The 72,089-nt window shown below is 39.9% G+C and overlaps 2 protein-coding genes across 3 annotated transcripts in view; both read left to right on the top strand.

The window, feature by feature from the left end:
- Window positions 1-16,624: 16,624 nt before the first annotated feature.
- Window positions 16,625-42,935, top strand: FAM241A (family with sequence similarity 241 member A). The gene is made up of 2 exons (XM_042470693.1): window positions 16,625-16,928; window positions 40,485-42,935. The coding sequence occupies exons 1-2, from the start codon at window positions 16,701-16,703 to the stop codon at window positions 40,731-40,733; spliced, it is 477 nt and encodes a 158-aa protein (XP_042326627.1). The 5' UTR covers window positions 16,625-16,700; the 3' UTR covers window positions 40,734-42,935.
- A 20,421-nt stretch (window positions 42,936-63,356) lies between these two features.
- Window positions 63,357-72,089, top strand: part of AP1AR (adaptor related protein complex 1 associated regulatory protein) — a 33,713-nt gene continuing 24,980 nt past the window's right edge. The window contains exons 1-3 of one of the 2 annotated variants that reach the window (XM_042467409.1): window positions 63,357-63,789; window positions 70,553-70,601; window positions 71,904-71,930. In XM_042467409.1, the coding sequence (XP_042323343.1) occupies window positions 63,701-63,789; window positions 70,553-70,601; window positions 71,904-71,930 (165 nt within the window). In that variant the 5' untranslated portion in view covers window positions 63,357-63,700. The remainder of the gene's footprint in view (window positions 63,790-70,552; window positions 70,602-71,903; window positions 71,931-72,089) is intronic. The other variant, XM_042467408.1, reaches the window with a different exon arrangement.

Raw genomic sequence — 72,089 nt, 5'->3', positions numbered from 1 at the left:
CCAGAACAAGTAGAAACAGGCATACATGACCTAGAAGATGTGCACAAGTTATTCCATTTGAGTAGGATCCCTACAAGACTTCTTCAGAATCAAGTCTGGCTTCAGACCACAAGCAAGTATTTTGAGTACAACTATCTGACACAGAGCAAAAAATCAACCAAAGGGAAATGTTAGTAAAAGATATTTAGAAAAGAAATTCTCCAGCCACAGTTCTTCCTAAACGGTTTCAGAATTCCCCCACCATTCCCACTCACAAATGGACATATATTTTTTTACATTCCTGTGAGCCCGTTTTTTGCAAAGCATAATTTGTAAGAAACAGAAATTCCTGTTCTGAATTTTTTAAAATCCATAGAGAAGCCAAGATACTTTCTGTGTGAGAAGATTTATTTATTTCATTTCATTTCATTTGTATGCTGCCTTTCTCCCTGGAGGGTGTGGGTGTGTTTAAGTACCCATGGTGTACTTAAATGACAACTAAAATTTTAATTCTGACTCCTAACAGGAAATCTCAAGCAACTCCATTCTAACCACATAGTTCAAATTACTCCATTGTGTGACGTTTTATTTTACAGCACTTTGCTTTAACTTTATAACAAATTGTTTGCCCTTTCACAAAGTTGTATGACAAAACTTAATTTATCATTTAGCTTACACAAATCCTTAATATGTAGATGGCGGTGTGATAACAATTCCTACATGTATAAAATTTTAGGCAACAAATAATCAAAGATATCCTAGAAATTAGTAGAAAGTGCTGATCAAATCCTTGACTAGTCGTCTTTGCATGGAGAAACAGTGACATCTAGTGGCTATAAAATAGACTATATAAATCTGCCTTAAATGTATAATTGCTTAATCCGTTCCGGAATCCCCAGCGAATTAGAAATATTGTGGATATTCAAGGCCCACTGGTTATAATGGTGGCATGCTCCCATGTGCACCACTGCATGCTTGCCATTGGCACCCGCACCATGTTGTCCCTCTTCACTTGCCATCCTCGAAGGACCAAAACCGTGGAATCCAAGTCTGTGAATGGGCAGAGATGAGTGTATATACATCCAAAATCCACAAAACAGTGATACCCATTTTAAGCCAATTAAAATGCACAAAATACATGTTGCAAGCATTTGTTTCAGGCAAAGGTGTTAAAATAATGCAGAAGAAATAAAAAATATATATGATGATGTTAGAATCATAGGCCTACATCCTGTAAAGATACTGTTGTTCAGTTAAGATGGCATGGAGGTATATCCATTAGGCAGGCCACTACTCCTTCTGGTCAAGTGGCTTCTGGGAGACAAAAAATAGTAAAGTCAAGGAAATAAAATTTAAACTCCATTAGCAACACACACCAAAAAAAGATAGTTACTTTGATATCTAGCCTTTCTCTGTCCTTGCGAGGCTACCAGCCATGGCTGCAAAGAGCTTTAGACAGATTATATTTGAAATTTACCATTTATATTTAGTATTTAATACTGACTTTCTGGGGGGAAAGTGATGTAGTTTGGTGAGACACCAGCCCCCTTTGACAGAGAAGGCTAAAGTCCCTGTAAAACTACAAACCCCAGAATTCTATAGGATTCCATAGGTTGGAGCTACAGTACTTAATGCAATGTTAAACTGTATTATTTCTACAGTGTATATGTACTCAAAGACTTTTTAAAATTCAGTCTTCCTTTTGAGGACTGAATACTACTTTAAAAGAAAGGACCTTTAATGGGGCGCTCCAGCAAAACTGGCAAAAATAAACAAGACAAACCAAACCAAATGCTGGAAATGCAAAAACACTATAGCATCTTGGTACTACATGTGGTGGAACCGTCCCCAGGTAAAAAAAAAGTTCTGGTCACAAATTCACGTAACAATCTGTAAGTTACTAAAAACAAATTACCAGAAACTTCCAGAAATGTATCTTTTAAATATGCGAAATGAAACCAAGAATAAAGCAGTGAAAACGAAGTAGAGAAAAATACTATATATGGTTTTGGCAGCAAGACTACTCCATACTCAGAACTGGAAATAAAAAAAATATTCCATCTGTTGATGACTGATTAATAAAAATAACAGAAATCGTAGAAATGGACAAATTAGCCCATTGGCAAAACAGAATGTTGTCAGAAGGAACAGAAAAAGAATGGAAAGCAATCCTAGATTTTTATACAAAGAGATGGAGATGAACAAATAACATAACCAAAACTCTCTCTCTCACATACACACACACACACACAAATTACTAACAACACAATGTCGAAAAATTTAACAAATCAGGCTGTATACTGAAGAAACAAAAAACAAATAATTGGGGAAAAAACAAAGTAGACAATATTAAAAAAAATAAGTCACTTTCAGCAGGAACACAATGAGGAGGATTATCCACAGTTAAATAAAATGTCTTACCGCTGCCAAAGAATTCAGTCTTCATTTGGGCTGCATACTGGTGTTATCTCCTCAAAACCGCCATCTGGGTACAGCCTAGCTCCAATGCTGGTCCCTGAACTCACTTTGGCAGCCATATTTCAAAGTTGGGAGCTTTTGGGTTTTATTCAAAGTAATAAAAATAAATTTTAAAATAAATTAGGAAATACAACCCCCTGCCATGCAGGAATACACAATCAAAGCACCCTTGACAGATGGTCAAACAGCCTCTGTCTTAAAACCTCAAAAGAAGGGGATTCCACCTGAGGGATAATGATAATATAAAAACACTGAGGAAATACAGTACAATTCCTGTATCTATTAGACTGATGCCTGTTGTTTCACTTAACTCACATCCCCAACCCCCCCCCCCCAAATATGTTATTTCAATGCATTTTCTAGGTCCTCTGTGGTCAACGTACCCTGGAAGTGATTCATTTCAATAGGGCTTGCTGTTACTGTATCTGTGGTTTCACATTTCTGGAGTAAGTCTGGGAACATTTCCCTCACAGATATGGGGATTGTACTACACTTTTATTACATCAACTAAATGGAAGGTCCACATGATTGTTACCTATGCTGTATAACAAATAACGTTGCATTTGGGAACTCCTCGTTTCAAATTATGTATGAGAAGGGGATTCAATGCACTTTCCAGCCAAAGAAGCAATTGTTCAACATTTATACAACAAGTTGCACACAGAACAGTTTACCCACAAAGTGGTCTACCCACCTTGAATCCCACTGTGGGAGAAAAGCAGGATATAATAATAATAAATAAAAGCTTTATTTCTAGCCCGCCTTTCCAGAGATCAAGGCGGGTTACAATGGTAGATTTTGCAATCCAACAACATACAATTTACAATAAAAACATTGTCAGAAATTTACAATTACATTATATAAAACATTATATAAAACAACAACAATAACATGTTGAGAATGTAATTGTGTGTGTGTGTGTGTGTGTGTGTGTGTGTGTGTGTGTGTGTGACTAGGGGGGAAATTAGGATTGATAAGAGAATGACCAGAGTTTGAAACATTTCTGTTAAATGCTTCTGAAAAACAGTGTTTATAAACAACTTTTGAATGTAATTAAGAGTTGTTTGATCCAGCATGGTGTAGTGGTTTGAGGGCTGGACTATGACTTTGGTGACCATGATTCAAAGCCCTGCTCAGCCATGAAAACCTACCCAGTAACAATGAGGATGTCTCACTTTCTCAGCCTCAGAAAAAGGCAAACACAACCCCTCTCCCTGAACAAATCTTGCCAAGAAACCTCCATGATAGGGTAGGCTTAGGGTCGCCATATGTCAGAAATGACCTAAAGGCACACAACAGCACAAGCATTGTTACTTCTTATAGCAATACAGATACTTCACTCCTAGCCATTATGTTGCTTTTGAAATTGGCCTTGTGTCACCCATGTTATTGACAAAAAGTAGCTAGTTGCAGGAAATTACATTAGTTGGAACCCTATTTGACCTGTTACATTACATAACTTTACATATACCTAGCTACATAGCAGAGGTGCTAAGAAACTTCTTTACAGAATTGCAAAGAAACTTGAGGGGCTAAGAAACTCCTTTAGAGAACTGCAAACAAGACATAGCCAAGAGTGCTCAATGCACATTGGGACCAATGTGATGCAATGTCCTGATGTGCATCAGTTCCATTGTGCATTAGTCACTTTGCTTGCCTCTGCTATGTAATAATATAACAGCAGTCTTCTGCTGCATATGGATGTTACAGAACTGGCCAATTCTAATTCCCGCAGATAAGTCCACTTACAAAGATGTAAAACTCCAACAGGATTCTGGCCATTGTTTGTAACCTATTCATTCTGAGCTGTTTTCTAGGCCTTTATGAAGACAAAAAGAATTGTGATTTATGAAGAGATAAGAAATTATGGTATACACCTCTTTGCTTATCTGCTCACTTACCTACATTTTAAATTGTCTGACTCTAGATACTCTGACAGGTTGCTCCAAGTAATACAGTGCTAGTTAAATTAGAAGCAGGATCCACCCAGTGGATGCTGTTAGGTTTGCAGCTAACATTGTGTGACCAGGAACTCTAGGTGGAGCTCTACATCATTTTACAATGCAAATTTACACACATACACGCAAACACACACTGCTTTAGGGAAAAAGTGCCCAGAAGCCAATATAACTTATTTTCAGGTATGTTTGCATACTGTAGGATTGCAGACTTACCTAAGAATTACTGTCTGATTTATTCCCAGGTAAAGCTACACCCATATGTGCACTGAAATAGAAATAAGTGCCATTGAAGATTTGTTGTTGTTTTTATTGTTGTTAACTGCTGTCAAGTCAACTTTGACTTATGGTGACCCTATGAATGAGAGACCTCCAAGTCACCCTGTTATCAACACCCCTGCTCAAGATGTGTAGATTTAGGGTCGTAGCTTCCTTGATTGAGTTTGTCCATCTGTAATGTGGTCTTCCCCTTCTGCTGCCTTCTACCTTCTGGCGTGACTTGAGTTTTAATGGCTGGTGTCAGATATTGCATTCAAGCCATCCAAATGGATGTATCTTTCATAGATGTCAACAAAGTTACATTCATTTCTGCTTGATGATTAATGCTTTTCCTTGAACTCTTTGAGTTAACAGATTCGCACAGGGTTTGTTACAGAGAAGGAAAATGCAAAATGCTTTTAATTTTCGTAACCGCATCATAATTTTTGTGACTTCTTCACCACCCGCTAATAAACATAATTGTTGTCGTTTTCCACTTACGATGACCCTAAGGCAAACCTATCATGGGGGGTTCTTGGCAAGTTTCTTCAGAGGGGGTTTGTAATTGCCATCCTCTGAGGCTGAGTGTGACTTGCCCAAAGTCATCCAGTGGGTTTACATGGTTGAGCCAGGATTTAAACACTGATCTTTAGAGTCATAGAACCCAAACAATCACACCACACTACCTCCCAATAAGCATAATACACCAACAAATAAGGAATATATATTGAGGAGCAGGCATGTTGGCCAAATAGCAATGTACAAAAATCCACAAAACAACGATACCATTATTCAATCAACCAGAATGCACAAAATACATGGTGTGAACTCCATCGGCTTCATCATCAGGCAAAGGTGTTAAAAATCGTACAGGAGAGAGGGAGAAATGAGTGTTAGTCACTGGCCCACATTTTGTCAAGATGTTGTTGGTGTGTTTCTCTGTGTTGAGATGGTTTGGAGGAATATCTATGCTGGCAGGCCCTTCCTTCTTCTGGCCACATGGCACTGGGAATAAAGCATTCCAGAGTCCATGAGATAAAATCTGAATTCCATTAGCAATAGGATTTCCTTTCTCTTTAGGATTCCTTTAATGTTTACATTAAAACCCAGGGCAGATTAACCACCCCACTGACATGGCAGCAGTCGGCCACCACTACATTTAGTTTGAATCATCTATCTATGTTAGAGAATTATCTATGCTCTCCATTCATGGTGACCGGATGACCTCCTTTTCCATGACATGTCTTACATTTCAGCCTTCTGTCCAGGAGGAATGCCAAAACATCCTCCATTTTGAGCATGTCTATGAAATATTTTGTAGTGTTTTTCATTTTTCTTGAATGTCATATATTTTGTGGTGCTTTGTCCTTCTTTATGGTTAGGACATATGGTCACTCTGTCTCCACTAAAACCAATGTCATTTGAACAGACCATCTGCACTCAGCTGAAGGATCTGGAAAAGTGGTTTTGTTTCGTTTTGTTTTGTTTTGTTTGTTTTAATGACAAACCCCTAAGCAGCATGGTGATGTAGATTATCATACTGTTCTTAAATAGTGGGATAGAAGGGGGATTGTAAGTGTAATCGCAGGATTTTACCACACAACCTCAGGACTAGGCCGTAGGTATCCTGTAGTCAATCTGTGCTTCTGCCGGTGCTTTTAATGAATGGTAAAATCCTGTGGATAGCTGTCAATTGCGCAGTTAACCACTTATTGAAGTATGTGCCATGGGTCATTCCAGGATAATTCAGAGAGAAGGGAATTTATACCAGTTTCACTGCACACAGACACACACAGACACACACACACACACACACACGCCCCATTCCCAAAGAAGTCAAGACTGAGGAGGAAATCATTTCATCTTGGCAGGAGAAAGGGGATTTAAACTGGTTTCACTGCACACATACCTCATTCCCAATGAAGTCAAGATTTTTACTCCTGAGGAACAATCATTTTAACTTTGGCAGGAGAAGGGGATTTAAACTCATGTGCCATTCCCAATAAAAGTAAGATTTCTTACTGCTGAGGAGGCAATCATTTCATCTTGGGCAGGAGAAAGAGGATTTAAACTGGTTTCACTGCACATCCCCCACTCCTAATGAAGGCTAGACTACTTATTTACTTAATCTTGAATAGCTGATGAGTAAATAGAACAGCAGTGTGATAAGATGCATTGGCAATCTATTATCAACCTATTATCAATTTGCAATTGCATGTAATGTGAAAAGAACTGTTGCTGATTCAGGCGTTTAAAAAACCGCAACTATATAGGGAGAGCAGCTTCATGCAATAATCTCCATAGTCTCAAAAAGATAACAAACTCTGCTCAGATGCACTTTTGAATGAACATCCCATTTACCCTAGGAAGGAGCAACAAGAAGGACTCAAAGAACATGCATCCAATGACATTGATCAACTGAGACTTGTTCCCATACTCCTGTAGTCTTTTAAGTCCCCTCTTTCAGTTTAAAGGATTAGCTGCTGCATGGCAATTTTTCCTTTCACCTGGCAGTTCAATGGAGCCATGGATATAAGGACCAAGTCAGCATCAGTGCCTGAAGAACTGAACATGCAGTGGATGGCTATGTGACAGTGACTGGTTGCCTCGCCGCTCTTCCATGAAAACAGGATAAGCCCCCTTCCTCTCCTTCAAACTGCTTTAATTTTTTTTTAAAAGGACCACTCTGTGCAATAAATTAGTTGGTGTGACCATTAGTACAGCTGAGTAAGTACCCTTTGGCTAAAAATGCCCTTTTTACCATGTTACCCAGTATGTTGAAGGAAGCACAAGGCTGATGCAGCATTATTGTAACAATGCTCCGGGATCCAGCATGAGGCCTCTGAAAGAAAGCTGCAAGAGTAAGGGAGTTTACTTCCTTTGCCATTGCAAAAAGATACTGTAAATGTGCTGTTGCAGGGGCAAGAAAGGGATGGACATTACCCTTTAATGTTTAAAGTAGGCCAGGCAAAATGTTTATTTGTTTGGAAGCACTTTTTACATCAAATGCAGGCATGTATATATAACAAACACATACTGCAAGAGAAGCAACAGGATGAAATTTGTCCTGTTGGTCTAAGAAGCTGGCGTGACTATTAAGACTGTTCACATAGTTCTGGGCACTAGAAATGGAAACAATCTTTGAAAATATTTTTTAAAACATTTTTAAAAGAATCCCTGATGGAGTAAAATACTGAGAAACTGAATTTCAGGAAACCCAGATGAGAAGAATCATAGATGGGTGAGAATCAGCACAATTCAGGACTTATCCTGCATGAAAACTGCCAGTGGTATTTGTGTGTGTGTGTGTCTGTCTGTCTGTCTGTCTGTCTGTCTGTGTTGTGTGTGTGTGTGCAGAAAGTAGCATTTTTCGGCACAGAAAATATTTCTATGCAGAAAATAAATTTACGGCACAGGAAACGGCACTATTTGCACAGAAAACATGAGCATAAAACCTGGTTTTCTGCACACACAAAAATCGTATTTGCCCAGAATAAGTCCCATATTGTGAATACTCATGTATTATTTATGTTATTAATTACAATATTTATATTCCACTCTATATCCAGATATCTTAGGGTAGTGTACAATTAAACCAATAGTCTTCAAAATCTGTGCCATTTTCTATGACTTTCTAGCAGTGAGGAAAAAAGTGGTAAAATTACTCATTCTTGCCTAGAAGAACCTAAATTTATGAAGATTTGCATCCCTAATGGGCACTTGAATAATTAAGTTTAAAAAATTCTTTCTTCCCACTCCACTCCCTGATTCTTCTTCTTTTGGCTTATAAAGTGGCTTACAGGTTACAACTAAAAACATACAAAGAGTGGACATTAAAATGAAATTAAGTTTTTCTGCAAATTAATCAGCTTTGCACTCTGATAATGTGAATTGGGCACTTTGTTACATTTTTTAAATATACATTTTCATTGCATCTTTGTCAGTTACAACTGATCTGAGAGAACCAGTATAGGATGGTGTTTAAAGTGCTAGACATGGAACAGCAAGACCCAAGTTCAAATCTCTGCTTGGTTCTAGAACTTACCATGTGATCATGGGCCAACAACACCTCTAGTGAACCTACTTTACAGGGTTGCTGTGGCGATTAAAAGGGAAGTGAAGCCATAAAAAGTGGCCATTTACATTCCTAGTGCAGTACGAAGAAAAGAATAATAACAATCATATCAAGTGGTATGATTCCAGTGGTATTCTCATCAAAAATTATTTTCTGCTATCAATTTTTCACCAATGGCTAAAGACTACAGATCCATAAAAAGATCCCAGGAGGCCCTTGAGAGTGTGCCTTCCAATTCATATGGCAAGACGCAGAGGTAAAGGACAAACAGCAGTAATTGATTCCCTTCAGAAATACAGAATAAATATTTTATTATAACTAGGAAACAGTGTATCATCACTTTCTTTGCTATATTTGACTTTTCATAAAATGTACCTGCTAAGCAATTCACCAATGCTAGCATGTCTGTTCTCCAACTTAATGGTTGTTTGTTAACGCTGGTTAAGATAATGATAAATATCTGTACTTTTTACATTTGTAGTCCCTCTTACTCATTAATTGCATCCGCCTAATGGCAATCATATGTCTACATATCTACCAAGTGAGGCAACTATCCAGGTATCTAATGAGAAAGACACAGTGAGAGAGACTCTTTGTGAAACATGAGGGCTAGAGCTGGGGCTTATATTTATATCTGATTTCATAGTCCCAGGGTACTTGTTGCTATCCTGCAGTCTTCCCATGGAATTGACAATAGGATTTTAGAATGACTGGTGGTTTTGACTTTGGAGTGACAACATATTAATTAGATTTGAGACAACCCCTGGATGGTTAGATAGGAAGGGGTGAATAGTGACACAGCCAAGTGTGAAAAGGAATTATGGCCTCAGTCCCTATAGCAAGAGGATACGCAGAAAGCCTGAGGAAGGTTGGAGGATACATTAAGCCTGTATTTAATGCTATCTAGGTCTTCCGCATGTCTTCGGACCATCATGGCTTTCCCATGTGAAAATTCCTAGTGTTCCAAAAGTCATTGTGACCTCTTAAAAACATGTCTGACTCTAGATATCAAAATATGAAAATATGAAACCCCATATACCGAGAGCTGTGTAGCATATGCTAACAATCTCTTACTCCTTTCCCTCACCTTGTGACACCACTTGCATCTTGCTCTTCATGCCACTTCTCTTGCTCCTTGCAACCTGCCACTGCAACTCTTACTCTCCCATCCTTTCTTTCCCCTTTCTTCCTTGCTTCACTCTTCTTTTCCTCCTACTCACTTTCTAACCAGGGTTTCTCAACACAGGGTTCCCTGGAACTCTATGGGTCTCTAAGAGGTCATTGTGGATGCTGCAAGAGATTGCATTTTTGAGCTGTATTTTTTTAATGTAGGCCTTCCCTGAGATCTGAAATTATTTAAAGGGTTCCTCCAAGATAAAAAGGTTGAGGAAGGCTGTTCCCATGCACCTTGTCCTCAAAATGAGCCCCTCATTCTGTTTCTTGCATTACACCACACATATTGCTCTCTGTCATCTCCCCCACTTCTTTCCTCACCTCACCTCATGCCCTTGCAGTATATCCCTTCCTTGCTTCTTGAACTCTGCCATTTTCACTGCTTGCTCGCTCTTCCCTCATGCCTAAAATTCCCAGATGGACCTGTTTTTTGTTGAACAATTTGGCCATAGTGCCTTCATATTTTGCCTCCTATCTCTACAAGAGGTAGATACTTTTTATATATATAATTTAAACTTGAAATCTATGCCAGATAATGGTTGAAAAGGACAGCAGGTGGCATGCATAGAACTCAGATAATACCCAACCAAACCAGTTATATGGTAACCCTACAACCACCCCTGCCTCAATAGGTCACATGCTTTGACAGGTTTGGTAAAGGTGTAGCTATTAGTTTGGAAGTAAAAGATTCAGTTAGTTAAATCCATACCGTCTCTCATATGCATTCCTGCAATCAGTTCAAACTTGAACTTTCTCCTCCAAGTGTCAGATGCGGTTATTCAAAAATAAACAGCAAAGTGTATAGAATTCCTGGGTGTGATTCACAAATATGTTATGCAAATGATCCACCCCTTCTCTTCCTTCCAAAGACCTAGCAGATCCCTGACATACCTGGAATCTGGTTTGTCAGAAGTGTGGACCTAGTTTTAGTCGCCATTAAAGTCACTGACTCTGATGACTGTAAGATCAGCAGGTAGATAGTTTAAGGCCCAAGTGCTGTGGGCATAGTGAGTTCCCATCATTAGTCCCAGCTTCTGCCATCCTAGCAGTTCAAAAGCATGTAAAAGTACAAGTAGATAAATAGGTACCAATTCGATGGGACGGTAACAGCGTTCTGTGCAGTCATCCTGGCCACTTGACCATGGAGTTGTCTTTGCTGGCTCTTTGCCAAAGAAACAGATATCAGCACCACCCCCTACAGTTGGACACAACTTGACAACCTTGTCAAAGGAGAAATCTTTATCTTTAATTTTTAGAGATAGTATGTGACTCGTGCAAGATTATGGAGGATTAAAGGATACATAACTAGACAGCACAATCACAAATAAATGGGATGTGGGGCTTTGGCTGAGGGCAAACAAGGACTGAGGGCTAGACTAGAGATGTAGTCAAAGATCACAGAATGGGGTGAAGAAATAAATGAGTGTGTTACTTGTCTACCAAACACAATAGTGTAGCTCCAGGTTTGCTGCAGCTTGCTTTGTTCAGGTGGGATTATGTCAGTGCAGGGTTGCTGACCATACTATTTATTTTAGGTTTCATGTATGTTCTATACTCTCCAGCATTTTATAGTTGAAAACCATTACACATGTGGCCAGGCAACATCAGAGAGTAATCAAGTACATTAGTACATTAATGAGATGAAGCAGTTCACTTTTGCCTGAGACAACTGGGAAGGGCAAGACTTCATTCCCTCCCTCCTCCTGTTGAGTTGACTGGGAACTTCTTTCGCACTTTGGACTTCGCAGACATTGAAGTAATCTAAGGACAATGGAGAAAGGTGGGAGAAGGAGAGAGAAACTGAACCTTTTTAGAAGCAGCTGAAAAAGTGGGATGGTAGAGTACAGAAAGAATCAGGACTGTATCTGCCATACCAGGAGACAGGGGCATCATTATGGGGGCTTGGGTGTGTGTGCCACACCAGGTGACCCCCTAAGTCAGGGTGACACCACTGCTTCCTAAATGTCTGCCTTTGGGCAGAAAAGGGCTGTGGTGTTCACCTGTGTCCCTTTAAAATGCTGGAGCTGGAGTACAAATAATACAAAATCAATTTCTAAGGATTCTGTATGGGGTGGTATGGGAGGAGGTCAATGAGGGAGTGATAACAGGTGACACCATGAGTTACCACACCAGGTGATGCCAACTCTAGTGATGCCTCTGCCAGGATAGTTGGAGAATATGCAATTCTGGCAAGACCACTGACTTCTGTGTCAGTGGACAATAAGTCCACCCTGGGTTTTAGTCCAAACATTAGATCAGCTATCCAATATACTGAACCATACATGCAAAATACGTTCAGCATCTTGGAAAGTACCTTTCAAGTTCAGGCTAAAACCCAGAATAGCTTCACCTCCCCCATTGACATGGATACCACCAGATACCATTGAGGTGTGGAAAATTAAACAAAACACTATCTCAAGTTTAAGTTGTAGTTCCAAAAAGCAGCACTGCCAAGTTTTGATCACAATATTTCCAATTGTAAACATACCTTTTTGCATAGCATTACCAAATTAATTTTAAATTATGTGTGGAAGAGGGAATATTGACAGGTACAGTTTGCATGACAACTTACCATCTCCATCAGGGCTAGCTCAAGAAGAAGAGTGTGTTTTTATTTGTCTGTATTTTATATTTATGTATTTTTCTTGCTGTAACCCGCCCGGATTCCTTGTGATTGGGTGGGCTATAAATCAATCAATCAATTATTATTATTATTATTAGTAGTAGTAGTAGTAGTAGTATTACCCTTGTGGAAATTCCTTTTTCTATACAACTATCAAAGATACAAGAGAACTGACATCTTTTTAATGTGGCTGAACTGTTTTTAAAAAGATTTATGAAAGCATGTTTCAAACAAGCATGGTACATCTTTCAAAGGAAAGGCTGAGAAAATTATTGGTACACGATGAGAAGGATAACCTAGAAATATTCTGTCTTCTAGTGACAAGAATCTCATATTTTGGCAGTATTAACCCAAAAGTGTTTTAGCTGACAAGCCTACATTGCTTGATACAGTTAAATAATTGATGCATTTCGGGAATCATGTTGTTCTGATGGTAAATTTGCAAAATAAAATATTAATCAAGTAAACAGTTCATTCTGATTCAGCTCTGAGAATTTTAAGATATATCAAATGTCACTGTAAATTGTTTTGGTACAAAAAAAAGTCTGATATCCTAAGTTTTCACAAACAAAGGGGTTTCTTTTAAAGTTATTTTTGTTGCTTTTATTTTAGATTTCATATGAAAAAGCATAATAAAGAAACATGACACTTAAAGCAGAACTGAAAGATGTAGTCTAGGAGCCAAGTAACCAAGCCTGGCTCTACAGTATAAGCCTTGGAAATGGTGAACCTTCACACAGAAATTTTTATCAGAGAATTAAATATTTTCATAATAAAGGTCCACATGGTCTAACAGAAAGCCAGAAAGATACCTCCACAGATAACATGTGGAAATGTGATATAGGTGACCTTGGGAAAAAGAATGTAGCTGCTTGTGACAAGAAATACACATACACATATTGGTTGAATGAAATGACTTTCTCCTTTACCAGAGTCATATCATTCTGTGCATTCCTGCTGAATAATTTAAAATTAATAATAATAATAATAATAATAATAATAATAAATTTTATTTGTATTTTCCCTCCTCTCCCGGGTGGATCGAGGCGGGATTGCAACCTATCTTAAAATGCAATACAAACAATCAATAAAATACATAAAATTACAGTTAAAATCAAAATTTACAAGCAACAGTGAAGCAAAGATGTTCTCATCATAATCAAGGAGGTGGAGCTATATCTCACATAAGATCAGGTGGGTATGCTCGCCAGAAGAGATACGTCTTAACTGCCCTCCTGAAAGTCTCCAAGGAGGTAGTATGACGGATCTCTTCCGGGAGACTGTTCCACAATTTTGGAGCGGCTATTGTAAAAGTTCTTTGGGAAGTTGAAATGAGTTTGTTTTTAGTTCTAGTAGATTCTTCCCGGTTGTTCTCAGAGTGCAAGGCGGATTATATAGGGAGATGCGTTCCCATAAGTAACTCGGGCCCAAGCCATGTAGGACTTTAAAGGTGATAACCAACACCTTGTATTGTGCCCGGAAGCAAATTGGGAGCCAGTGAAGATCTTTTAAAATTGGTGTTATGTGGTCAAACCTTGAAGAACCGGTGACCAACCTGGCTCCCACGTTTTGTACTAATTGAAGCTTCCGAACTTGGTACAAAGGTAGCCCCATGCAAAGCACATTACAAAAATCAAGGCAAGAGATTACCAGAGCGTGTACTACAGCTTCAAGGTCCTTTCAGTCCCAGGTAGGGACGCAGTTGGTATATCAACCGAAGTTGGTACCAAGCACTTCTGGCCGTCGCATCTACTTGAGATGACAAACGTAGAGACGGATCCAGAAGTACTCCCAAACTGCAAACTTCATCCTTCAAGGGATGTGTGACCCCATCCAGGACTTGTTGACAAATCTCCATCCCTGGACTTGGGAAACCTATCGCAAGTACCTCCGTTTTCTCTGGATTCAGTCTGAGTTTGTTTTCCCTCATCCAGCCCATTACCGACCCAAAGCAGGCATCCAGAGGGGAGATGTCATCCTTAGTCACTGCCTCAGTCAGAGACATAGAGAAGCATATTTGGGTGTCCCAGAGTCTAATCCAACACTCTGCCCACTACACTATGTTGACTTTCTTTTCTTATGGTTTAGTGTGCAACTGATGAAGCAGTCATTTGCACTAGAGTGCATTTCCCAGTTTATCTTTTGAGCCACTTGGACTAGTGCAATTAAGCAGAATATGCTTACAATAGCGTTCAAATTCCAGAAGCTTTCAAATTCTGACCAAATTTGCCAAAAGAAGCTATACCAATGATGCGGGAAAGTTCCCAAAGCGGAGATGTTTTAAGGGTAGCTCTCTTTCTCCTGATGATGAAACAAGATAGATATAAGCATTTGTACAACATTCCAGCTAAGATGTACATGTGTGTGCTCTAAAATGAAACACTATTGATTGTCTGGCCAAGAATACAAAGGCATTAGCTGGAAAGGCCCATCCTAGTCAAAATCTTGTCGCCAGCATGGATTAAGCATTCAAAGTACTGAATCTACCCAAACAGGATTCTTTCTCTTCTAGAATGTCATCCTGCGGTTGGCAAAAAAACCCAAAACATTACAGTGGAAATGCCATTGGTGTTAAATTTCACCTTTGGGGCAAGGGTGATCAGCTTAAGGCTTCTATGACGTCTTTCTTAAGTGGGCCCTTGTCTGAGACATTACTATCTTTCTGTTAAACCAAGTATTGGATAATGTCTCTCAGGAAGTTCAGATGGATACACTTTGTTTGAAAGACTTCAGTTGCGCCCAGCTTGCCACCACTGCCACCTTCTCCTCTTCAGCCTCTCATGTATGACAACAGCAGTGGCCCAAGCCTGCTTCTCCCTCTCACCCATGCCAGCCTTATAACAGAAGGCTGGGTAGCTGCAATGGCACCAGTAGGGTTGGCATCACCTGGTGCGATAATTCATGGTGTGGCTGTTCCCTGCCCATTGACCTCCTCCCATACCACCCCATACAGATTCCTAAGTAAAATTCTGGTACTAATGTTACTCATAAATTGTAATTCCTGTATATCTGCTTTTGGCCAGAGTGGACCTGGGTCGCTCTCTCGTGCTTATCTGCCCAGCCCTGTGTGTCTCACTGTCTCTCTCACACACACACATTCGCACAACCCCTTTCTTTCTCCTGTGGCTGACACACAACCTCCTCCTCCCAGTGGCTTCACTAGGGTTGGTGTCATCCGGTGTGGTAACTCATGGTGTCAACTTCCCCACCATTGACACTCTTTTTCTGCCAGAAGACAGATGTTTCGGAGAACAGTGGTGCCGCACCTTCTTATGGTGTCACCTGGTGCGGTCTATACCCCTTTAATGATGCCACTGGACACAACAACACAAACAGCAACAACAAGTCAGAAATGACTTGAAGGCACACAACAACAACAGCAACTGTCCTATGGTCTTCTTCTCTTTCTCTAGAATTGTTGTCTTTTCTAAGGATCTCTGGAACAAAAAGTGGGAACAGCCACCTCACTCTCTTCCTTCCAGGGTGACTGGATGTCCTCCTTTTTCAGGACACGTCCTCCATTCCCACCATCGGTCCAGGAAGAATTCCAAAACGTCCTCCATTTTGAGCAGGACTAAGAAGCATGAATTTACGTTCCTGTGAGTGGTTTTAGCTTTTTCTTTTGTCATGCCCTGCATGCTTTCTTGGACGTCCTCCATTTCGCAGTGCCTTGTCCTCCTTTGCAGTTAGGACAGCTGGTCAACATCTGGTCACACTCTCTCAGCCTCAGAGGATGGCAGTGGCAGTCCCACTCTGAAGAAGCCTGCCAAGAAAACCTGAGGATGGGGTCACAGTGAGTGAGAAACGACTTGAAGGCACACAATAACAACAACAACAGAAAATATAAAATAAATAAATAAATAAATAAATAAAGATGGTCTTTTCTTTAAAAGGGGGGCTGAGGAACAAAAGGCGGGAAGGGCTGCCTGCCTCCCTCCCTCTCTCTCTCTCTCTGCGTCCCTGTTATGCTCTCTCTCTCACAGACACGCGTCCACACATTCCCACGTGGGGGTGGCTGACACGCAACGCCCTCCTCCTCCTCCTCCTCCCTCCGCCTCCCTCCGAGCCCCGTGACGGAGACACGCCTTGGAAGGAACGGTTCACAACGGCAGCAGGAGAAGGAGCAGGAGCAGCAGAGAGGCCCTCCTTTTTCTCGATGGGCTCCACGGAGGAGCTGCTCTTGCTCCCGCCGCCGGAGTCGAGTCTCCTCCAGAGGGGAAGGGAGAGGGCGCCGCCCTCCTCGTTCCCGGAGCCCCTCGGAGGGGAAGACGGAGCCCGGAGGCGGCCGAGGAGGAAGAGCCAGGCACCCGAGAGAGAAGAGCAGGAGGAGGAGGAGGAGGAGGAGGAGGAGGAAGGCCAGCAGCCGCAGCAGCAGCAGCAGCAGGTGGGTGAGGGAGCAGATGGCCTCGCCTCAAACGCAGGGTGACCACTACGCCTCCCTTCCACCTTCTCTCCTCAAAAACGTCCTCCATTTTGACCCCCAAGTGACCATTTGTCCTCCTTTCCCAGGATGTGTCCTACATTTGAGCCTCCTGTCTCAAAATGTCCTCCATTTCGAGCCAGGCATCCTCTTTTCCCAGGACATGCCTTAGTTGTTCCACCTTCTGTCCAGGGGGGATTTCTCAAAACGTCCTCCGTTTTGAGCCAGGGTGACCAAACGTCCTCCTTTTCCCCAAGACATTGAGTCTTCTGTCCGGGGGGATTCCAGAATGTCCTCCATTTTGAGCCAGGGTGACCAAATGGCCCTCCTTTTCCAGGACATAGCCTACGTTTGAGCCTTCTGTCCAGGAGGGATTTCTCAGAATGCCCTCCATTTTACAGGATGTCTCCTATATTTGAGCTTTCTGTCCAGAAGGGAGTTCTCAAAATATCCTCCATTTTGAGGCAGGGTGAGCAAACATCCTCCTTTTCCAGGACGTGCCCTACACTTGAGCCTTCTGTCCAGGAGGAATTTCAAAAGGTCCTCTATGAGAAGCATGGATTTAGATTTATAGGCTTATGTCAAGCTTTTATGGGGGGTGTCCTCCATTTTTCTGGAATGTCCTAGATTCTGTGGTGCCTTGCCCTCCTCGGTGGTTAGGACGACATCTGTCAGCCTGCAGAAAGGAGGACACAAGGCACCACAAAATAGAGGATGTTCAAGGAAAACATGGAGGACATGACCTCAGAAAAACTAAACACACTCCTAGAAGTAGAAATTCATGCTCCTTAAGCAGACTCAAAAGGGAGAACATTTTGGGATTCCTCTTGGACAGAAGGTTGAAATGTAGGACATGTCTGGGAAAAGGAGGATGTCTGGTCCCATCATCATTTATTTATGGTCATAGAATAACCAGGGTGACCCAGTGTCCTAACCACAAAGGAGGAGAAGGCACTGCAAAATTAGGATGTTAGGGGAAATGGAGGAGGTGTCCAAAGAAAAGCTGCACTCCTAGAAATAAAAGTCCATGCTCCTTGATCAGGCTCCACAATGGAGGACGTTTTGGAATTCCTCCTGGACCAAGGTGACCAGCTGTCCTCACCTTAAAGAAGGACAAGGTGCTGCAAAATGGAGGACTTTTGAGGGGAAAAATGAGGGACGTGACCAAAGAAAAGCTATGCACACTCCTAGAAATATAAACACATACGTCTTAGTCAGGCTTCAAATGGCGATCTTTTGGGATTCTGGACAGGAGGTGGAAAGGTAGGACATGTCCTGGAAAAGGAGGATGCCTGGTCACTCTGTCTGCCTCCTTTTCCCATCGACTGAAAATCGTGTTGAAGACACCTCTCTGCCAAACTACACATTTTCACTTTGGGAGCCTTTTCTTCCCTCTGAGTTCTTGAGGTGGTTACAGTTCCACTGAACAGCTGTTTCCTTGCCTTTTGGACTCTGCTGCCATTGTAGTGCAAGGGGTAAGGACAACACCAGGTGACACCACTGCTCCCCAAACATCTGCCTTTGGGTAGAAATGGGCTGTAGCATTCTCCAGCATCCCTTTGGGGTGACCCCACTGTTCCCTAAACAACTGCCTTTGGGAAGAAATGGGCTGTGGCATTCACTTGCGTCCTTTGGGGGTGACATCATTACTCCCCAAACATCTGCCTTTGGGCAGAAATAGGCTGTGGCATTCGCTTGTGTCCCTTGGGGGTGACACCACTACTCCCCAAATATCTGCAGATGTTTGGGGAGCAGTAGCTGAAGAAATGGGGTGAGTGGAGGGAGGCTTCATTGTGGGAGAAATGAGAAGTTCCAGGTTTTTTAAAATTCAAATATATATATATATATATATATATATATTCTTTTTAAATTTTGTTGAAAAAACATCCCATCTGACCATAACGGCATGAAACTATGTACATATAAACACGTTTAGGCTGTGGCTATGATATTTAATTTTAAGGTGTAATTTTAGTTTTACTACGGTAGTTGCTTTACATCACAGCTATTATCATTACATTCAGCGGTATAGGGGAATTATGATTCCTGAGTATTATTATTATTATTGTATTTATTTATATAGCACCCTCTGTGTAAATGGCACTGTACAATTATGGGAGGAGGTTAGTGGGCGAGGATGACACCATGAGTTACTGCACTGAGGGACACCAACCCTAGTGGGGTTGGGCTTTGCCAGAGATAGAACAGACAAGTAGTAGCCATGGTGTGGTGTGAAGGCCTAGATTGTTGTTGTTAACTGGCCTCAATTTGACCTCAACTCATGCTGACTCTGGGGATGAGACATCTCCAAGATCCCCTTGTCCTCAGCCACTCTGCTCAAGTCCTGCAGGCTCAGGGCCATGGTCTCCATGATTGAGTTTAGCCATTTAGCCTTCCTCTCTTCCTACCACCCTCCACCTTTCCTAGCATTGTTGTCTTTTTCTAGTGAGTTGTGCCTTCTCATGAAATCGCCAATCCAGACAACCTCAATTTGATCATTTTGGCTCCAGGGAGATTTCAGGCATGATTCATTCAAGGACCCATTTGTTTGTCTTCTTTGCCATCCACAGTATCCTTAGCACTCTTCTCCAGTACCACATCTCAAATGAATTGATCCACTTTCTTCACTGTCTAACTCTAGCAACTGTATGTGGTGATGAGGAATACATTATCCAGATATCCAGATGATTTGTATATTGTTTAATTTTTAATTTTTTAAAAAAAATTAAATTGTGAATTTTAAATGGTGGATTTTAGATGTGGATTGTTTTAATATTTGTCCTTTTTAATTGATGTGTTTTAACTGATGTTGTTGTTTGTTAGTTGCTGTTGTTCCCTGCCTTGATCCTTGGGAAGAGTGGGGTTAGAAATAAATACATACATACATACATACATACTACTTGGTTGGATGCCTGGCTAGGAAGGAGAAAAAAAGAGTCCCTTTGATAATGGTCCAGCAACACAGGGCTGTGTTTTCTGGTCTCTTTTTCACCAAGCATGGGAGATCTGATTTCATGAGGGGAACACCACTGGCCCGCTAGACAATGCACACACCCAAGCAGGCATTTTATAACACATGGGGGAGGCAAAGGAAGAGAAAGCCCTCCCCCCATCACTTTTTGTTGCATATTTTGGTTTTGGGCGGGTAAGCAAAACCATAGAAAGCATAGCTGTCACACTTCTCTATTCTTTGAAAACAATAGGGTATATTTGTATCCCAGCTGCTTCCCTTCCCTGGGCAAACTCATTTCATTTTTTTATTCTGTTTAATGGAGCTCTGCAAAAGAATGTCTGCAGTCCTCCAGATCCTTTGGACTTCATCTCCAAGAATACTTATGAAGTCCAAAACATCTGGAGGACCAAAGCTTGGAAATCACTGTCCTAGATGATAGGAAGGAACTATGGTACCCTCTGTCAAGTTTTCCTTAGAAAACTTAAGAAAACCCATCAAGAAAAAAGAAGGGGAAGTACAACCTCAAATCATTTTTATATCGCTGTGCAAACTTGTTCTGCTCACGGATCAGAAGGCTTTCTGCATGTGTAAAAAGCAAAATGAATTTTCTTTGAGTTGTGTATTAATATTCATTTCTCTTCTAGAGTATACATTAGTTGAGAATCAGCCAGTAATATCTGGAGCACAACATTATAAGCAAAAGCCAATATGCCATATCCCAGAATTGCCTGTCAGGCTGTGGTTATAATTTTGCTGTGTCTCATTGTGAAGCTGCCTGAACTTGTCCACTAAGAATCAGTACAATATGGATGTTTGATATGTTTAATTAACATTAAAAAACACTAATGTAATTAAGACTAGTTTGAACAATAGGATCTTGCAAGCTTCTCATCCTGAAGAAGTGAGTAGAGACAAATGGTAATGTTACCTATACTTGCTTGTTCTTGTTGTGTTGTTTTCAATCAAGTTGACTTCAACTTACAGTGGTCCTATGAATGAGAGACCTCTATGAATCCCAATCATGGACAGCTTTCACTCATCTTGAGAATACCTGGAGGGTCATACAGCAGTACTGAAATTATAGGCCATTGTGCATGGTGTTTGCTATTTATTATGTAAGATTAGAGGCTCCCAAGCCAATGCCCTTAATTTTATTCAGATGTTACAGCCAAAGACAGATTCCAAGAAAGTAGCCTAAAGCATATGGCAAGGTTTCTAAGACTTGTGTGTGTTTAATTACATTAGCCCTCTTTATATATTTAGAATTCTCCATATGGCAACATGGAGCTGCAATTTCCCTGTGCCATCTGCCTATAGAAACCGAACGTCACTAGTGTACAAACCTGGGGCAGTCTACACTGAATCAAGGGCTTGATCACATGGAGCCCTGCCTACACAGAGACAGTTTACTTGCAGATAGAGGTACATGTTGCAGACATGTGCTTCAGAACAGAAATTGTGGGAGACTGAGCTCATGTTTCCATTCTATAAGCAGAGAAGAGCACTAATATATGAATATGGCTATTCTCTTGGACAAATGGAGGTGTGAATTGCTCTATAGTTTTAGTCGAAACCAAGTAGTGCATTCAATACAAATAGTAGACTTATTTTGTTTTGTTTTTTAGATGATGAACAGGTGTAACATAGCTGACATAGGAGTTTATCACACGCGAGGGCTCCTGTCATGCTCCTGTTGCCCAAAGTCACCAATCTGCAACAGTAGCCTCCTGGAGGGATTGCGCCTGGCACTATTAAAGGGGAACGCTTCTGTTTTCATCATGGAAGCATTCTCATGATTGTTAGGAAAAGGGCCTTTTTTAATAACGATTTGATCCGTTATTTAAAATGGGCCCTTTTTCTAACAATTACACTGACGCTTCCATGACGAAAACGGAAGCATAGCGCTATGAGTGATCCCACCAGGAGGCTCCCGTCAGTGTTTGGTGACATTTGGGCGATAGGAACATGACGGGAGTCCTCATGTGTGATAAACTCCTAAGTCTTGACAGCAAGTATTGATAGCATAGTCTTGATAGTCTCTATGTAAGAGAGGAGAGGAATGGGAACACCTTTTTTCAAGATTCTGTTTGTCTTCTGAAGTTTTTATAGGTTTGCGAATTACAGAATATATTTTTGCTTTCTAGGTAACCATGACATTGGGGTTTTTTCCCCAGGACGTTTTCACACAGGTGGAATGTCTCTCAATTACAAAAGAAAAGAAAGTAGGGCCAGTTCAAAAATGAACACTATTATGCAGATGGTTATCAAACTCACAGAAGAACACAGTGACCATCCCAAAGCCAAAGTAGTGCGAATGCAAAAGAAATTATCATATGAGTACGTACCTTTCTAGAATTCGAATTAGCATCCCTGCACATGCGCAGTGAGGGCAGAATCGAATTGTGACCTTTTTACACTTCTGGCGTGGCTTGCCTCCAGTTCCCGTGGTTTTGCCTTGTTTCACATTATTTGTTAGTTCATTACCCTTTATTTCACGTTATTTAGGCAATTCACCAATTCAAAATCAGTACCAAGCAACCTGGTCTGAGCATTGGACTATGACTCTAGAAGGCAGAGATCGAATCCCACTGGGTGACCTGGTGGAAGTCACACTCTCTCAGCCTCCTCAGAAAATGGCAATGGCAAACGCCATCTGAATAAACCTGCCAAGAAAACCCTGTGACAGGGTCGCGAGAAAGAAAGAGGGAGCCAATTCCTTCCCCCCAGTTGGAGAGGATGAGTTTTGCAAAGGAAAAGAGCCAGAAAGGGCTCAGAGGAGGATGGAGGGAGGCAATGTGTCTCTGTGGGGAGGGCTGCTCCATCCCCAAAACAGCTCCAGAAGTACTCCGAGAGGAGAGAAAAGCCTCCCACAACTAGAGGGGGGGAGGGAGGGGGAAATTGCAGCCAGCAAAGGAGCTTGGAAATTGTAGTCTGATTCAAAGGCAATCCAAGAGCGACCAAGACATGCATTCCATACCTGCCAAATTCGAATTGAATGCAACTTTGGAATGGAACAGGATTTGTAAATTCTGTATTTCCCCGAATTTACATATCTTTCGGTTGACCCTGGATTGGGTTTGAATTGAGCTAGCATTGACTTTGATTACGTATGATAACCTCTTGTGCAATAACGTGAATCTGCATGATTGCATCCGTGATCACACTGCATTGATCTACCAATTTCCCCCGTGTGATAACGACCCTAGTCAATCAAAAGTTTTTATGTGGTCATCCAGATGTTTATACTGCAGTTGCCAGCATTCCTCAACATTGGTTATGCTGGCTGCTGGGACCTGAAATTCAATAACTTGGGGGGGGGGCATGCAATTCCCACCTCTGTCTTAAATATTTCAGCCCTGCTTGTATAGTTTCATTTTGTTGGGTTGCCTACACAGATAAAATAAGTCATCTCCTGCTAGGGGCATGCCAGTGTTCCATAGAAAAAGAAAATGTGCCAATTAACTGAGGTTTTTGCATGTCCATTGCTTCAAAATATTAGTGTCCCAGTTCCTCGTATAGAAAACAGTAAGAGTAGATCCGTATTTCTATAATGATTCATTTTACTGAATAAATATTCAACTTGATTTTACTGGGCCCTGTAACTTTTTACTGATAAATTTATTTTATTTCATTTGAGATATTTGTATTGCACCTTTCTGCCTGATATCAGGCCTCCAGGATTGCTAACAAAAATAAAAGAGAAAAGAGAAAAGGAAAATTAAGACATTATAAAGGCAATGAAGAATTAATTTCAAGTGTGAATGAGGAATGTTTTCCTCAGTGGAAGTATTACTAGTGGGTTTGTAGTTTAAGTGCCACACTGCTCCTGAAATACTTCCATCCATTTCAAATTTACAAAGAGAGTTTAAGAAGACTATCACAATAGCCACCAGATCTCAATAGCTAAGCAGGGTCAGGTCTGGTTAGTTCTTAGCTGAGTGACAGTCAAAGAATACTAGATAATATGGGTTATATAGGATGGCAGTGGCAAACCTCCTGAGAGTATTACTTCTCTATGGAAAAGTATGAAATTAATGAGGCCACCATCAGTTAACAGGCAACTTGAAGACACACACACACACATGCATTGCAACAAATCAAAACAGATAGTGAACACATTCCCTACCTTGATTTGAAACCAAAGAGGGAAACAGACGGGCAGGAAAAAGCAGCTTGAAGCTGCTTTTTCCCAAACCATATCGAACCCCCACCAACCACACCAGGTCCCAAGTCAGCATGGATGCACACGACCTAACTGCATGGTGCTGCGTCAAGTTGTGCCGCTGGGTAATTTTTTGTTGTTGACTCCTCACCATCCTTGCGCATCATCACATAAATGCACTGAATGGCAGCCCCCTTTTGCTCAGCCGCATAGTCGCATCTGCGACCCTCCACCAGTACAGAACATCAGAGCATGCAATCATGCCCCCCTTCCTGCATCTTTCCCCCCCCCCCCCTTCACTCCATGCCCCCTCTTGGACGGTCTGGTTTGTATATGTTGTAGTTATATCCATTGGAGGTGTCACACTTTCACTTTTGGGCATTGCTGCCTCCACAACTTGGGTACGGTAGCTCCAACCGTTTTTAATGCACTCCTGCATTGGTGCATTTATATACACAATAAGGGTCAGGGTTAGGAAAGATTGCTTCTTTAAAATTGGACTGGCGTTGGAGCATTAATATATATGGGTGAAGGTGCTCATTTTCTGGAACAAGTCGGAAAAGATTTAGCTTCTTTTTGCTTTGGTTTTTAGCCCTGGAGCGCACCTTGGCCATGTTTTCCATCTGGTTTCAAGGCATGCGTCATTTAAATACCCCACCTTGAAACCGGGTGGAAACTGGCTTATTTGGTCCATATGTTTTGGGACTTTAAAAAAAAAAAGCACATAATACATTCTGGCTAGGGAAAAGCATCTGCCACTGCCAATAAAGACATAGTATAAGATGCATCACTTAAGCTAGAGTTGAGATCCTCCAAGTGTTTTGGCCTATAGAGTCCATCAGGTCCACTCACCGTGTAAGTAAGAAATTGTGAGAATTGCACTCCAGAACATCTGGAACGCCAGGTCACCCCGACTTAGGCAGGCCCTGGGCTGTTTGCTAGAAGAGCTAGTCTGTGCAGGAAAGATACACAGAACTTGACAGGTTGTATTTGGAATTCTGCAGCAGGTGGTTTGATAGTTGGCACATGGAGGCACATGGTGTCAGCACGTTTTTTACCAAAGTGATGGAAAGAATTTCCCTGTATCAGGTTGCAGGAAGAGGAGTGTAGTATCATGTAAATAATAAGCATAGCATGAAAAATTAGGAGACGGGTGATCTTTGATTCAGAATGCTTGCACATAGCCTCGTGTGTTTATATTATGAGCACTTGGTATCTCTCCAGGTTTCATTTTGTGCAGATCTTTGGGTTTGGAAAATTGGGTTTGGGTTTGGATAATTACGTATGAAAGGGGAGGGGGAGAGTAGCCACCCTGTAGAAAGGGACCAGAGTTCTGTAGCTCATTTGTGTGATGTAATTGCTCAGAGCAGGCTTCTCAAAAGAGCAATGATTAAATAAAGTCAACAACTTTTTTTCTTAGCAGTACTGAAGCGCCTGAACCTGGTTTACATAACAAGACACTTGGTACTTCAGGAAGTAAAATTTGTTCTGAAGCACCTCCTTCATTTCACACTTAATGGGAGAACTGAGGATGTTTATTATAACTAAGCAAAGGAGTACTCTATATAAGTAGCATTTTCTTATGTCCCCTAAGTCTCAAGGGTATACACAAGGGAAGTATGTGAACGGTGTATACTGTGTAACTGTGAACATGACAGCACCTTGCTCATTTTTCAGTACATGCAAAAGCTTCCATACAGATTACTCTGCAAATGCCTGGACTAAAATAAACTTGTCAGTCCTCAAGCTGCAATTTATTATTTTAAAGATGCCACATTCTTTTATTTTTGCTGTAGCAGACTAGCACAGCAACCTTTCTTGAAACTGAAAAAAAAAAAAAAAAAGAAATCCTGAAATCTATAGGAATGTTCTGCAGGAGTTTTGTGTGTTTCTTAACCTTTCTCCGGCATTTACTCCTAAAATTGTGGTGACAATTAGGCTGGTAGATAGCAACTGACCCAAGATCTCCTAGGCTGCATTCACACTGCAAAAATAATCCAGTTTGATACCACTTTGACTGCCATGGTTCAATGCTACAGAATTCTGGGAATTGTAGTTTTGTGAGATTTTTAGCCTTCTCTGTCAGAGTGTTCTGGTACCACAACAAACTACAATTGCCAAAATTCCATAGCATTAAGTCATGGTAGTTAAAGTGGAGTCAAACTGGGTTATTTTTGCAGTGCAGATGCAGCCCTAATGAGCCTCATGGCTGAGTGGGGATCTGATACCTTAACAAAGACTGAATCATTACATTTCTGTTAATACCATGCATTACCGGTAATAAAGGCAACATGGCATAGTAGTTTGAGTGTTGTTGGGCTGTGACTCTGGAGTCCAGAGTTCGAATCCCAGTTTGGCCATGTAAACCCACTGGTAACCTTGGGCAAGTCACATTCTCTCAGCCTCAGGGGAAAGACAATGGCAAACCTCCTCTGAACAAATCTTGCCAAGAAAACCCCATGATAGGTTCACTTTAGGGTCACCATAAGTCAGAAACGACTTGAAGGCACACAACAAACATGCAAAACAAAAAATAGTACATCCCATCTTTTTAAGAATTCCAATTTCAAATGTAATGTAAAAAATATTAACATAGCTTTAATATTTAGAACATGAGCTAGCCAAGAAAATATACAGTATCTGCCTTTTATATAGCCACAACATCAATTACAAACAGTTTCTTTCTCCCTGAGAAAAAAAATTGGTTGGTAACTTTAGCACATGATTATTCTCAACAGCAAAAGTTTTAGAGGATAAAAATCTATAATAAATACAAAACTTAACTAAATTTAGTGCATCATTTTGAGCATCATAATAAAGCAGTTGGATATTGCAACATGGAGAGAGAGATGTTCTAAATATATCTTTATCTGTTTATGGAGTCATAGAATCATAGAGTTGGAAGAGACCACAATACACAGTGAAAGCACTCATAACAGATGGCCACGCAACTTCTGTTTAAAAGTATCCAAAGAAGGAGACACCACCACACTCCGAGGCAGTATATTCTACTGTCAAACAGTTCTTACTGTCAGGATGTTCTTCCGGTCGTTTGAATCGATTGCTCTGTGTCCTGGTCTCTGGAGCAGCATAAAACAAGCTTGCTCCTTCTTCAATATGACAAATATTTAAACATTAATATATGAGCTTATTTGCATTAATATATGAGAGGAATATTTAACATATCGTTAGCTGCACTATTAGATGAGAAGCAGTGTAATGTGGTTTTGAGCATTAGACTATGATTCCCTGCTCAGCCATGGAATGACTGGGTGATCTTGGGCAAGTTACACACTCTCAACCCCAGAATACTCCATGATATGTGCACCTTAGTTAGAGTCACCATAAATTGGAAGTGACTTGAAGGCACACAACAACGAAACAAAAACTATTGGAACTTACATTTTTAATATAATCATGATTACTTGACCCTCATGTATTGAAAGGAAGAATTCTTATCCTTTAAAAACAGAGCTAGGTAAATGCAGTAATACTGTGAGATTCTTTCTGATTTGAAGTGAACAAGGACTGCATTTTTAATTTTTTTAATGTTGTTAGTTATAAAACAGAATAAATATATTTTAAAGGCTTCCACTGCCCATTTTCCAGCTGTTTCTCTTATTCTTTTAAACTAATGCTAGATTAAGGAGGAGAACTGCATGGGTTTTCCCTTTTAAAGAACTGCCACATTAAGTCTCCTTCTCCACTTACACAAATTTAACTCATGAGTTTGCTCCTGGAAATATCTGATTATAGATTGTTCCACTAACTTTTGCCAGTGTGTGTTCTTTGGGGAACAGCTTGTGAGGAAAAAGCAGTTTATGCCACTCTGCCTGTTTTCAATTTTTGCACTGTTGTGGTTCACTGGCTGATTTCACTGGGAAACCACATTAGCAATCTCTGGCTATATATCAACTGGCAAATTTCAATGGAAGGGTTTGTTGGCTTGTTTGTTTTTCAGGAGCTTGAGGCGGCAGAAATAAAAGGTTTGTGGGTCACATGCAACTTTTGGGATATGCACCATCTCAGTCCTTTTTAAATAGTTATTGGTCAGGAGTTACTGAATTTTCTCATTTGAACTAATCTGAAATTGCCATGGTTAAAAATACAGACACAGAAATGTCTTTGGACCTGTGGATTTGTAATTTGAGGCAGAATGGCATCTGTAGTTCCTGACACTTTAATAAGATCTCCAAGTTCAAACCCCCCCCCTTGGTTCTCTAACGGGCCCCTTAATATGTAGTGCAGCTATATGAAAGCTGTTTTTCCATGTGTTGCTCCTTGACAGGCGTGTTAGTATTTAATTAAAGAACATGGCCAGAACCAATCACGTGGGTCTTTCTTATTGGTGTAGTCACCACACACCTGTGTGCACACATACAGAACACATCTTAACTCTAAGTTTGGAATCTACAGCTTCTGGCCATGTTTTCAGGTCATATATTTGCAGCACCACAACTGCATGAAAGTCATATATGAAAAAGCAGCTCTTTCATAGGGCACGGCCTCCTAAGCATTTTTAGGCAGATGAGGTTATTAGCAAGAATGAAATGTCTGTAAGAGAGCCAGCATGGTATATAGTGGTTCAAATATTGGACTAGGACTCCAGGAGACAGGGGTTGGAATATCTGCTTAGCTATGGAAATGCACTAAGTGGCCTTGGGCAAGGTTGCCTTAGAGTCACCATAAGTCTGAAATTATTTGAAGGCCCACAACAATAACAACAACAACAACAACAACGAAGCATGACATATACAGCAAGGAAAAAATAATGTGTAAAGTACAAGTACTTAAATAATATACATTATATGTATTCCTCATGTGTATAGTTGATATATAATATATCCCATTCTCATGTTTCTGGCTGTGTGCAGACATTAGCATAATATTGGCATGCTTTATTCAATAACTGCAGCCTGGTATTTTGCATATTAATAAGTTAAAATAAGTTAAAATTATGGTTCTGCTAAATCAAATAGGGATTATAAGTAAACGAATGGCATTTTCATATATTACAAGTTGATAACACCAGCTGCACACTGGCAGACTCTTGGTGTATTTGCCAGAGCTGTGTGGACAATTAAGAGGAAACTTCCTAGAACTCAAGACAAGTAATTCATTGTCTTCTATAATGCTCATTTCATTGAATCTTTTGGAAAATTGAGTCTGTGTCAAATATATGTCAATCTCCCTGAAGAAAATACCCCCAAACAGTTATCAGTCAGTTGTTTGATGTCACGTTTGTCTTTCGCAACCAAGCATACTTGGCAATCTGTAGGATCCTTATTGTAGCATAAGAAAGTAAAGTCAGCATCATGCATGGAGTTGAGAGGAAATTAATACGTAGTGGCTCTGAAGTGGTGGAGGGAACAAGGTACAAGTGAAAAGTCCTCTCTTGGGATTTATTATCAATTTGGGTTGTCAGGGCAGCCTACAGAAGTTTATGCTTCTCTGAGTAGATCTACGCATGTGCAAGATTCATATTTTTTCTATACAGATTAAAAGCTTATAGACAGCTTCCCTTCCAGAGCATCGAGTCATAATGGTATGTGAGAATGTGAGATAGTTGCAAAGTCTGTATAAGCAGATAAAATGAAAGCCTTTCAATGTGCAGGTCTCCACTTGCTTTTCATACTTTGCAATTAAATTACTTTTCCTTTCAAAACTCTTTAACAGGTGTTGTGTAGAAAGGAAGCATTGCTTCTACTATTACTTAACTTTGTAATGCTGGTGGCCAAGACCTCATTTTCGAAATAAACTGTGACACTTTCTACTGTTCAGGAACCAGCTGTTTACAGTTAATCTGCTTTTCTTTTGTTCTCTTTTCCTGTTTCAGTAGTGCTCCCCCAACACACTCATTGTGTTCTAAAAGGGGAAACAAAAGTTGTCCAGTTGTCATAAATTATTTAATTCAATTGAGAACACACTTTTGAAATCAGCACTTTAAAGTTACATTATTTGGAGTCCTAAGCAAATAGTGAAGTATCCTTAGTCACTATGAAACTCAAGAACATATGCAAATAAAAATAAAAAATAAAAAAGAACATATGTCAAGGAAGGACTTCTAATGATCTGAGTTCGTTTTGTAACTTCTGAAAAACAGCCTTACCAGCTTGTGAAACAAAAATACAACGGGATCATTCACACTTACTTTTTGAGCTGAATAGATCTGGACTGCATGATCGATGTGATACCGAATCGAAGTTCACACTATGTTTGTCACAATTGAATCTGTCCATGGTAATTTAGCCCTGTTGACATTCACATTACCATTTGTATAGATTTAAAATGGAGCTGACATTTTGCTCGTTCTCAGGGCTTTTAACTGCCAATCAAATGATGCACATCTATCTCACACTGTATGGGGCAATGCCCCCCCCCCTCCGGTCAGCCGTGCAGGGTAGTGATGGTGAGCCCCTCTGAAGACCCCTTGCTAAGTAACGCCCGGGATAGATTTGTCTTGGGGAAAGTCACACTCTTTCAGTCAAGAAACCCCCACAGGTTTAGACGTGGTGTATAATATGCACCAACTTGGAAGTGGAGTCTGTTGTGGTTTTATTTCTTAGGAAAGAGGAAAAACAACCCCTAACCCCCACCCCCACTGATAGAATTTTTTTAAAAATGTCAGTCAAATCATGCACATACCAGTGAACCACTATTTAAACAACTTTCTTCTGCATCCATGCAATAGCAAAGATGTGCATAAGCTGTCTTTTTTTTTTTTAAGTACACCATCTGTTGTTCCCAAAAGAACTCCCAGAAGAACCTCCTCCCTGGCTTTGGTGAGTTCTGGGAATCAGCCATTGCAGGGATGTAGCCAGGGGGGGGGGGATCTGGGGGTCCGACCCCCCCCCCTTCCATTAGAAAAATGAATGGTGTGTGCTGCTGCGCCGCCGCACTCAAGCCCCATTATAATGGTGGCACTTAGTCTGGACCCCCCCCTTCCTAAAATCCTAGCTACGTCCCTGGCCATTGGTGCAGATAAGAGGATACCAACAGAAGGGGGGGGGGGAGAGCCGGGCTGCACTTTTAAGATACCACTTTCCAAAGTGTGTAAAGTTTGAATCCATTTCATTTCTGCAACTGCTTTTTTCACTCCCGCAACCGAATGCCAAGACATTGAAAAGACACAGTAGAATCCCCGGTTCCACAAGAACTGGGTTAAATGGGTTTTTTCCTAGCCTCCCTACAAACTGCAGCAAGTCTACTTGGTGCCAGTGTGAACGACCCTGAAATAACCCAGTTTCCACACACTATTTTGTAGTGTGAATGGTGCCAAAGTCAACATAGCAGCTGCCTTACAAGAACCCAACTGAAATGTCACTGTTGCTTTCTAGTAACAACAATTGTTAATCTAGGTAGAACCAAAAAATAGCATACATAAATCTGTTGGAGTTTAGCACAATTTTAACAGCTCAGATTTTAAGCCACCAGAGAGATTAGTGTGGGAGAGTTATTTAAAATAAAAGGGATCATTGGTATAAGATTTATGCTTGCTTTAGGCCGAGACAGTCAGCCCAAATGCGGCGTGGCGGCGGCGATAGTAGGATTCCAGACTGTGCAGCAACTGCATGGTCCGGATCCCTACGACATGCAGCCTAATGGTGGCCTCCCATCCACACAGGGGCTGCCATCTTGCCATAAGCGATGCACATCGCTGCGCATCACTTTTGTCCCAAGTGTGCCATTGGCACACTCGCAACGTAACCTGGGAGGCGCAAAAAGAATCTGGAAAAACTGGGTTCTTTTAACCATGGAGGGACACTGCGCTGTTTGGCGGCTGCAGCATCTCTCCAGAGGTAAAATGGGTGAGTGCAGGCTGCCATTTTGGGACAGTCTGTACTGTGTCTTTCAATGGTTTTATATCAACATCAGCCTGGTTTCCTGCTTTAGAAATAAAATCTTTTGATATATTGTTTCCAGACATTAATCAGCTAATTAATTTCAAAAAACTGCACGTATAGACATCAACAAATCCTGAGAAAGTGAATTAAACTCTACAAATTTTTGTTTGTGAGCAGTGTTTATTAATCAGGGTTTCTACTATGCATTTCCTAGAGCTGCCCCACCTCTGAGCCTGAAGGTAAAATACAGAGGAAGACCTTCTCTTAGAACGTATGCACAAAGTGGATTTTCGTGTCATCGCAGCTGATTACTAATTGTATTTCACTATCTAGTAATAGAATTACAGACTCATAGGCCTGTTACAGGCTGCCAAAATAAAGCTGCTTCGGGTCTCTTTGGAGGTATGCTATTTAAATGATGCATGCATCCTAAGAATCCGGAAGCTGCACCAAAGCTGCACTCCAGTGCTTAGGAATGGTGTGTGGTTTTGGCGCAACCTCTGGACTCTTAGGACCCATGCATCATTTAAACAGCATACCTCCAAAGAGACCCGAAGCAGCTTTATTTTGGCAGTCTGTAACAGGCCATAGAGTTGGAAGAGACCACAAAGGCCATCCATTCCAATCTCCCGCCATGCAAGAATAGAAAATCAAAGCACTGCTGAGTCCTGAGAGATGGCCATCCAGCCTCTGTTTAAAAACTTCCAAAGAAGGAGACTCTACCACTTTCCAATGCAGTGTGTTCCACTATTGAACAGCTCTTACCATTAGGACATTCTTCTTAATGTTTAGGTGGAATTGCTTTTCCTGTAGCTTAAATCCATTGTCCCATGTTCTGCTGCCTAGAGTAGCAGAAAACAAGCTTGATCCTTCTTCTATATAACATCTTTTCAAATATTTAAACATGGCTGTCATGTTGCCCTTTTAACCATCTCTTCTCCAGGCTAAATATATCCACCTCCTTAAGTCTCTCCTCATAGGACATGGTTTCCAGACCTTTCATCATTTTCATCACCCTCCCCTGGACATTCTCCTAGTTGTCCACATCCTCCTTGAATTGTGGTGCCCAGAAATGGACACAGTATTCCAGGTGAGATCTGACCAAAGCAGAACAGAGTGGTACTATTACCTCCCTCGATCTGGACATTATACTCCTGCTAATGCAGCCTAGAATTACATTGGCTTTCTTAGCTGCAGTGTCATGTTGCTGACTCATGTTCAGACTGTGGTCCGCTATGGCTCCTAGATTCCTTTTGCACATACTGCCATCAAGCCAGGTGTCACTCAGCCTTTCATTTTTACTGCCCAAGTGTAGTATCCTACATTTCTTCCTGTTGAAATTAATTTTATTCATGTTGGCCCAGCCTACTCTGTTAAGTCATTTTGAAATCAGATCCTACCCTCTGGGGTATTTATTAGCTACCCCTCCTAATTTAGTTCCATCTGCCAATTTGATAAGCATGCCCTCCCATGCTGTCTATTCCATCATTAAGTCATTGATAAAGATGTTGAACAGCACTAGCTCAGGACAGAACCCTGTGGCACACCAATTTGCAGACAAACTGGCTGCTGTGATAAAATAGCCATAGCAGTATCAGATGTGTCTCCTCAGCTACTTTGGGATGGAGCAGGTATCTGGACAAGAGAATGGACATTGGTGGCATGTAAAGAAAATAAAGGCTTTGTCTTTGAATGTATAGGAATTGTTCAAAAGCTAAATTAATTTTGTTAGTGGGCAGAATAGCTTGCCTATACGTTTCATAAGCTTGATCTGTATTATAAATACTTGGAGTCTCTGCAGGGGCTACCATGTATATAGAGTGGCATCTAGAGGCCCCTTCACCAGTGGAAAGCACTTTTGCTTATTTAAGGAGATCCTGCATTTTTAAGCAGCAAACCTTCCAGGGCAAGTCTCTCAGCTTCATGAGTCGGAATTGCAAGTCAAACAGACGTGGGATAATTGTTTAGCAAACTGCAATGGACTCATGCAGTACATCCCTTTAGAAATTGTATGGGTTATGCTTCTGTTTCATAAAATCCTTTAGGAGAGGTGCCTTTATATTAGGAAACCACTTCATAAAGTTTTGGTTGAATGGGCATCCAGTTTTATAAAGTATTTGCTCAATTACTATTTAAATGCTTGGTTGCTGTAACAACCCAATCCAAACTGGGTGGGGAATTGTAACTGACATCATATATGAGTTTATTGCTATTACAGCTGAATGCAGTTTTTTGCATAGAGGCTGCTTTGCTTTGTTAATTTATTCCTTATCTCTGGGCAGCACAACCAGCTTAATCTTGTGCTTGTTCATGTTCTTCCTCCCTAAAGAAATAAAAGAAATTATTTATTGCTAGTTAAATGTCATTCTTGACTGCTCAAGCTTTGCAGTCATACAGTATTTTATTTTTATGTGTAGACTGATATGTGTGCACAGATGTGATTTGTTCCTGTTATATTTTAAAATTTAAGAATTCTTTAAAACCCTTTTGTAACCCTGACCTACACTGCAAAATTAAGTTATATAACATATCCAGTCAAGCCTAAAAAAGTATCTCCTTATTTATTTGAACTTTGATAAAATCGTATACATCTTTCATAAGAATAATGTCTGTGTAAAATGTATCTATTCTGAAGTTAAATTAGCATAGCAAATCTAGGATCATATTGATGCTTACTGCAAGTGTCTTGAATGGCCTCATTATGCCTTTTCATTTTTACATAGGTTTTATTTTATTTTATTTTATTTTGCATTTTGTTGCCCTTGGGCTCCATTGTATACAGCCCTCCTCTCCCCCCCCCCCCCCCCCAATATTCTGCCAGCCAAAGGATAAGAAATTATTGATCAAAGTAAGTTGGTTCTAAAGGTTCATGCAAGCATATGCTACTGTACAATATAACTGTAAGTCTTTACTGTGCAACAAATCTTGGTTTCTTTTGTCAAAATAGGCCAACATACTAACATAGCTGCATCTCCAGAAGATATTCTTGATCACATTTGAAAACCAAAGATAGTTCACTTTAAAGAAAGTTCACTGGGCCCTTGGTATCCTTGGTTTGGTTCCAGGACCCCTGTGTATTACCAAAATCTGTGGTTGCTCAAGTCCTATTAAATACAATAGTATAGTACAATGGTGTCCCTTATATAAAATGGCAAAATCAAGATTAGCTTTTGGAGTGTGTGTGTGTGTGTGTGTGTGTGTGTGTGTGTGTTAATGTTTTCAAGCCATGGATGGTTGAATCTGTTGATTAAAAAAAGTCCATGGATACAGGAGTCAGCTATGCTATGAACCAGATTTCTACAATAAAACTTGCCTTTGAGGTTTCCTCAAACAAAGGCACTGTGAAAAGAATGAACTGCAAAATTGCAGCCACTGTTGTTTGCATAATTTTCCAAGCCACTGTAGTGCTTTTGACTTTGGGGACCCTTAGAGCCTGGCATTGAAGAAATAGCCAACCTCTGGCTGAAATTCCTCCTAGTGCTCCCATACTGCTGCTCATCTGCTTACACAAGGAGGACACAAATAATTCACACACTTTTGAAATCTTTTCTCTGTTCATTGTATCTTTCCTTTTAATAACTTACTTAAAAATAAACCTCGGAGTGCTTTAATATGTTTAATTGTGCTGTATCTTTTTGTAGAATAATTGTATGTATATATATTGAAGTCAAGAGGCATATTCCTCTTTGCCCACAGATTCAAGCTATTTATTGATCCATAATACCACCCTTCATTACCCAGAATGGAATGCAAAATTAATTAAATTTATTAAACAGATATTTAAATACGGGTTTTTTTAAAGCCCATGTTACAATAATGTATCACCAAAATGCCAGTGCAGACAAAACAGAATGTTGGAAGCCTTCCTTGTAATACTGCAGAAATCAAAAGAAAATTATATTGAGCAGAACTTTGAGATGTCATTTAGTTTGCATAGGTGTTGTAAAAGTTGATCCATTAGTTGAATAAAGAGAAAAATAAGGAAATTAGTCTTGAGTATGAATGAGAAACGAATGACAAGTGATACGGGTGCCTTTTTCATTCTTTCTTTCATGAGAACTATTTTACATTAAGGAGCTGCAGAGCCATATGGGAAATGCTTAGTTAATTAAAAATGTAAAAAACCTCAAAGCAAGTTGTTAATTTTAAAGAAATAACAGACTTGTATGCACAGGCATGGACAGATAATCTCTTAGATGGCTTGACGTCTCTTGCTTTGGCACCCAAAGGACAGCACTAGGGTGTTGAATCTATCTCTGAATGTGTCTCTGTCTGCAAGCACTGAGATTGATATATTATTTTCCACATCTTAATTAACATAGCAAGTAAACTAGAACTTTATGGGGATTAATTTTGGTACCAGATACATTCTGTTCTTACTTGTTTACTCATCATGTTTGACTTGTTTATAACTCAGCAGGACAAATGCAAACGTAACGACTCTTACTATGAAATGTTTAATTGCAACATATGTGTACAAAATGTTTTGACTATAAACCTACTTGATACAACCCTCTTCTCCAGATATTTTGCTTTGTGGTAGGTATATAATCACTGTAATTAAAGTGTACAAGCCCAGTCTTGTGTTGCTGGCAGTACTGATCTGTTAACTTTAAAAAATAGTAAATACTGTTCTGCTGAGCTTTGTTTGTCTTTCATGGGAACATTAGAAAATCCATTAGCATTGCTTGCTTTATCTTAAAATCAACATAAAACGTTTTGCATTATCTTTTTGTTATATTATAGAAAGAATTTTAAAAGAATAAAGCATTCCAGGTGGGGGATATTTTGAACTGCAAATGAAATTATTTCTTCTCCATTTTTCCACCTTTGTACTATGTGAAATAATTTAGCAGTGTGAGATAGGGAATGTAATATTTCTTATGATAAAAAGACATAAGAAGAGAAAATTAGTTAAAACGGTTAGAGTCTCCTCCCATTATATACCTACCTAACCACAGTTTTCTTTATATACATAGGTGTATAGAAGAATTGGAAAACACTTTGGGAAAAGATATTTCTAGTACATCTTTCAAATTGCACACCTCTTAGTAAAGTGCACTCATTTTATTTCCCAAAGTGTATAACAGAAGTGTCTGCGGAGGAAAATAATTAGCCAGTCATGAAAATTATTACCATTATACCTCAGTTAACAAAGTAAATGTGTCCTCAGGTTTGCTTCTTTAACAGAAACTTTGGTAGTAGAGGTAGAAATAATATGGAAATAATACAGTAAGGTCCTACAGCAAAAAACAAAAAGAGCAGTACAACATATTTCAGCAAAGTCACATTATGCACATGTGAAATGAAACACCCAGAGCAGGAAATCCTTGTACAAGTAAACAAAACCAAAATTAAATCTTCTACAAAACCATTTGAAACTTCTTCCAAAATGCATCATGGGATGATTTTTTTTCTCTTTTAACAGCCTGCACATTTCTCATGATTTCCATTTTGCTGTCAAATCACATAGATCTGTGCTTTTCCAACATGTTAGGTTAGCTGATAAGGCAGGCTAACCCCCCATTTTTTTTCTATTTTGTTCTCCATACATGTTCAGTAACTAGTTTTAGTCAAAGTCAAATTAACGTTTATTGTACTAGCCAAAGGCTATGACAAAAAGAGCTTATCAAAAAGCATAAAATGTTTAAAACAAAAAGCACAGAATACAAAGGACAAAAAATGTCCCATCATTTAGTGTGCAGTTAAAATAGTTAACTATTAAAAAGGCCAAAAGAAAAAAGAGACATCTTTCCTGAATATTAGTAAATATATACAATAAAATCATAAAATCTAATTAATACTTGGCGTCTCCATGGCAATTTATGACAATTTTGTTTAACTCTCTCTAATCTTTTTTGCAGCCATGGCAAAAATAGCCACTCTATGGCCCGTTACAGACTGCTGAGAAGCGGCGGTCTGCCGCCGCCGCCGGTTGCAGCTTCTGGGAACCGCAGCAGCTAAACGGCGCGGTTCCCGGACGCTGCAGAGAAGGAGTGCAAAAATCGTGCTCCTTCCTGGGCCCAGGAAGAGATGCTGTGAGGCGCTAGTCGCGCACTCGCGGTGTCACTTCTGGGGAATGACGTGCGGACACAGCGTCCGCTACGTCAAAATGGCGGCGGCCGTGTGGAATGGCCACCGCCATTTTGATGTAGTCATTATGTGCGAAGGGCAAGGCGCGTCAGGAAGCACCGCCCCTCGCACGTAATGACGGCACAATGATGGCGCCGCATGGGCTCGTCTGTAACGCACCAAAGTGTTACATAGTCATTGGTATCATTCAAAAGGAATTGGACCGAATCAACAGTAGAGTCCCCACTTTTGTTTGTCAGCAAGGGTGTTAAAAATTTCTTTCTAGGGTTGCTGTACAATGGACAAATTAACAAGTAGTGAATAATATCCTCCACCTGAGGCTGACTGCAGATGCATAGTCTTTTCTCAAAAGACACTTTGTTGTAGCGTTCATCTAGAACTGCAGTCGGCATTACTTGAAGTCGTAGCTCCGTGAAGGCAATTCTTAAAGTAGGCGACTTGAATTTAGTCAAGTATCTGGCTCTAAAATGTTCAGTCTTCAAAAAGGAGAACCTAAAGAAGAATTGTGAGGTCCTAATTAACTGCAGATATTTTCTTGAATCAGTCCAAAAAAGGAATTCTCTTAATTGCCTCTTCTCCATGCCAATAACAGCGTTTAACTCAGAAAAGTTATATTTATGAGAAAGAATTTGAAAACTTGATTTTCAGAACTGGTTGTTGCACATTTCCAAGTAACACAATGCTGGGAGACGATTAGTTGATAAGGTAGCAATGTATTTAAAATATCTTAACTGTGTAAAATCTATTCTTGTTTTAACTGAAGGGCAGCCAAATTCAGTGCACAAAAAAGGTGCAGGAGTTCCATTTGGTAAAGTGCAGAGCTTTCGGAGAAATTTATTTTGTAATATTTCCAGGGTTTTGCCAGTGTGGATATCTGATCCCCATATTTCTGCACCATTAAGCATCTGGGTGATAACTTCAGTTTTGCTGTCTCCCTATGGTTTTTCCAAGAAAGGGACTCACTGAAAACTATGCCCAGATATCTGAATAGTTGGGTTTGTTCTATGTTATGTTGGTCTAAGATCCATTTGTGCTTTGGAGAGTTTCTGCCGAATACCATTACCTTGGTTTTGGAGTAGTTTATTGACAAGTGTTCTTTCTGGCAATAGACACTAAAAGCATTCAATAGATTTTTGAGACCTAAACTAGATAGGGAAATGAGCACTAAATCATCTGCATACATCAGAATGAAGATCTTTCTGTTCCTGATAACTGGGGAGGGAGAATCAGCTGAAGATAAGAAAGGCAACAAGATCATTTATATAGATGTTAAAGAGGGTGGGTGCCAGAAGGCATTCCTATTTCACTCCTCAGGTTGTTTTTAAGGCTTCTGTCAGGGAACCATTTAAGCCGACTCTAAACCTCATTTCTCTATGGCTGAATAGTTCCCATATCAGTCTTAAAAGTCTTGTATCAATCCATAAACTGTGTAACTTTTCCCATAATCTGTTTCTGTTAATAGAGTCGAAAGCAGCTGTAAGATCAATGAAAGCAGCATAGTCATGTTTTTTATTTTCCTTGGAATACTTCCTTGCAGTATAGCTTAATATAAAACACTGATCTGTAGTGCTGTATCCACTTCTGAATCCTGCTTGTTCTTCATATATGACTTGCTTATTTTGTAACCAGTCCATTAACTTGAAAAGTAAATGTTGGGCATATAGCTTTCAAGTAATGTCAAGTAAGGTGATTGGCCTGTAGTTTTGTGGATCATTCATGTCTCCTTTCTTATGGATTGGAACAACAATGTTCGTCTTCCATCCACGTGGCATTTATCCTGAATTGTTTATTGGAAAGTAGTTTTAGAGGCAGCTCTGTACCTTGCCAGTTGTATGTAAACACACAGCTACAGTAGATTAGAATACTAGATTAGATTAAAATACTATTCTTGCTCTGGTCAAGCTTTATTGTATTATTTAGTACAGACACTCACCTGCAACCCAGCACTGGAAGTCTGTCCTTCTCCAGCCTTCCTTTACCATCCTCCAAATGTCAATGCTGCCAAAAAAAAAAAAAAAAATCCACCTAGACAGAAGACAAGGAAAGGGAGGCTGGGTTAGGCTGGGTTCCCATAAAGAGACTGTAAAAAGGAGATCTTTGTCAGAAGTTTCGTATGCCTGTACAGTGCGCCCACGTCATACATGGGCACACTGTACAAGGCTTTCAGCTTACGCAGAAGCCACGCTGTGTGAAAAAGAATGGTACACAAGCCACATCACAAACTCCATTGTTTTGAATGGGGATCAAGCTGACATTTTTTTTGCCTTACGCAGGGGGATTCGGAACTGATCCCCCGCTTAAGGGAAGGGCCCACTGTACTACCCTATGGCTGAAGGTGTATCAATAAAGCATTACAGTGCAGAGCAGTGAAAAAAAATTGGTATGTTTTTACACAAGATGACTTTTAAAGTCATTAGATAAACATATTACAGATCCAGGCTGCTAAATTTTTTCTTCTCTTCTGACTGCAGGTCCATCAAGAAGAAAGGGACAATAATGTTGAACCTGTAACAGATGACTATAAAAAGATGGGAACTCTTTTTGGTGAACTCAACAAAAGTCTCATCAGCATAGGCTTCACAAGGATGTATTTTGGAGAACGCATTGTGGAACCTGTAATTATCATGTTCTTCTGGGGTATGCTCTGGTTCCTTGGACTACAAGCTCTTGGCCTGGTAGCTGTCCTGTGCCTTGTCATTATTTATGTTCAGCAATAAAGTACAATTGGTGGTGGTTAAATGAGTATTTCATTTTGGTGGATTTTGAACTATCTTGGTGCATAATTCATTTTGAACTATTTTGGTAGATTTGCATACTTAACCAAACAAGAATATACATCAAGCTGCTCTGTTGAACTTTATATGGCTATTAAAATTATGCACTCTTTCCTTTAAGCTGACATCATCTTTGCAATTGAAAACTAACAAGAAAATATCATGACTAGATGACTAAAAGGAGAAAATAACCCAAGAAAGTGGAATCTGCTCTTTTTAATTAATAAGGATTATTGAATCAAAGTAGCTCCTTTGGGCTGTTCCAAGAGGTCTTTTGGTGGAGAACAAACTTGTCAAAATTAGGTCAACAGTAATTTTGTATTTATGCTGTGACTACTTTCAAATACTAGCTTTTTGTATTAGTAACCAAACTTTAAAAGGCCAATTTGTGTACGTTTTTATGCTGCCTGGTTTTATACCATCCTGTACATTTCTTTGCAAACTTCTTCATCATTGTGGTATACATAAACAGTCTTGTTAAAGAAGTCTGTTTCTGTATGAAGTACAGAAATATGTCATTGGTGGGGTACAGACCGCCCAAAAAGGGCGGCCTGCCGGTGCCTGGTTTTCCGCCAGAGGGATGTCTCAGCCGCCAAACGGCGAGGCTTCCCACCGGCAGAAAAGTCTCGCAAAAAGCAGGTTCTTTCTATGTCTCGGCGCCGGCGTAACAAGTGCACAACAGTGCACCACTGGCGCACTCATTACGCAAGTGCCGTGCAGTGCCGTGCGGATGCTACGCGACTTGCATAACAATGGCAGCACCCATGTGTACAGGGCGACACTATTTTGATGCCCTTGTCACATGTGAGGGTTGCAGAGCATCTGGAAGCACCATCCCAAGGCACCCCTCGCACGTGATGTGGGCATCCTTTCCGGCCCATCTGGACCAGGCCATTTTTAATTTTTCAGAGAATCAGCTAATACTCCTGCAGCTTTTTTTTTTTACCATGTCATATTTTTACAACTTTTCACACTTATAAGGAGTTATCATTTCCCCATTGTCCAAAAGACAAGGTTTTGGTTTGGTTTTGTAATGGGATTCTGATTTTATTATATTCTAATTCTGAGATCTTTCTTTCCATAAGCATGTTAGACATGGATACAAGATGAGCAAAATGTGGCAACTATAACTGTCATTTTTTACTCTTTGTAATAATGGGATCAAAGTTCACTTTTGATGGAATTATAAATAATAGGTTAGAATCCTTTGTCTATCTTGAATTTGGCCCCTGTTCCTTAATAGCAACTTAATTTTTAATTATTGGAAATGTTTTTGCTGCCACTCTATACCAGCATTGTATATGTACATATATAGTCTTCTTAAAGAAGTGTGTTTCTGTTTGAAATAGAGAAATAAGTCATTTTGATTTTGCAGGGAAGAGGCTAATACTCATCTCCTACTACCAAAGTTATTCTGCGATGTAAAGGCTCATTGCAGGGCCATGATTAGGTCTAGGGGCTGCTGCAAGCATGCACAGCAGTGAGCAAAGCCATCAAGAACTGTAAATGCAAATCAGTTCACCTCCACTTCACAGGACATGTTTCTTGTTATGCAAGTTACAATTCATTATTTAAGATAGTTCCCTAGTGCTTACTAAATGTGTTTTAGTGATGCTGTGTGTATATGTTGCATTTATAAATATAGTAATTTTCATTGTATTAATTTGCAAAGCAAAAGTATTTTTGGATGAGACGGTGTGAGGAAGGAATGCTGAAGAAGAAAATAGTTCATTTATCACAGCCATAGATACATTTGCAATGCAGTCTAACAGTCTTCATGGAGGGAGACCTTCCATTCACAGAAGTATCTAAACAAATGGAAGGGAGCAGGCAATTTCCACCTGTTACCTTTTTTCTCTGTACCCTGACTGGACAACCTCCCATGCTATTCTGGAGTATTACACATGCACACACACACAACCATAGCAGATTTTTGCATGACTATAGACAGGAATTAATGAAAATCTGCACCTTCTATTGACAACAATCTCTTTTGGCTCTGAAGCCTTACTGCAAATTACCCAATACAGTCAGCCCTTCTAATACACGGATTTTTTATACACGGATTCAAGCATCCACGGTTTGAAAATGTTAAAAAAAAAAGTATAAATTTCAAATATCAAACCTTGATTTTCCATTTTTTATAAGGGATACCATTTTGCTATGTGATTATATTTAATGGGACTTGAGCATACATGGATTTTGTTATACACGGGGGATCTTGGAACCAAACTCCAGCGTATAACAAGGGTCCACTGTATAATTATTTAGACAGGTTTCATTATATTCTTCCTATATCATATTATGAGCAGCACCATTGATTTGGTGTTGCACCATGAGTATGCTAGCTGTTCAAAAATAATACTGGGATTGTACTGAAATGTGCATTATAGTTATTCTGCTTTTAAGAAGTACTGTAGTTGTTCAGCACAAAATATGTTAAGTCCAGAATTAAGAGTTATGCATTGAACTGTTAGGTAACCCCTATTTCATTAGATAAATTAGTTAACATAATTTAATACTGAAATAACTGAACCAACACTATGACTCTAGAGACCAGGGTTTGAATCCTTGCTCAGGCGAACGACAACATTTGCTTCATGCAAATGTTTCATTTTTTAAAAAAAACGGGTGATATTTGAAGGTGCTGGTATTGTTTTTGTTGTAAATATTTACCATCTTAAAATGCTATTGTTCTATTGGCTGTGGGTATATCTAATCATTTGATAGAATATGAAAGTAAGAACTAGTGGTTTTATATCTCTGAAGGCTGTTGTGGACCCTCTGATAAGCATCTGAAGTTCCTTCCCTTGCGATACCTTAAATGGAGCTGAATCCATTAAAATAATTGAGGAAAACCCACAAAAGCAAGAGCTGCATGGGAGCACAGAAACACAACTTGAGCTTTGGAATTAAAGTTTTCATTACTGGGGTGCTTTTTAAAATGGTTATGTTTTATCATAATGATATGTCATGCTACAGTTCAGAAGTTGAACTATTGGTCAGAAAGTGATAGCTTGAAAAAAATGAGGAGAATATCCAAAGTTTTGATTTTTAAATGTATTGTTTTTGCCAGTCATACAGAGTTCAGTACTGCTCTGGGCCTGTTGAAGTGATTGGAAACTATGTAGAAAAGAATGCATGTTGGATTGTTGTATAAATGTTCATTGTGAGGAAAGGAACACTCACCTCAGATCCCTACTTTTTATATATGTCCGTATATTTATGTGACATATTTAAGATAAATTACAACTCAGGCTACTCAAATTGAGATTAGTCCTTTTTAAGGTATATAGCCTGTGGATCCAGATTTTGGGATATTTTCCTCTTAAATTATTTGTTACTTAGAACTGCATATATGTATCAGGGATAGGAAGAGGAGTAGACAGGTGTTCTTCAGATATATAATTAGTTGAATTAGCTAAGTGCATGAGAAAGTGGGCAAGATCAAAAGTACCATTCAGTGTGTTTCATTTGCAGACTGTCTCTTCCTGCTGAATTTCACTGCATCCTTCAAAGCTGCATGCAATGTGAAGGCAAATGCAGCCAGCCATAGAAATGGGTGACCTCCCATGTATGTGGCTACACACAGAAGAGTCTTCAAAACACAGACTAATGACAAACTTGTGGAACTAGTTTTGGCTCTGAAATGCTGCCATATACCAATGTTAAATTATTTCCTTAGAAATGTTTGTACTCTGAGAACATTCAGTGATTTGTTTTTCTAATAAAGCATTCTCTTGAATACACAAATTGCTGCCTGATATTCCTTCCTGATATTTTTCAGCAAGTGCATATATCAGCATGGAAATACTAAAAGGCACAGCTGTATTCTAGAGTTGTAGTGATTGAATGTGGACTATAATAACTAGAAGTATTGATCACCATAGTAGTCAGACTTTTTTTTTCATAATATTAAATGTTTCCATCCCACATGTTGGGGGACAGACAGGAGGATTATGGAAGTGCTGTATATTTCTGCATAAATACCATGTTTTCCTCATTACAAGAATCTGGATGGCAACTTATAAAATTAGTACCAGATCAGTATTCTGATTTTATTGTGTATTCAGATACTGATATGACCTTGTAGACACGGGATGGGCAGAATAGTCAAAAATATCCAAAAATATCACAAAGATCTGTTTCTTGAGTGTTCAGAAGCCCTGACAAGAATAATTAAATGACAAATTCCTGTGCCAACCAACTAACTTTCATATACTTTCAATGTTAGTACTTTACCCTAATAAAGAGTGTATCTTGACCCTAGCAAAGGAGGAAGGAATAGATTGGAAAATAGTTGGACATTGAAACCTTTCCCAGAAATATGATCAAGAGTCAAAGAAATAAATCATATCCCTCCATTTAGAAGAGGAATTAAGAATTAAAATAACCAAATTGTTTATTATATTAGAAAGTAATTATTACAAACTTTAGACCAGTACTGTTCAGGCTATCTGATGTGGAGGACTGGCAATTTTTTTCCCAGTGTTCCAGGAATCAACACTAAATTGGTGGCCATTAGGTACAATTGTTTCTTTAATTCCCTAAAATTTGCCAGGGACCAGGAGCTAATGAGTAGTACTGTTTTAGATCACAGCTGAAATGCAGTGTATCCTTGATGTGTTGTATGCCTTAAATCCTTTACCAACCTATGGCAACCCTAACCCAAGGCTGTCACAGGTTTCATGCTAAGATTTGTTCAAAGGGGAGTTGCCATTGCCTTCTTCTGAGATGTGATTTCCAAAGATAACCTAGTGGCTTTCCATGGTTGAACAGGAATTCGAATCCTTGTCTTCCAGATTCTAGCCCAACACTCAAACGCCTACACCACACTGGCTACCCAGTGAATGTTTATCTAACAGTAAAAGGATTAGGCTTCAAGATTCTTAGGCATGTGCTGAAGTGTGCATCTGGATATTACTTTCTTTTACAGGTTATTTGCTTCTACACACCCACAATTAAAAGAGTTCTTCCCTGTTGTTAATACATGTTTGTTTTGTGTTACTTTGATGGTTCTTTTGTACTGTTCATACACAAGGTAGGCACTGAAGGAAACTAATCACATTCACATTCTCATTTCTTTTTAACATTAAAAGACTCTGGATTTGATCTAGGCAGCTTTTGCTTTTTTTAATATATAACTTGTGTTGGACTATCGCTCTGGAGATCAGGGTTGGATTACCCATGTGGCCATGAAATCCACTGGGCGACCTTGGGCAAGCCACATGCTCTCAGCCTTGGAGGATGGCAATGGCAAACCACTTTTAAACAAATCTTTTTTTAAAATACTGTAATAGACTTGCCTTAGTGTCACTATAAGTTGGAAATGTCAACAAAAATAACCAGTAAGAGCCTGAAGGCATGGGAGCTTGCTTGCAGATTACAGAGTGAGTCTGTGTTCAGATAAGAGAGATTGTGAGCTGAGTCTAAGATTCCTTTCATTAGATGAGCATTCTCTACACCACTGCTTTCTGCCTATAAGCTAAATAATTTAATAGCATGTTTTATACTTTCTAGAACCTGTGTAATTAACATTTCACTGAAACAAATTCCATTAAAGCCCATCATTTGATGAGCATACTGATCTTGGCCACAGGGAGGCATTTGCCTTTGTTGTCATATCTGTTCAATGTCTGAAAACTTTATTTCTGTATTTATTTTTAACCAGTCACCTTATGGATGTAAAAGATGGCAAAACACATAACTACAGCTGGCATCAGCCAAGTGTCTGCTTCCTTCAGGCACTTCATTCTTCAAAATACTGTTTTGGTTTACACTATCTCTCAAGCAAGCTGAGCTCCAAAATACAGCTCTCTGAAGAGTCAGCACATTATGTATCCATTACAGCATGTTATTGGGCTGAACAGATTATGTACCATTTTTCCATGATGGCAAATTTGCTAATCAAAATGAAGCTTAACAGCTTGGATTTCTTGCGCTAGCAGGAATTGCTAGCACAGCAGTATCCCAATACATTGCTTTCAATATTTATGTAGTTCAGTTTGGTTCCTGATTTATAAGTAAAAACATTATATTTGCATATAAGTGGAATGAATTTGAAGTTTTATTCAACACAGCTGGAATATGCAGCCATTTTAACTGATGAAGGGGGCTTGGTTTTGCACGAATAGTAGTGTATACATTTTAAAAATAAACCATACTTCAAGGTGTAATTATCAGTTGTTCTGATTTAGTCAGAATGGGTCCACCATGGAAAAGACCACATTTCTCCTGGCCACTAATCTAATAGATCTTACTGGCAGACATGTCATTGGAGCCTTGATGGGCAATCCTGAGGCCTAGGATTGGATCACACCAAATAAAGGACTACTGTGCTTCATTTATGATCACATATGTTTATCTTTAAAAAGCCTTTGACTTGACATTATACCTTTATAGACTGTTAAAGATTTTACTTATTTTGTATTTATGTTCTTTGTTCAACTGTTTGTTTAGGGAAATGCTAGCATAACTTTCTATGTTTATTTATTGTTTTAAAAATCATTTATTTTGTATTTATGATCTTTGTTATGTTATTTGTTTAGACAGATTCTGGTATCTTCCTGTTAGAAGTGTAATATTACTTTTGGTATGCTTCATGTATGTTTCCTCATTGGGTGTAAATTACTCATATACTAAGCCCTTGCCAAGGGCCTTAGACAATTACTGCAAAAAGGATCTATTGAAAATCAGTTATAACAAAATCAAAATAGGGGTATTTTTGAAGAAGAGACCATAAACACAAGTGGCAAATTGACAACAATATGATCAAACAGGTGACAACTTACAAATATTTGGGAATAACATTCCACTCACTTAGTAGGTGCAACAGAATAATGCTATAACAAGTATCCAGAGAGGCATCAAGGTCATCTGCTTCTTTTTTTTAACAACAAGGGAGGACAATACATTCCTTTGGCCAAAGTGTTGGCCCAACTGCTGTAAAGCTTAGAGGTTTGCTCATTTGGAAACATTGACCCACTTGAGGCTGTGCAAACTGTGGCCTGTTACAAACGGGCCTTAAAGTACGCGAAGAGCGCGTACTAGGGTTAGAAAATAGGATTACTAACCCTAGTACGTGCTCCGCGCGTAGAAAATAGCAGCGACCATTCCACACAGCCGCCGCCATCACTACGTCATGACTGCTCCGCCTCCAAACGAGGTGGCGCAGTTGTGACGTATTGGTGCACCCTTTCCAAGGCCCCGGAAGGAGCTCCGTTTCGGAGCTCCTTCCTGGCTTTGCGTTGCTCGGCGCAGCCTTCAGACGGCTGCGCCCAGCAACGCAGAGGAGAAAGGGGCCTCCTCCTCCCTGCCATCGTGGGGTGTCCTTGGGGCTTGGAGACCCAAGGACACCCCTTTCCAGGCAGCAGGAAAGCGGCATTTTGCCGCTTCCCCGCGGCCTGGAAAGCGGTGGATTAGGGCCTCAGCGGCTGCTGCTCTGGCTGCTGAGGCCCCGAGCTGGTGGGGAAACGGGCGGGTGGGCTGCCGCTTTTCAGCGGTCTGTAACCCACCTAAATTTCTGAGAATGATTCTTGGGATCCCTAGCTGTGTTCCCAATGCAGTTCTACAGCTAGAAGTCAGGCTAATGTCGATTGAGGCTCATATTTGGCAGTGTACATTTAATCTTTGCTTAAAGATGCTTTTCACCCTGGTAGGATTATCCCCATTAATATTAACTCATTTTTGTCAATCAAAATGGAAGAAATCTATAGCTACAAAATTGTCAGCTAAAGGTTTTTCAGTAACTTATATCCTAAATAATTTGTTTTTTTATTTATATACCGCTATTCCAAAGATCAATGTTAGGGTATGACAAAGCAAAGATGAATATTGCTCAACATATCAAAGAGGTAGTACAGACCGGCACTTTGTGCCGGCCTGACTGCATGCTAGGACTGAACAAGGACAGAGCACGCACATGCTCTGAGCCCTAGTTCCGCCACCAAGGCACCATCTTGGTGCATGCCTGTACACATGGGGTGCACCATAATGACATCCCTTGGGCACAGCACCCAAACAGTGCTATGCACAAGGGGTATCATAGCATGCAAGTGAGTCAATGGCATCTCATTGGGGACAAAAAGAACCCACCAGGAAGTGGGTTCTTTTTCATCCTTCCAAAGGCTGCAGCATCTGGTTGCCACAGCCTCCTGGGGCAAAAACAGGTAGCATGGAGCCACCTGTCTGCACAGCCCCAAAGACATTGACTTTCAAATTTATGTAAGTCAGGCAGCTCCACATCTTTTACTTAAAGACAACAGAGGATTAATTGTACCTGCCAATTATTTAACAAGCTTGAACATTCCTAAACTAAGAAGAGCTTTTATGCTAGCTGGATTGAATATTCTCCCTTCTGCTGTATTGGATGGCAGATATAAAAAGATCCCATACTTGAAATGGATTTGCCCTTGTGGTTTAGATAAAGTTGAATCAGTGTGTCATGTCTTACTTTATTGCCGTTTTTATTAAGACTTCAGAGTCTGACTTATAATTCCTCTGATTCAAAGAATCCTGTGTAGACGAGATAAATTTATATAAAATACCTTCACTCACATCTAAATGAGTGGATAACAGCCAAAGGTGCTAGATTATGTGCAGCTGCTATCAAATGCCATAGAGGGGTTAAAAAACAACATTGTCAAATATTTTGTTATGTAACATCCCCCAACTTCCTTTTATGATGGCTGAAGTGATTTTAAAATGTATATATTATAACCAGCCAACTGTCTTGTAATATTTGTATCAATTTTTTATTATGCTGGCTATTTGTCATAATAAATGAAATGTACATGTATTCATATAGAGCAGTGATTTCTAAAGTGGGTGGTACTGTCCCCTTGGGGGCAGTGGAAAGATCCGGGGTGGGGGGATGTGAGCAAAAAAGGGCAGCAGGAACTATTTCAGTCAAAATATTGGCATGCAAGAAAGACAAGGGGACCTAGCAGCCTTTAGGGCCTTGTTGGAGATGAGGATTGCATGAAACGTTTCTTTTCAGGTTCCCTTAAAACCACCACACAACCTTGTTGGTCACAAAGGCCAGTTCGGTCGCTGCTCACCCAGCTGCTTGGTTGCTGTTCCCAGGGTGGCCAGATGCAATGGGAACAGCAACCGAGCAGCTGGTTGAACAGTGACTGTGAAATCTCACCTGACCCAGCCTTTGTCACAAGACTGGCAAGGGTGAAAGGCTTATCAGAAAGGCTGCTCATCCAGTTTATCGATTGGTGCTCCAAAGATAACTGAGTGCAAAGGGAGCAGTAACCAAGACTGGTTGTTTTGTAATTTGCAGTAGATCTGTAGACCTAATATCAAGAAATAGGTGTTGGGGTACTGAGATTATTGTCCAGGAGGAAAGGTGGTGATAGCAAAGTTTGGAGATCACTGATATAAACACCATCTTGATTATTATATTCTTTAACAGTTTAAACAGTTTCATCTCTGTGTTTGTGATGATTTTGTGTTTTATGCCTTTGACACTAAAACTCTGCCCTTTTGTATTAAATATGAGACACTTAGCAGCAAAGCATAAAACCAGTTTGTGATCCATTGTTCCTGGCTCAAAGGAGCTTAGGCATTCTACCTGAAGATTATGAAGTTTTAACCTCACAATTAGGATTGCTCATTTTTGAGCTGGACACCACTCACCCTTTGTTTGATTTGCTGCAGTTAACAGAAAACAAAGCTTCCCTCCTACCTTAGAAATCTTCATCCACAGATCTCACACAAGAACAAATTGTCTCCTCCCTCACCCACCACAACCAACCTGCTGGATAACAACAATGCTGTTGGACAGGTTAGGGTGGATTGACCTTTCAGTTGCCAGCTAGTGAACCTCATGGCTAAGAAAAGATTTGAAGCTAGGTCCCATCTCTGATTTAAGTCCAACATAACAACATAGGTGAGATATAATTATTCCTTTTTGCGCTGCAGTTGAGCAGTTCAATAAGACAAGCCTTATGCTGTCAAAATAGCAGTATTTTCCAGTTAATTTCAGTTGCTGCACAATTATAATTTCCCTGAACAATAATATTTAGTTAAAAGATATGTGGAAAGAGAAGTGTATGGTGAAACATTTGTGTATACTGTGCTTTATCATCCGGTTATATAATATTATCACAGTGAGTGCTAGTTGTATAGGAAAAACCACTGTATAAGCAGTTAGTTGTTAATCCCCTTCTGCCCCCATTTCATGGCTGTTGGGGCCTTGAGATACATGAACAGCAACATAGATTCATGATGGAATTTCTGTATATTTAAGAAGATATGTGTTTTACCAGCACTGTATTTATCAAAGCTGATTTTAAGTTACCGGTAAGTAGTCATAAGCTCAAGGGTCCTATCAACCTCTACCATGATTCTGTCCTATTTTCCTGATAAACTTGTAAGCATCCATTCTTATCACATATAAACAAACTCAGGGAGGCTATCTTATTACTTTTGCAGGACAACTGGGTATATTTAAACAAATGTGGCCTCTAGCAGTGGTGAGTGTGATGGGATTAAGCAATCTCTTCCTCTAGCTATGGAAAAGTCAAAACAGGTCTAAGTTCTCTTAGCATTGCCCTTCATGCAAAAAGCTGGATTGACCTAGTCATGTATGCATTTCTTGTATGCATACTCCTCCTCAGTACTGAAACATTTATTATTATTATTCAGATTTATTTATATAGCACTGTAAATTTACACAGCGCTGTACATACAATTAAATTAGATAAAAATAAACCTGCCTGTGACATACATTCTATAAATATAATTGAATATAATACATATTAGTGCATGTTAACATTCAATAAAATAAAGCAGACAACAAATTAAAATAACATCATAACAATCATGCAGTGCCTGGGAACGCTTCCCTGAACAGTAAAGTCTTCAACTCAGTTTTGAAGCTGGTTAAAGAGATGATGACCCATGCTCAGAGGAGTGATTTCTAGAAAAACTGTTCTGCCAGGGAGGTCCATTTGGAAAACTAAGGATCTTACCACACTGCTTTTTGATACTGCATTAATCCACACCAATAGTTTGTGGTAGGATATTTGACTGTAGATGAACTGTACTGAACCTTGCCACATTTCTGCAGTAATTTCACAATTAGCATTCTCCTCACCTATCCAGCCCCTTGCTTCTTGATTGGTCTGGTTTGTTTGTCCTCTTATGTCCTCCGGTGTGCATTTGCCCTGACATACATGCTTGGTGGGAAAACAAACTTGTAAAGCAGTCATGCATTTCCCTGGTGGAAAGTTCCATGAAGCTGTTTAATAGTGATACTAAAACATTATTAAGGTGCTATAATATTGATGTTATGATGGTACAACAGAAGGAGTGTTTTTAAATTACTGTAAATTAAACATGTCACAAAAGTTGTCTTTGTCGCTGAAGCACCGGCAGTAGTCTGTGAAGTCCCTGCCACACAGATCTCATGGAGAATCTCTGAGAGAGAAATAAGATGTCAACACCCATATCCCCTTCATCAGTTGAGTTTTCATGGAAGGAAGCACAATGGGTGCTGCAGGACAAAAAATTAGTTTGGTAGCAAGAAAGAAGGTAATCAGTTGATTATTTCCAGCATGAAAGACATGCACACTTGTAACAGAGCTACGACAGAATAATGCCAGGCCACCAACAATATCATGCAGTAAGGCATAATGCTAGTGGTACTGATGCATCACTATGGCACTTGTGATAAAGCCCCAGTGCATGGTAGTGAAGGTATAACACTTAATTTCTAACAACAGGGCCAGAAGAGCAATAGCAATAGCAAGTTCATTTCTATACTGCTTATCAGTGAACTAAACACTCCTCTAAGCAGTTTACAATCTGTAAGCTAATTGCTCCCCACTGGGTACTCATTTTGACCTACAAAAGGATGGAAGGCTGAGTGGACCTTGGAGCCCTGCCTGGGATCAAACTCACAACTCTTTGGCTGCAGTACTTGCATCTAACCACTGTGTCACCAGAGCTCAGGCACATCAGGAAGTGATGCTGTCTAACCTAACCTAGCTCTAAACTATTTCACACTACAAAATGATAGCACTGTGAATCCATTTTAACGGCCATAGTAACATCCTTTAGAATCCTAGGTTTGTAATTTGGTGAAGCACTAGAGCTCTCTGTAATTTGGTGAAGCACTAGAGCTCTAAATTACCTCTCCCTAGATTGAAAATGAGTGCAAGTATGGTGTAATGGTTTGAGTGTTGGACTACAACTTTGGAGACCAGAGTTCAATTCCCCACACAGTCATGGAAACCAACTGGGTGACCTTGGGCGAGTTGCACACTCAGCCCCAGAAAACCCCATGATAGGTTTTCCTAAAGGTCACTATAAGTTGGAAACAAGTTGAAGGCACACAACAACAACAAATATTGAAAATCCCAGAATTCCATATAAGGTTCCCATGGTACCTGAAGTGGTATCATAGCACAAGGCAAGTAACTGTGTAATGTGAAAGAGCCCACTGTCTCTCACACAACTACTTCAAATGTGTCATTAGTGAAGCAAAATTATGCATTTACTTCCAACAAAGCCAAAAAAGAACTTGCTATGGTGACTGTTCATGAAAGGATTTGAGAACTATCACCAATTCTACATAATCGAAACACTGAGAATCCACTGGCATTTCTTCAGATCATCTTCCTTAGAGGATGCTAAGAAAAATACGAGATGCATGTGCTTCTCTTATTTTGTCACAATGAGCCAGTTTTCAGCCTAATTTCAAATCTAAGGCCCAAGCCTTGTATGTAATAATACTATATGTAATAATAATGAACAAATCCATTCTGTTTCCTCCCACACAATCACACTCCCTCCTTTTCTTTCTTTTAAAATTTCTTCTGCCATTTATTGTGTGAGGGGCAGATGATGATAAAGGGAAACATTTATAGACTACCTCACCAAATTGAAACCATCATAACTAACAACATTCCAAAGACAATGTAGGCCTGTGACTTTAACATCATCACCAGTTTTCCCCTGTATGATTTTTAACAACTTTGCCTGATAAAGAAGCCAATTAAGCTTCAAAAGCTTGTATAATGTATTGTATGTTTTGGAGTTGGCCCAAGAAAGGTGTCATTGCTTGTGGATTTTGGATTTCGTTGCATTTTGCTGCACAGCCAACATGGCTACCTTTGAATATTTTTTTCTGAAACTATGCATATAACATTAAAACTGATCTCAGTTGTACAACACAAAATGAGTCCTAGAATAAAATCCAGAACTCAGTTTTCATGTGTTTATCACTTTAAAAACAACAACAAAGCTGTTTCTCTGTTACCCACTGAAGCTGTGAGGTCAAGCATTCTTTGCATTAGCTTTCCTGTAAAATGCATTAGAGCGTCCCTGTGGAAAATCAAAATTCTTATGGACTTAAGGTTTATAAGCCTCTAGTAGAATTTAAGGCTAGCAATTAGGATCATTATCTCTATGCAATTCTGTTTCATTGGCTTCATTATGCACTGAGTTTAGTGGAACAATTCTTGATGCATTATAGATTTATAGTATTTCTGTTACTACTGTGAAGCGAAACAAGCTGTGATGCATCTTTCAAAATTAAGGACTCCAGCTTTTTAAAAGTTTAACATTTTCCTGTCTGAAAGACATAAGGAGGCCCCTGCTCAGCTGGAAAATGCATGTCATGTCTGTATATTTCAATGTGTATATATTCCCTTCCCCTCCCCTCTAGGTATTTCCTCCCAAGAATAGCAAAATTTGCTTGTTCTTTATCATGGGCTCATTGACTCACACAAATGGGTTATTTACAGTAGCTGTGTTCATTGAGGCATACTCACTGGTGTTTAAGACCATGTGTTTATAGGGACATACGGTCCATTGAACTCAACAGGACTTATTTTCCATGCATATGCAGAAAGCTGGCTAACATCTCACCATGGTAGAATGAAAAACTGTGCCCAAGCATATAATATGCTCTCTTGAATTGTGTGACACATTTTAGATTCATAGTATTTCTGTTACCATAGTGATTATGGGCTGCATCCTATCACCCTATTTGTTCAAGTTATATGCAGAAAACATTGTCAGAAAAGCAGAATTAGACAGAAGAAATAAGAGTGAAGTTAGGAGGAAGAAACATCAACAACCTAAGGTATGCGGATGACACAGTACTGGTGGGAGGCACCACAAAATTGGAACATTTACTAAGGAAGGTAAAATATGAAAGTGCAAAGGCAGGATTAAGGTTCAACATAAAGAAAACTAAAATAATGACCACAGAAGAAATTCATAAATTGAATCTAGATGATGAGGAAATTGAAACAGTTAGAGAATCCCCATACAAAGGATCAAACATTGACCAGAGTGGTGACTGCAGTCCGGAAATAAGAAGAAGACTAAGAATGGGTAGAACAACTATGAAGGAATTAGAAAAGATTCTAATGAGTAAAGATATACAACTGAGTAGTAAAGTTAGTATTGTCAAGGCTATTGTATACCCCATCATCATGTATGGATGTGACAGCTGGACAGTAAAGGAAGCAAACGGAAAGAAAATCAACGCATTTGAGATGTGGTGCTGGAGAAGAGTGTTTAGGATACCATGGACAGTGAAAAAAACAAACAGATGGGTCCTTGAACAGATCAAACCAGAACTCTCCATGGAAGCCAAGATGATCAAATTGTGGCTGTAGTACTTTGTCCACATAATGAGAAGGCATGGATCGCTAGAGAAAACAATAATGCTAAAAAAGGTAAAGGGTAGAAGAAAGAGGGGCAGACTGCATGCAAGATGGATGGACTCAATTAGGGGACTCGCAAGCATGGGTTTGCAGGGCCTGAGCATTGGGGGTATCTCATCAGAGTTGACTCAAGGGCAACTAACAACAAATAGAAAAGAAGAGAAATGAGGCAAAAATTGGGGCGGGGGGACCTGAACAAAATCAGGATGCAAGTGCAATAAATCCAGTAGCTGCATTAATATAAAAACAAATTAAAATGTACAAACCAAGGAAATGTTTGCTGATTAATCTACAAAACCTAAGAAACCCCATAGTTTTCTGTGGCCATGTGATGCAGCCATCTTGTTGAAGTGAAGCTGCCCTACATTTTGCTTGCTTCTCAAGGGAATCAAGTATATTTCACCTGGAAAACCCATGTGCCCCACCTTGAACTGCATGAATGAAGAAAGAAGTGATAGAGGCAGGCTAGGTCCAACAGGCTTGCCTGGAAGAAGCAGAGTCCTCCCTCCGGTCCATCTGCCTTGGTCCAGGCCTCAGGGAGAGAAGAATGCTGGACCTGATCCCCTCCCCCCCCCCCACCATTCCATTCTCCTTTTGTGTCGTGTCTTTTAGATTGTAAGCCTGTGGGCAGGGAACAGTCTGGTTAAAAATAATAATAATAAATGTAAGCCGCCCTGAGAGCCATTAGGGCTGAAGGGCGGGATATAAATACCTAAATAAATAAATAATAAATAAATAATTATACCAAGAAATAATATTCTTTGAAAGTGACAGCTGACAGCACTAGACTATCAATGTCCTTGGCTTTTTTTCAAAAGCCCATTGTTTTAAGAATGCCTCAGCTGAGGGAGGTCAGACCAGTTGCTTGCATCAGTCCTGGAGCAATACTACATTAATGTGGTGTCATTATGCATATTCGCAGGGAATCATAGGCCCGGTATAGATGGGCCCTTTGCAGCATGCCCATGAAGTGCTAGGGTTGCTCAGGGGCGGGACGTGCACATGCCCCACAACCCTAGCACGCCATGGGTGCGCCGCAGCTGTGCAGCGCCAACCAGACGGGGCACGTAATGATGATGTCGCAGCTGTGCCACTTCCAAATGGGGTGGCGCAGCTGCGACATCACCACGCCGTCTCTGGCACTTTGCTGCATCGCAACAGCACCGGAAAAAGGAGCTGCTTCTGGGCACTCCTTTTTTGCTGCTCAGGAGTATGGAGCAAAGAGAGGCCATAGTTTTCTACATTTAAGGACTTTTTGCTTTGAATGTTAAATTTATTTACCATTTTATATTTTTTAATTTATACTTCAAAAGATGCCCATGGTTTCTGGTTCACTAGCATTTCAGAAAGCACCAAGATACATTAAAATGTTTGTGCATCCTGAGTGAAGTTATTATTTTGTGTATAAATCAATGCACATCTCTCTTTTCTGTTCTGGATCCAATGAGTGAAAAATGACATATTAAGAAGCTTAGAGTATACTTTAGTTCTTGGATAGCAATTCAGTGCAACTCTGTTTGAAATTTTATCATCATCTGCAATACTGATCGTTTAGGTACTTAGGCTGGTGTAGAGAGATAAGAACATAAAAAGAGTCATGCTAGCTCAAAGGCATATCTAGCTGTTGGAACTCCACAGCATGACATGATATTGACAGTAGCTGTGTGCTTGTATTCCCTGCATCCATACATAGAGATATACAACATATGAAACTGGAATCATCATATAACCATCACGACTATTTGCCATTGATAGCCTTATCCTCCATCAATCTAAAGTATTTGTGTTATGTGCCCACTGTTTGCCATTTATGACGTTTTACCACAATATTTCCTATTCCCCTATGCAATATTTGTGCATATTTTGATCCGTAAGTGAGTTCAATAAAATTGACTCCAGTCTGCCTAAGATGCACTGCTGCCAAAGTCACACAATAAGTATGTTCTTTGATCATATTTGGTAACACACCCAAAAAGAGGGTGACAACCATAAAATACATTTCTTATTTTTTACCCACTTCATATAACACTTAAACAATGACAATACCACTAAACCATAACAAAACAAAATGCATAACAAACAAACAAAAATCAGCAATTGCATAGCAGCATTAAATATATATTCCACACTGACTCCAAAATTCCTGATAGCACAGAAGAGTTCTTCTAAAGCAGGAATAGCATTTAAAGAATCAGGGTTAGATCTTCAATGGTACTTTCCGGGATGATCTAACCCTGATTCTATAAATGCTGTTTTAAACGTGGAAAGAATATTTGGATATATTTTTAGATGACTGAGAAATATGTGTTTTTTCAAGTATTAAAAAACCCTGATAAAACAAATTCTGCAATCACTAGAATATTTGCACTTTGGGACTTATTATGCACAAAATTCACACATGGTTGTTTTGCACAGAAAACAGCATTTTCTGCGCTATGCAAAACACAGTTTTCTGCACAGAAAATGCTACAATTGGGGATATTTCATCCAAAATTTGCACATGGTTGATTTATACTGAAAACATGGTAGTTTTATTTTTCTGTACAGAAAACAGCTTTTTTCTGTTCAGAAAATAATATTTCCATGCTTAAATATTATTTTCTGTACAGAAAATGCTGTTTTCTATGCAAACAGCCACCTGTGAATTGTGTGCAGAAAAGTTCTGAATGGTGAATAATGTTCAGAAAATGTGGTTTTCAAAGTCTTTCTCGCAGCAGGAAAAAATTGCTAAAATTACTTGTATCTTTCAAGAAGCAACTTATTAAAGAATTACATCCCTAAGAAGTATGTACTCTATAAAACACTGTTTTCCCATAGGATTTCTGATTTAGTCACTGATGATCTAGTCATTCAGTTTTGCAATCAAGACCCTAAAACGATTAAGTATAATATAAGGAAGTTAATGGAATAAAGTAGCAGAAGCAATTTGTACATGAATCCATAATCTCTGAACCAGTTGCCAGTGCCATCTGAGCAGACCCATTGACTCACTTGCTGAATGGTATATCAACATATACATAACATCCATTGCTTCATTGGGTTTAAGGTAGTGGAGACTAACAGTTGGATTTAGGCAATTATGTATTCATAATTGTATATTTACTAAACTAAATGTTCAACTGCCATTATGTCCTTTTAACTGCAGTTGTATGCACTTGTAACACAACAAATTCATATTGTGGTACTTGTTATTGATTTCCACCTTTTGGCACTGCACTTGGTCAGTAGTCATGTTTGCTTATTTGTAATATATGCAAATGTAGCAATGCCAACTGAGCATATGCAACAAAAAGAGAAAATTGTTTTTTACTCTGCCATACATTTTGGCAAACATTCTTGCTACGCATTGTTATGGTGCCACCTGTCTTATTTTCCAGTCAGCAAGTGGCCTGAAAAGCAGATGGCTGGAATGCAAGAGCTGTTGGAGAGTTAATCCAGTTTAGATCAGTTGCACAAGTTGAAGGAAGTTGCAAGAGGGTGATTGACAGCCGGCCTGGAAGTAGTTACTGCAAATCAGTATTCCCAATACTAGAAGCCAGCAAGGAGTAAAGAGAGGGGGGATACAGATGGGTGGACAAGTACGGTTTCTTTTTAGAGGCATCATAAGCACCGTGATGTGGCACCATGATGCATCTTCCAACTAGAGCCATTTGGGCGCGTGGATGCCCGTGCGTCACAATGCCATACCCTATGTGGACAGGGCCATGGCAAGATGGGGCACAGATGCCGATTGAAGGGCTGGGTGTGTATGGTTGCCCAGCCCTACGGAGCCCTAATATCAGCCCCAGGCCGGAGCAAAGCACCAGTCTGTACTGGGCCAGAGTAATCAAATTTTAGATTGTAAGCCTGAGGGCAGGGAACCGTCTGACTAAAAAAATTTATGTACAGCGCTGTGTAAATTTACAGCGCTTTATAAATAAAGGTTAATAAGAAGAAGAAGAAGAAGAAGAAGAAGAAGAAGAAGAAGAAGAAGAAGAAAACACTAATGCTGAAGAGTACTGCCAATAACCTAGACAAGATTGTTGAAAGCAAAAAACATGACAGAGAACTAGTGGAAGATTTATAGGCAGCTGTCTCAAGAAACCAAGTGCCTGATTCATCAGTGTCTCCTATTTAACAGCTGCTGGGATTGTCATAACCTCTCCTTATCCCTTCAACAATCTGCAATGGCAGTGTGTATTCAGCTTCTCCTGCCTCAATCCCTAGCCCCTCAGACTCCTTAGGAGCTTAAATTTCTGGACCGCTGACTCCTCTGAGTCTGAATTGTCCCACTTCAGAGGGTGAGTTATGACACCACCCAGGGGCTGTAAGTGTGGTGCAGAGACAAAATAAAAATGTTCCCTATGCACAGGTTATGCACAATCAAAAGGAGCTTAAGTATAAGCTCCACTGACCCTCTCATTAGGCCTTATTTGTATAGATCCATATAATAACATTATTAAAAATTCATAATAATGATTAATGGGTTGAAGTCTACTGGGTATGCTAGAAAAATAACTGGTGGGGATAATACAGGAAGCACAATATAAACAGATAGACAATGGAGGAAGCAAACTATAATTCTTACAGAAGACCTTGATTTATTTGGGACCATTACTTTAATTGCTTCTTTAATTTATTCATAAATAATTCGGAATCAACAGTGAATTAAAGTTTTCAAGCCACGTTTTCAGATGGCATCTTGTCATTTAGAATGCTAAAGTATCTGTCAGACAGTTGGTCCAATCCATGCCATAGTATCTTACCATTCAGGCTATTTTGTTCTCTTTCCAATTACACATAGTCAAATGAGCCTTCAAATATAATATTGTGTTTAAAAGAATGCAAAATCCTATATGGGGCATTTGATCTATTAGAGTATGTGCTCCCTTCTCCAGTCCAGTATCTTCCAGCTGTTATATGTGAGATATATGTGTGTGTGTGTGTGTGTGTGTGTGTGTGTTGTAGTCCAATCCAGCTGTAGGGTGCCAGATATAGGAGGCCACTGTTTATGGTTTTCATTGGCACTAAGGATATCTTGCTTCAGTCCGTGTTTGCAATAAAATGAATATAAAAAATAAAATAAATTTTAACGCATAAACAAAGCTGATCTATGAAGTGCTCCATCCATAGAGCCTATGTATGGATTAGTTCTGTTTAGTTCAGCATCTTGTTTCCCAAACTAGTCACAAAGCAAGTGCTTCTAAGAAGCCCACAAGCAGTAAAGATAGGAATAAGAGAGATTTCTGGCTGCATCCCGGTACTTTCTGAACTCGCTGGTGCTTGCTTTTGCATATATACATACAAGCATTGATTTTTATCTCAAGTGGACCACTTGTTATAGTCAGTGACACTGGACCAGATAGAAAAATAGTCAGACTTGGGATAAAGGAGTTTTCTATGTTCGCTGGGACGTCTGAGCCCAGCCTGTACAACCTGTTCTTCTTCTTCATTGTTTCACAAAATGAGTCAGTGATTCCACGGATCAAGTACAAGGTGACAACATAAAGGAATACTGGAATAATATGCTGATTACAGGAAGGGTTTTTCTTTTAAGCCTTATACTTTCATTTGTGAAGTCTCCTGGAAATGATCTGTTCTCCTAATCCTATTAAGCTATTGGAGGCAAATGACTGAAGAATCCTATCTTGGCAATGAAGCAAACAGAATGCTAAGATCAAAGGCATACTGAGGCACTGCGAATTCTGCAAATATTCTGCATCTGGTGTGCATCAGCAGTTTACTTAGTTATTATATTTTTAGGAGGTCTTTCAAAAGTATGTTCTCAAAGCAGTTTCCAAAGAAAATTGGCTAACGACAAAACATTTTAAAGTATATTACTGAAGGACAGCTGTGTGTTTGTGTGTGCGCACAAACATGTGTGTGCATATTTTGCAAGGCAGTCTGTGCAAAGCATGCAATGGTGCAATGAAAGCATTGATTTGGTACAGTTTAGGAATAATGTTATACCCTTTTTTTTTCTCCTCTGTCCTGTATTGGCTTAGTCCTTGTGACACTACAAGCACAGAAGCAAAATCGCAGTGGGGTTATTATTATTGTTTGAAATGGCATACAGACAGCGGGATTGGATGCGCAAACGTGGCACTCCTAGTACAACACTGAGTTGCTTGAGACCGCTATAACTGTCCTGGGTCAATGCTAGGGAATTCTGGGAACTGTAGTTTTGTGAGACGTTTAGTCTACTCTGTCAGAGAGCTCTGGTGCCACAATGAACTACAATTCGCAGGATTCCCTAGCATTGAGCCAGGGGCAGTTAAAGTGGTCTCAGACTGGATTATTTCTGCAGTGCATGAAGTTAACCTTCTGTCCCCAATCTGCTGACTTTGAAAATACAATATGTCCTACATGTTTCAAGGAAATTTATCTTTTTTCATACCTGCGCGGTTACATCAGGCCCAATGCTTCCACAAAGGATTCACAAAATCCTTTGTTACTGGATGATTAAATAGGTGAGGGTTAACTCAGTACAGTGTTCAGTTGCAGCCCAAGGATTTGGAAGATTTTAGCTTTCAACTGGGTTTTTAGGGAGTGTGCTCCATTTGCTTTTGAATCTTCTGCTTGCTCCCTGAAACAAATAAGCCGTTATTGCATTATGACTAATAACACTTTTTAAAAGAGCCATGCTGCCACAACAATAAAAGCAGTAGCATACTTTGCAAGGTCAATATAGCCTGATCCATTAAGTGCTCCAGAGCTGGAAAGCACAAGGAAGGATAACTAGGGAAGCGACAGGCGCCTGCAGTGTGAGCAAAGCCTGTTTTAAAGCAAACCACAAAAGTATTAGACTCCTACATCCTTCCCCTGCGATCGCTGAACCACAAAAGTCCATTACCACCAGGATACCATGCGTCCAGGTTTAATAGGTTTGTCAGGAAAGCGATGGGGGAGTATTTGGCTTTAGTCCTGCCGCTGGAAATGCCTGGCCCCTAAGCATCATACCCAGGGTGACCGGACATCCTCCTTTTCTAGGACATGTCCTACATTTCTACCTTCTGTCCTGGAAGAATTCCACAATGGCCTCCATTTTGAGCATGACTATGCAGCATGGATTTATATTTCTATGAGTGGGTTTTTGTTTTAACATTTTCTTTGGTCACGTCCTACATTTTTCCTGAATGTCATTTCGCGGTGCCTTTGTCCTCCTTGGCGGCAAGGACCCCTGGTCACTCTGGTCAATCAACCATTTCAAATGGTTTTATATCCATGTTTTAATCTGTTTAGCAACGTCCATCCTACATTTTCCTTGAACATCCTGCATTTTAACCGTGGCTTTGTCCTCCTCGGCGGTTAGGGCCTCTGATAAATACAACTACTGTATATGAAATGGATTTATATCAATGTGTTTATAATAATAATAATAATAATAATAATAATAATTATTATTATTATTATTATTATTATTATTATTATTTATACCCCGCTCTTCAGCCAAAAGGCTCTCAGAGCAGCTTACAGTTTGTTAATTAGACATTTCCCTGCCTCAGGCTTACAATCTAAAAAGACACGACACAAAAGCTTTTATTATTATTGTTATTATTACAGTATTTAGCTTTTATTGGGTCATGATGTTCCACATTTTTTTCCCTTGAAGGTCCTCCATTTCACTGCGCCTCGTCGCCCTGCTTTTACCGTGAGGAGCTGAGTAACTTCGCTACTCATCCGTTTCCCAGCTCCTCAGGCGTTACTCATCATCCCTTTCCCGTTAACTTTCCCCTCAGGCCATTTGAAGAGCCCTCCCATCCTCCCTCTTTCGAGGAGACACAACGTCCCCCACTGCGCATGCTCCAACCCCGCCGCTGTCAAAAGGACGGAGCCATGAATGAGAACGCAGGGGGCGTGGCTGGCGGGCATAACTTGCGAAGCGAAGACGAAACAGCGCCGTCGACGTAAAGCCACAGCGTTCCTCCTCTCTCCACCCACAAAGGGAGGGAGAGGTTGACGTCACGACGGTCGCTCCGCCCCTTTTGCCTGTGATTGAACACCAGTCAAAGGGAGTGGTTGACGTCACGACGGTCACCCCGCCCCTTTTTGCTTGTGAGCCGAACACCAAAGGGAGTGGATGACGTCACGACGGTCACCCCGCCCCCTTTTTGCCTCGCTGACTGGCGGCGGTGATTCGAATGCCAGTCAAAGGGGAACAGCCGTCGCTGGCTTAACGGACGTCGCTGGCTGTCTCGTGCCGCGCATGCGCAACAGCCCTCTTCCTCCCAACAACATGCCATGGGGAACAGCTGGGCGGCGCAGTGGTGCTGCTGGCTCTTCCCGAGGCGGCAAGCGGGACGCGTCCAAAGAGGCGGCGGCGGCGGCGGGTAAGCCAGCCCAGGAGGGTCCTGAGCAGAGGGCGAGGGCGAGGGCGAGGGCGGAGGAAGGCCTGTCTGTGTGTCTCTGTCTCCGCCTGTCGGGGCTGGTGTCGTGTTCGTGTGTCCCTAGTTCCGAGTCGCCTCATCCTCAGTCGGTTGGCCGCTGCTTCTGTCTGAAAAAGGCCACCTCAGTCGAAGGCCGAGCTGAGAGCGGAGCCTCCTCGCTTTGGACTCTTGATAGCCCCGCTCCAGTATTTGAAGGGATGTCACGCTGAGGAGGGAGCAAGAAGAGGACACTGAGCAACGGCTGCAAGCCACAGGGAAAAGGGATTTCCTGGGAGTGTAGTGGAGTCTCCTTCCTTAGGGGTCTTTAAGCAGAGGCTGGATGGCCATCTGTCAGTGGAGAGTTCCTGCATGGCTGAAGGGGGTTGGACTGAATCTATGACTTTGGAAAGCAGGGTTCGGAATAATCCGGTTTGGCACTGCCTTAACCCTTTCTGGCTCAAGGATGTGGAGTTCTGGGAGTTGGAGTTTGTCAGAGCTCTCTGACAAAGAAGGTTAAATGTCTCACAGAACTACAATTCCCAGGATTCCCCAGCACTGAGCCTGGGCAGTTAAAGAGGTCTCAGGCTGGATTATTTCTGCAGCGTTGGGGCCTGAGAGAAAGAAGCTGGTAGCAAGAGCTTCTATAGACTTGAGTCCGCTTCTTCAGATGCATGGAGTGGAGTGGAGAATCCAGAGAAAGGCCTAGATAAGCTGGTTCTGTGTGAGTCTCAGGGCTATTGAACCCTCCTTCCAGCTCAATAGATCAGGCTTCTGTAGGTGATCATCAAGCTTTATGCTACAGTCAACCCTCCACATTTGCAGCTTTGACTTTGGATTGGATTAATATGTTGTATTTGATGAATATGTTCACTCTAGGAATTGCTAGATCCCCAGAGAAATATTGTGGGAAATTGGCCACTGGAGGACCTAGCGATTCCTAGAGAAAACACTTCTCTGGGCATTTGTAGGTCGTCCAGCATGACTCTATGGTCAAATTCTGGCAGATGTTGACCATAGAGTTGCATCGGAGGACTTGGAGAGTCCTAGAGAGCTGTTCTCTCAGGTAAAAAGAATAGTGTTGTTGTTTTTTATTTGAGCTTTTCCCACATTCATGGAGGCCCTTCGCCTTTAAGCCCAGCAAATATGGAGGGACCACTGTAGTAGCCAGAGAAATGCAGCTAGCAAGTCTTTTTGCACAGAACTAAAGGCTAAGCAGACATGCATCAAGCATAAGCATCCCAAAAGCATTAGCTCTGCTCTACAACATTTCCCCATTGTCAAAACAGTTGGTTCATCTTTGGTTGTTTTTATCTTTTTTCCTCAGGACATTCTTGCTCAGTTATTCTGTTGTGTAAGGCTGATAACAGCAATTCAGTTAGCACACCTGATGTAAACCTGTCTTTATGCTCTTATAAAACAAAACATCTAAGGGAAGCATCATGACACCATATCATACCTTCCATTTGAAACCGTACATAGTGTAATACCATACATCACAGTTGGATCATGCACAGGATACATAACATGGTTCCCCAGCATAATAATCATGGCACAATTAGCACGTTTGGTTTTAGCAATGGTTGTTGGGAGCAAAGGCAGGAGGAAGGATGTTGCCTAAAGCCAAGGAGAGTTGCTAACCATATGAATGAGTAATGGGAGGTAATGCGGGAAACAGAGAGGGGATGTGACAAACTGGTCATAGAGTTGGAAGAGACCTCAAGGGCTATCCAGTCCAACCTCATGCCATGCAGAAATACACAATCAAAGCACTCCCTACAGATGGCCATCCAGCATCTACCTAAAAACCTCCAAAGAAGGAGACTCCACAACACTCCCAGGAAAGTAAATGGCACCCTCATGAGGAGGGGTCTTGGTGGATAGTGTTGAAATCTGTGTAGTATGCCAGGAAAACATTGTCTCTATTCAACCCTCTGATGATGGACTGGGGTCTGTCCAATGTTACTCTTTCTCTTTCCAATCTTACTTTGTAATCCTTTTCTCTGCTGTCCTTGGGCAAGAACTATAAAGGAAGGTTGGAATTCATATATTATTTCTGCAGTTACAGTCTCTAACAGTGAATACCTGTGACTCATCCTAGTTTGAAGGATCATGGTGATTTCATTTCAGATTGGTAACTACAGGTACTAGGTAATTATGGGAATGATGGGAGCTGCTCTGCTGTGCTTCAGCCTCTGGTCAGTATTGCCCATGTTGAATTGGCTAGTATGTTGAAGGGTTTTTCCAGCCTTGCTGAATTGTGATCTTTCACATCAACATATGGAGCCTACTCTGTGTACACTTAAAGAAGGAAATTACAGTCAGCTCAGTGGAGCTTATTACAGCTAAATAATGCATAGAATTGCTGTTGGAATATAAACAAGATGCTTGGAGACACAGGGAAATACATGAAAGGGTTCTTAGGGCCATTTCTGGATATTTGTTTCATGATGGTTTCCTTTTTAGCTATTACAGAAGAAGGGAAGGAATATAAAGCTAGGCCAGCATGTTGTACTACAACTCTAGAGATCAGGGTTCAAGTCCCTGCTTGACCATGAAAATACACGCGCACACACACAGTCCCAGAAAAGCCTGTCATAGGTTTACCTTGGGGTCACCATAAACTGGAAATGACTTGAAGGCACCCAGCAATAAGTGACAGTAGAGCAGTGGAAAGATTGGTGCAAGTTGGGGGGGAAATAGAAGAAGTTGTGCCAAAATTATTTGGGCATACTTCTGTGTAAGCCCTAACAGCTTACTGAAGAGCACATTTGAATTTTTCCTTCGTTGAAGGGTTGCAGTAGATTTTGCTTACATTTTACTTTTCAAAGAAGTAGCCATGTGAGTCTCTTACAGCATAAAAAGGAGTAAGGAGGGGGGAGGGGAAGAAATGTAACAGCACCTTTAAGACTTTTTATTTTTGCTTGAGCTTTCATGGATATAAACTCACTTCTTTGGATGCAGTACCATGTGGCAGGTTGCCTTCCAAAGGTCCTACTAACTTATTTCAGTCCTGAATTTTTAAGTTCAGATAGCATTAACCTAATGTTGATCTGAGAGGCAAGGCAAATGTCTTAGCTTGAAATAAGATTTTATTTCAAATACAGTTGAAATAATAAGCTCAAATAGGAGGATATAGAGAATTGCTGAGCAGAAACAGAGAGTGAACCATTTCTAATAAATCTGAATCTCTGGTCCAAAACACAGTGCAAAAACAATCCAGTTTGAGACCGTTTTAACAGCCTTGGCTCAGTGCTAGGAAATCCTGGGAATTATAGTTTAGTTTGTTGTGGCACCAAAGTTCTCTGACAGAGAAGGCTAAATGTCTCACAAAACTACACTTCCCAGAATTCCATGGCATTGAACCAGGGCGGTTGAAGCAGTGTCAAATCAGATTGTTTCTCTAGTGTGTTTTGGACCTCTGTCCCTTATTCATGGCAGTAATGGAAGTGAGTTCACCATGATATTCAAACAGGAGCAGCTATGTTTGACTGTTATAATCAGTCTTCAAATAAAATGCTGAAGATAAGGTAGTTATGTTGGAACTCATGTCATATTTTTTTCCTCCTTACCACAAGAACTGCATCTCATTTGTCTTAGACATCAAAATAATAAATAATTATTATTTGTAGTTTTTTATTCACAGCTGTCAATCACTTAGAACAATCTCACCACTTTACATCATCTACGTTTGTTTCAGCTTAGGGGTATTATGAGTTATCCTTAACAAGTTGTTTTGCATAGAAGTTATGATTTTCAGCTGTGAGTGAGCATATGGATAAATGAGAACATCTCTATAACAGACTGAAGACCCAATGAATTTTTTCCCCTCAGCCTTGCGTCTGTCAATTAAATATAGTTCCTTGCATAATATATGAGGTATAATGTTTCTGAGTCAGGCTAATGGCTCTGAAGACAGTAAAAAAAAGTGTTTTCACCATTGATGTCATATAGATGGACCATTCTGTGAAAGGGGTTATGAAAATTTATAGTGGATCTGAAATATGCACCAAGTTTGTATTGATATCTGTAACTTGCTAAACTGGATGACAGACATTGTATAATATTAATATGAACTGTAAAAATGTTTACATTTAAGTGAGAGTTATAAAATAGTGGATTTTACTTTTCCTTAAATATATTCTGATGAATGATTTGGGCCCTACATTTTGTCACTCCTGTTTAGCCTACAGATACCTAAAAGATGTTTGTGTATTATGAAAGAGAGAGAGAGAGAGAGAGAATATATAATAATAATAATCAATATGAATTGACCGAAGTGGTTGATTTGTATAGATCATGCTTTACATTTTCATATCTATTTTTCTGAAGATTTCCTCATCTTTGGTAACTCTCCTGTAAATCATTCTGCTGTTCTTGATAATGTTATCCACTATATAACCTGGCCTTCTAACATGAGATTCACTACAGTTTTTTTAAATGGAATTGGCATTTATATTATGAGTTATTACAATGAATAAAGAGTGGTCTCCCAGGCACAAGCTCTGCGTTATGATATTGTAAAGTTGAATTATTTTTACAGTGTTTGAATGTCAAGCTGCTCTAAAATTGTTTGTTGTAAAAGAATCATTGTCTGGGTGCTGCTGACATAATTAGAAACTGGGTCAGATTTAGTTTCAGTGCCCTCATTGCCAGCTTTCACTTTATTCCTAGAGGGTTTGTAGCATCATTCTTTAAAAGCCTGTGGGAGTAAATACAATTAGAGCTGTGGGTTTGCTTGCATGCTGTTTACTGGAGAACAACTAAACCAGAACATTCATGCCATTTGTATTGTGTGAAACATTCTATTTGTTGTTCTCAAACAGTTAAAAATGTACCTTAACTTGTGTAAGTTCTTAAGATTCCAAACATTGATTCAAGATATTTTGTTGTTATTTTAATTGAGAGGTGAGTGATAAGATTGTGACAATTCACATGTGATAAGATTTAACAGTAAAGTATTAAATGCAGTTGGTTAGATCCAAAGTGATTAGGTCCAAATTGTCTTTTCCAATAAGAGCTTAAGATCCAGTGGAATGTCCCACTACATGAAGACAGAGGAAATTTGCCAGTTTACTGTGTAACCCACTGTAACCTCTTACACTTTTTCCAGAGGATTCACAATCATCCAGAGAAACTAGTGGGTAGGAGAGTGTGTGTCATTTTTCCCTCCCCTTTCATCCATTGGATTGTCTTATGAGTGGATCTCTGGATACAAGAATTCTGAATCCAACCCTGTGTGTGTGTGTGTGTGTGTGTGTGTGTGTGTGTGTGTGTGTTTGTCCGTCCGTCCGTCCCATAGGGCAGTACTGGTTATTCTGTTAGGCACTCATGTAATATTGCCATAATATAATTAATAATTATATTATTAATATAATTAATATATTAATTATAATATAATTATAATTAATAATGCCAAGGCTCATGTTGTGCTATGAATCTGGCCATGCTGTGCATGTGCACCAGTCTGTTCTTCCAGGGAGAAAATTATACTTTTTATTTACTGGAGAGCATGACACTCAGTTGCCTTTTTAAAAATAAATAATGTCCCTTTTAAATGTGTGTGTATGTATGTAATTGATTTCAGAATTGGAGAGTTATATAAATAATTTTTTCAGATTTTTTCCCATAATTTTTCCTGTGTTGTAAAGTAATTCAGTACTGCCAAGAGAAAAGGAGTAATGATTCCTCAACTAATTTCCCTAATGGCTTTTCAATTCCTGGGTAGCTTCCCTGACTGTTCTGCTGATAAATGATACAAGCTGCATCCACACTGCAAAAATAATCTAGTGTGATATCGCTTTAATTGCCATGGCTAATGCTATGGAATTCTGGGAATTGTACAGTGGGCCCTTGGTACCTGCTGGGGTTTGGTTCTGGGACCCCCTGTGTGTATCAAAATCCATGGATGTTCTAGTCACATTAAATGCATTGGCTAGTAAAATGGTTTCCCTTACATAAAATGGCAAAATCAAGGTTTGCTTTTAGTAATTTATATATTTTTAAAATTATTTTCAAGTTGTGGATGCTTGAATCTGTGGATAAAGAAAAGGATATGAAGGCCCAACTGTAGTTTTGTGAGACATTTAGCCTTCTCTGTCAGAGTACTCTGGTGCCACAACAAACTATAATTCCCAAAATTACAAAATATTGACCCATGACAGTTAAAATGGTGTCAAACTGCATTATTTCTGCAGTGCAGATGCAGCCATAGAAGGTGTTCTGACAGGGGCAAAGCCAAATAGCTCTTCAGCTAACTCTCCATGTGTGTGTAACTCTTCACTGGGGATCCAGGACTGTTCCTTGTCTTTCTGTGTGAACAGGTACCTCTCTTCCTCCTCCTCAGAGTTGTCACTTTCCACGAGAAGAAAACAGCAATGGTGGAGGGTAGGGCAAAGCCTTTCCCTCCTCAAGTGTTGATTGAAATGATGCAAATACAGTAATTCTTGTACAAGCCTAAAGTCTTTCCACTTCCAGAAGAAGTGATTCTAATGAATACTTTCTCTCTGTTCTATAATTATGGATCCTAGTTTTGAACTTGTTGTACATAAAACTAACAGCACAGTTTTCTTGAGTAGATACTTGTCTTTACTAGTTGTGTAGGAAGAGGAATTTGTTACAGATAGGTTCCCATGACAGTGTTTGAAGGGGCCTGAAAGGTACTGAATGGAAAACCTGTTAGAAGAACAATTAATTATTAATCATATTGTTATGTTGCTTTCTTTCCTAGATCAAAGTACTTTAGGCCATGCTCAACAGGAGAGCACTTCACTATAGAGGTGAGTCAAGGTTATCAACTCCAAAGCTTTTGCAAGTAATAGGAAAAATTTGTGAGCCCCAAATTTGCTAGTGGAAATGTGACATAAAATAAATTAAATTGAATTTGGACTTGTTCCTACTTAGAGCAGATGAAGTAAACTCAGTGGAGCTTAAATTAATTATGACTAATTTAAGGACCGTTTATTTCACAAGTCTGTGCTAGGTATAATTAGGTCTTGGCTCAATTCAGTATTTTAAAAACAGTTACAGAAGTCATTTGATGCAAAGATGTAAGCCTTTTGTGACAAGGAAAAATATAAACATAGTAATGCAAATGTATACATCAAGTAGGTGTGTATATTTGTGGGATTAATGTGTTTAATGATAATTTTTTATGTATTTTGTAAACTGTATCCTTATGTCATGAATTCTCTGGGTGGCATATAAGTAATGTAATTATAAATAGATTTTAAAAAAATAAAATAATAAAAACAACTTAAATAGACTAACAATATATTGGCGTTGTTAAATTAAAACACCATCCCACAAAGCTGGTCCAGTAAGATGTTATACTTATTTGTCTCAAAAGCTGTTGAGAGAGCCAGGAAGAACAGAATAACACTATTACTCTCTTTCCCCAGAGTAGGTTAGAGCAACTACAGCTATTTTACTGTCATACCCAGGTTTGAAACAAGACCAAATGAGTCCAGATAATCTTTCTTCCAAGAACAGAGGAAAATATCTTTGTTGCCCAGCTACCACATGTTCAAGCCTCTTGCACAGAAGTGGAATATTTAAAAAGGGCAGTAGTTCTCACTGTACTTCATAGGCAAGGGAGGTCCTCTTTAGGTGAGCATGCACTACTGTCTTTTTGAAGCACCAGGCTCTTCCCCTTGACAGAGTGAAGTATTTACCAGTCTTTGAATGGGAGCCACCAGCTACATTAGTTAGATGGACTGATTCAAACATTTTAGCCACCTCATCAAGCCACGGTAACTGAAACTGATGCCATAAAATCTGACCAGACACTGCACTAGTCTCTTCTCTGGACTCTGGACTAAGTATAACATTAAATGCTAAGTGAATACATGCAATTTTGGCAAATATCTCACAAAAGGGTTCCATTTCTGCTCACCGCTTGGAATAAGCTTGTTGAGCATCATGTTTTTAATTATATCTTCACCATGTACTAAACTGTAGTAATATCTGGAGTAGGTAATTAAGCATGACCAAGAATATAGTAGATTATGTAGACTACTAAATATGTTGATTTGGAGCTAGAATTCTTTGTTTAATGGAAATAATGTTTTATCTGTTTTCAGTTTGAGAATCTAGTGGAAAGTGATGAGGTAAGCACTTGGTTGCTGATTAAAATTCAGGGCCAACATTATATATGCATATGCAAACTGGATCATGAAACTATAAAGAACCTATAAAGCAAAGGTATCCCCAAATGGTAGTATACTGGGTGCTAATGGACAAACAGTTTTTTTCTAGCTTATTTAAAT

This window comes from Sceloporus undulatus, chromosome 5 (assembly GCF_019175285.1).
Source record: "Sceloporus undulatus isolate JIND9_A2432 ecotype Alabama chromosome 5, SceUnd_v1.1, whole genome shotgun sequence".
NCBI classification, from domain to species: domain Eukaryota; kingdom Metazoa; phylum Chordata; class Lepidosauria; order Squamata; family Phrynosomatidae; genus Sceloporus; species Sceloporus undulatus.
Note: the sequence above shows the minus strand (reverse complement) of the source record. Positions and strands in the feature narration are given on the sequence as shown.

What these genes read in the sequence shown, in the direction of transcription:
- FAM241A (XM_042470693.1), top strand. Translation starts at nt 16,701, where the DNA reads ATGGGCTCCACGGAGGAGCTGCTCTTGCTCCCGCCGCCGGAGTCGAGT. An exon ending in CGCAGCAGCAGCAGCAGCAG is followed by an intron (nt 16,929 to 40,484) that starts GTGGGTGAGGGA and finishes CTCTTCTGACTG; the next exon opens with CAGGTCCATCAAGAAGAAAG.